The sequence below is a fragment of the Salvia splendens genome, chromosome 2 (genome assembly GCF_004379255.2).
Source record: "Salvia splendens isolate huo1 chromosome 2, SspV2, whole genome shotgun sequence".
Classification (NCBI taxonomy): Eukaryota; Viridiplantae; Streptophyta; class Magnoliopsida; order Lamiales; family Lamiaceae; genus Salvia; species Salvia splendens.
In genome coordinates this window covers 22,514,254-22,586,101 of record NC_056033.1, presented here as the reverse complement: position 1 = coordinate 22,586,101, position 71,848 = coordinate 22,514,254, and the positions used below count along the sequence as shown (strand labels likewise).

General features: G+C 47.0%; 2 protein-coding genes and 1 pseudogene across 2 annotated transcripts; all 3 read left to right on the top strand.

Annotated features, from left to right (window-relative positions):
• The first annotated feature begins 33,233 nt into the window (after positions 1 to 33,233).
• LOC121791833 lies at positions 33,234 to 47,535 on the top strand. Its single transcript, XM_042189658.1, has 2 exons — positions 33,234 to 34,143; positions 45,876 to 47,535. The coding sequence occupies exons 1-2, from the start codon at positions 33,313 to 33,315 to the stop codon at positions 46,809 to 46,811; spliced, it is 1,767 nt and encodes a 588-aa protein (XP_042045592.1). The 5' UTR covers positions 33,234 to 33,312; the 3' UTR covers positions 46,812 to 47,535.
• Positions 47,536 to 64,396: 16,861 nt separating this feature from the next.
• On the top strand, positions 64,397 to 65,755 carry LOC121776405. The gene is made up of 3 exons (XM_042173584.1): positions 64,397 to 64,953; positions 65,040 to 65,382; positions 65,468 to 65,755. Exons 1-3 carry the CDS (start codon positions 64,397 to 64,399, stop codon positions 65,753 to 65,755), a joined length of 1,188 nt encoding a protein of 395 aa, XP_042029518.1.
• A 1,994-nt stretch (positions 65,756 to 67,749) lies between these two features.
• Positions 67,750 to 69,260, top strand: LOC121763538 (annotated as a pseudogene).
• The last annotated feature ends 2,588 nt before the right edge of the window (positions 69,261 to 71,848 follow it).

Here is a 71,848-nt window from a genome sequence, read left to right as displayed (position 1 = left end):
TATTCCTATCCGCCCAAAGAAACCAAAATACGAAGCAAGGGAGAGTCTGAGCCATATGGTCCTTTGCGGTCCAGTTGATTCTTTTAGACCAAGCTTCGATTCTGGTTGGAATGGAGTCACCCGGCAAGAGGGGGTGGCTCGTGCCATCAAACCATTCGTCAAAGAGTCTCCAAACCATGGTCGCCCCTTGCCCATTCACGAAGAGGTGTTGTAGGGATTCAATTCCTGGGTGCCCGGGACAGCATTGGCATTTTGAGGCCAAAGAAATATTCCTCCATTGGAGCTTTGTATCCACCGGAATTCTGTTAGAAATAAGCCTCCACATGAAGACCGAAACAGTCATTGAGAGGCTACCATGCCAAATATCGCCAAGTGCCGGGATACAAGGCCGACGAGCCCGGTTAGAGTCCCGGGCCGAGTCGAGAGAGAAGTTTCCGCATCGTGTCAAGGTCCATCTCTGAACATCGGGACTGTCGGGAAGGATATGGGTATTCATGATTTCCTTGGCCACAGATGGTGGCATGCCCGTTTGATTACGAGTGGTGCAAACCTTAGCCCCATCCCATTGTCTGTTCCTCCAAAAGTCCGCTACCCTTGCAGTGGGGTCACCCCTTGTATCAATACATAGATCTCTAATTGGTTTATCCCTGAGCCAAGTGTCGTCCCAAAACAGGACCCTTCCATCTCAAATGATCCAACGGATGTTATGGGTGAGGGGCCAAGCAGCTACGACCCTGCGCTAAGTTGGGCTGCTCCTACCCGAAGGCAACCGGGCCAAAGGTGATTTCGAGGAACAATATTTGTTGTACATGTGTGAGGCCCATAGGGAGGATTGTTCTCTAAACCGCCACCACAATTTGACACTAAAGGCTTTCAACACATCCTTGAACCTTCTTAGTCCGAGAACTCCTTCCGTGGTGGGTAGGCAAACCTGGTCCCAGAAGAATCTTGCAATTTGCGGTTCCAAGAGCTATAGGGCCCCTTTTATCGGTTCGATCACTTGGAACACGTGTATTGGAATGGCCTCAAGGGTACTTTTAATCAACGTCAGCCTACCCCCGAAGGACAAATGTCTATGTGCCCACCCTGAGATTCTTCTGGAAATTTTCTCTCGGAGGAAGGGGAACAAGTCGGTCCGTTTGGCACCCTTGTAAATAGGGACTCCGAGGTAAAGGAAGGGGAATGTACCTCTAGTGAAGCCACCCTCCGTTTCCACCGTGCCAGCCCAATCACCATTATTCTCCGTGATGTAAAAATTACTCTTCAAGAGGTTAACCTTCTGCTCTGAGACCGCCGTATACTCATCCAAGCAAGATCTGACCCATCGGATAGGTTCTATCGCCGCTTGCGTAAATATAACAATATCATCAGCATAGGCCAAGTGACTAACCTCAGAACACGCTCTCGCCTCTCTCTAATTTCCCTCTCTAAGATTCGCTTGCGCTAGACGGTCACCGGCGGCCACCCCCGTCGTACGGTACCTTCGGTACTCCCTCGACCATTCTAGGGGGAGCCGGATATCACCAAATGGTCACCGACGGCCTCCCCGTCGGAAGGGATTCTTGAAGCCCGCAACACACTTTCCCAATGGAGGAGCTCGATCCAAACAAGAGTTCTCCTCCGGAGGCCGTGTTCCATTCAGCCGGAGAAAGCCTCACAAATGCTACTACGTTCAAGAAAGAAGCTCAGAAGAGTGTTGGAGAACGCTTGAAGTTTCGTAGATCCACTCCATGGCCGACCATGAAAGGAGTAGGAAATAAAAGATACATCACCTCTCCCTCCCCAACGGCCAAGCCGAAGTTCAAGAGGGCCGCGGCAAAGGAGGAAGAAGATGAAGTAACCACAAAATTCATCCATAAGAAAAATCTGATTGAGGAGCTCAATTTGGTTGCGGTTAAGGCTCCATCCGGGCCCACAAACCTTGGCGAGGAAGATCCTTTGGTCGACGGAACACCCATCAGAGATTGGGCAGCCGCGGCGGTGCTGTCCCCCACTCATGACCCCGATAGCGTCGAGGAGATTATCGGAGACGACATGGTCACACTTCCTCCGTCCCAAGGCGCATGGTGAATAGTCCAAATGAGGTACAATTATTCTTGGTGGATGTGAAAGTCAAATTGCCCGAAATGGACACAACACCAAAACCACTTTCCGAAAGTCGTTTGGTGGCTTTCCAAACCGAGCCATCACGTGAAGACCTAGCCGTTGTAGCCCATGTGCAGCCAAAAAGAGACTCCATCTTGCAGCTTGTGTCTCTTGACACGCCGGAGATGCTAGACTCCATGGCGGCGCAGCCCTTACTCGTTGACAACCGGCCGGTGGACCACTTCGTGAATGACGAACCGAAACCCCCTCTTCCATGGGTGTCCGGATCTGCCCCGGAACCCTCCTTGGCTGCTAATGTTCCTTCGTTGGAGGACTTCCCGCCCCTCGAACGAGGGCGGACCCGCAAATTCGAGATGTGTTTGAAGGTGGTCGGCCGCTCCAAAGCCCGCACCCAAGCACACCTTGAGACACATCGAGCACCTCGGCCCATAACAAGGCCTCCTCGGCAGCTTTTTACCAACCCCTGGATGTGGACACGAGGATGCCTGATGTTGACACCTTGCCGATCGTTTTGGCCGAGCACCATGGGCCCCAAGTAGAGGCTGGCTCCGAAAAAATCGACAATGCATGGGCGGTACGGAACAAGACCCCGTTGGGGAACTCCCGGCCCGAAGGAAATGCGGATGCCGGGAGATATACAAGCGCACCAAAGACTATGGCGGATATGATCTGGGAGTCATCAAAACCCGAAGGGCCGAAAGTTTTTGAGCCGGAGAAGATTCAAAATATTAGCTTTGCAACCACGTCAAATGGTATCCCGGCAATTAACTTCTCCGGATCGGAAATCCAAAAGCTTGCCACGAGCCTTGGGCACGCCATTGTTGGTAAGTTCTCTCACTCCATTCCCGCTTCACATCAAATACAAAAGGCCTTAGATAATATCAAATTCAATCGCGGTTTTTCATGGAAATACATTAATGCTAAGCATATTCTTGTTCAATTTGAGGATATGACGGACTATGCACGATTGCTTAGCGGACCGAAAGGTACTCCGGTGTGGTTTATTGATCGCTATCCCATGAGAGTTTTCAAATGGTCCCCGGAATTTGACGCATATTGTGAGTCCCCGATCGCGGCAATTTGGTGCAATCTTATTGGCCTCCCAATCCATCTATTCTACCATGCCGCTCTTTTTGCCATCGGCAAACTCCTTGGTACCCCGATACAAGTGGATCGCGCCACGGCCAACAAGTCAAGACTCTCGTTTGCACGCCAACAAGTCAAGACTCTCATTGAGATTGATATCACATAGCCACCCCCGAGGAAATTATTCAAGACATTTGTGGACGTGGGACGGTGCAACAAGTAAGATGGGACAAGATTCCGGCCTATTGCATGGAATGTAGGCATGTTGGGCATAAAAGTGAGGCTTGCTATGCGGCGGGCAAGGTTGAGCGACCCCCGAAGAGGAATTACAATAAGGTAACACCGAGACACCTTCCTCTACAAAAATCCAAATCTTCCCGTTGATATTTGACCCCTTGTAGATCAGCCCCAATTTCTTTGAGAATTTGTCCGGGTTAGGGGTTGTAAGCGGCTCCATTATTGCAAGAAAGCAAATATTATGAGTTTTAATTAGTCTTTTTAGGACGTTTTGGGTTGACGCGTTCGCGATCCCCCTAACGTTCCAAACCAGAAGATGTATTGACATGATTAACAAAAGGAGTCCGTACCCGGAGGGTGTGAAGGACCCCTTGAAATTCGATGATTTGAAGGTCATTCCTCTCTTGGCATGTCTTCACCTCCATAAGCATGGGAGTGTCTCCACCTTCGTCATCCTTGAGAGGAATGTTCTCCTCCCCTTCATCCGTGTCTTCCAAGTCATTATCCACGAAATTCTCCCGCGCCATTAGGGAGAAATATCGATTGGTGCTCATGTGGTTCTTCACCTCTTGTGCTTCGGACCTTTTTAGATCGAAAGGTTTGGACGAGCCTTTCGGCCTCACTAGATCACCCGAGGCTGAGTCTTCGTCGCGCCGTCCTCCAACTCTGGACGAGGGTGTGACCCGGAGGTTACGTGTATCTCCTTTCGCCTTGTTCCCTCGGCCTTTCCCATGGAGAAAGGGTGTGAAAGCCGAGCCCCTACAATGCGAATGGGTTGCACTCCAGCCCTTGTCACCCTTGTCAGCTCGGAGGGCCAAATCCTCGGGGCCATCCTCATGCAAAGCGCCCATGACATCCGGTCCTTGCCAAACTCCATCATTCGTATCTCTATTGCTTGTTGTTATGATCGGTTGAGCTTCCGTTTCTTTGGGTCTCCAATGTTGTTTCCCCTCCTTGCTGTTCAAGTTTTCCTTCGGTTGGTCATATCCCCCCTTCGAGCCTTGGGCCCCTTGGTGTGGCTGCCTCGGCGTGGTAATATTGTAGTTCCTCTTCGGGGGACGGACCACTTTACCCGCCGCATAACAAGCCTCACTTTTATGCCCCGCGTGTCTACACTCACTACAATATGCCGGGATCTTATCCCACCTCACTTGTTGCACGGTTTCACGCCCACAAATGTCAAGGATGATCTCCTCGGGTGGTGGCTTCGTTATGTCGATCTCGATGCAAATTCGGGCAAAGGATAGTCGTGTCTTGTTGGTTGTAGCTCGATCCACTTGGATAGGGGTCCCAAGGAGTTTTCCGATGGCAAAAAGGGCCGATTGGTCAAACAGGTGGATGAGGAGGCCAATTAGGTTACACCAAATTGCCGCTATCGGGGATTCACAATATGCATCAAAGTCCGGCGCCCATTTGAAGACTCGCATAGGATGTCGATCAACATACCACACCGGGGTCCCCTTGGGGCCACCAAGCAGCCTAGCATAGTCCGCAATATCCTCAAATTGAACAAGAACATGTTTTGCATTATTATACTTCCATGTAAAGCCTCGACTAAATTTGATGTTATCAAGTGCTTTTTGTATTTGGTGCGAAGCCGGAATAGAATGGGAGAACTTACCGACGATAGCATGGTCGAGACTCGTTGCCAATTTTTGTGTCTCCGATGATGAGAAATAAATCGCCGGGAGCCCATTTGATGTGGTAGCATAGCCAATATTTAGAATATTTTCCGGGACAAAGGCTTGGTGACCCTCGGAGCTCGGACCTTCCCGAACCATATCCGCCATGGACCTTGGGTTGGTCGTGTGCCCCTCAGCGGCTCCGGTCCCGCCGGGCCAAGCGTCGCTAGGCGAGTCCTCTTGTTTATCCCCGGTAATCGTGGCGGATGACTCAGCCCTCCAGCGCCCTTTGTCCCTCGGGTCCGAGCTTGCCTCGGCCATCGGCACATCAACGTCTCGCGGCCCACCCTCACCGTCCTTAGCATGGTTAGAAGCGATCAGCAATGGCGGGTTCGTAGGCACAGCACCTTGCTCGTTACGGCTGGTTTGGGCCCTTGCTCTCGGGTTAGAGCGCACCAGACCATTCTCAAAGGATTCTTGAATTTTCCGAGTGCGACCACGCTCAAGAGGGGGGAAGTCGGCTAAGGATGTGCCATTGTCAACCATAGGAGGTGCTGTTGGTGCATCGGTCGTCCAAGGAAGTTGAAGGAGGTGGTTGTCCTTTGGTTGTTCGTCCAACAGATGTTTGCCGCGAGTAAAGGTTGCGCCGCCATAGTATCAAGCATCTCGGCCGACTCCAGGGATGCTAGCTGCAAAATGGGGTTCAATTTTGGATGCATTGGGGGTGTAATGGCTAGGGCATCACGTGAGTATCCGGGGTGGAATGGCGCCAAGGAACTTTCAAAAAGTGGACTTGTTGTTTCTACCATTTTAGGAAGGTTGACTCCCACACTCTCCAAGGACACTTGTCCCATGTTAGGGCCAACAACCAACGCTCGATCCTTGTGTAGGGTGGTGTCCTTTTCTTCACCAACGGATCCGGCGTCGTCGCCGGTCACATGGTCGGCGATCGGGATTACGGCGACGGAGTTGGCGCCGGCGGGTACATTATGGCTCATTTCGTCGTCCTCCAAGATGTGTAGTGAGCCGGAAGCTTCCAACGCCGGATTCTCCTCTTCAACATGAGTGAAGCTTGCCGAGAGTATGGCCGTTTTGTACGTGGGGCTTCCGGCGGTGGGGCTATCTTCCCCTCCGAACGAGAGCTTTTTGCGAAGGGGCTTGTCCTCCGGGAGAGGGGAGATATCAAGGCGTTTACGTCCATGACCTTTCAAAGGAGGAGCCGGGGTACTCTTCCGAAGCTTGAGCTTGGCTTTCAGGGCTTTTACCTTCATTAGCATGGCTGGTTTTGTTGGCGAGCTCTTCCTGGAAGAATTAAAAACCATTTGGTGATCCGAGATCGTTCGAGCCTCCTAGGGGTCGGGTGGACTCCTCGGCGGCGAATCCGACATCGCCGAGCGAGGGCGGACTCAAGATGGGGCTCCTAGGACCGGCGGAGGTTGTGAAGGGAAAAGAGAGGCGGGTGGCGGGGGAGAGTGGGTGGAGGGAGAAGATGGTGGGTGGCGGGGCGAATTCCGGTGAGACAATAAGGTGGGGTTTTTAGAGAGAAGGAGTAGCTTCTCTCTCTTCACTTTCTCCTAGCTCTTTAAAGAGATTAATTAAATGTCACAATGTTATGTTTCTTGCAATAATGGAGCCACTCACAACCCCCAATCCGGACCGATACTCTAAGGCGCTCGGTTCAAAGACGCTAACACAAACGGCAAGGTTTGGATCTTCACCAAAGAAGGGGCTCATTTTGATATTGAAGAAGATGGAGATCAGATTCTACATGGAAAGTTAACTTCCCAACGCATGACTTGCCCCATCTTTGTCTCGGCCGTCTATGCAAAGTGCTCAAGATTGGAACGATACCCATTATGGGACAAAATGAGGGACATCTCGAACCTAGTGGATGGAATGCCATGGTTAATTGGAGGGGACTTCAACTCGATTCTCTCACATGCTGATCGGGTTGGGAGTGATACCAATAGGCAGGGCGAGATGATTGATTTTGCGGAAACTATTGAAGATTGCCGCCTCCTTGACCCGGGCTACGATGGAGCGGAGTACACGTGGGCCAAAAAGGGGCTGTTCGAAAGGCTGGAAAGGATGTTTGTGAGCCCTCCCAAGATTTTTCAGGCTTCGAGGGTGACCAACTTGCTGAGAGTATCATCGGATCATGCCCGATCCTCGCACGGTGCAAGATGACGAGACCTAACACCGGGGGAAGTGGATTCCGCTTCCATAACATGTGGATCCGACATGAAAGCTTTATGGAGATAGTCCAAGACTGTTGGGAGCAACCCACCGGGGCGGCCGGGCTCCTAAATCTCCAAATCAAGTTTGATACGAAGCAAAAATGTCTTAAAGACATGGAACAAAGAAGTCTTTGGGAACATACATGCTAATCTCACGAGGATGGAAGAAGAGATAGCAAAGGCCCAAGCAAATTTCGAAGCTGACCGCACGCCCTGGAACAGGACCCAGATAAACAAGAACATCGCCGAATACATCCTCTTACTTAAGATGGAGGAGGATTTTTGGCGACAAAAGACGGCCTTGAGGTGGCTTGCGGAGGGAGACAGGAATTCCAGATTTTATCAAAGCTGGGTGAAACAGAAGAGGGTCAGGTTGCGAATCCACTCCATTCGGACAAATGGCCGGGAGATTTCGGATGATGCTGAGATTCGCAATTCGGCAGTTGAGTTTTTCCAGGGGCTTCTCGCTCCGGACATTCCAGCGCTCGAGGAGCCGGACCTAGACTTGATTCACCAAATACCGCCTTTGGACGACCTTACGAACCTTCATAAGGCCCCGGATCCGGGCGAGGTGAAGAGAACAGTTTTTGAGATATCCGGGGATAGTGCACCTGGACCGGATGGATTCTCGGCCACGTTTTATCAAGCATGTTGGTCGATTGTTGGAAGGGACGTTGTGGAAGCGATCTCTCAGTTTTTCAAAGGGGCTTACCTCCCCCGAAGTGTCACGGCCACAAACATAGTTCTTATTCCAAAGAAGGCGTCGCCCGAGACATGGGCTGATTACCCGCCCTATTAGCCTATGCAATGTCCTTAATAAGATCATTACCAAAATCCTAACGGCCAGACTCGCACCTTTCTTGCCGCAGGTCATAACTACCAATCAATCTGGTTTTGTGAAGGGTCGGCTCCTGAACGACAATGTTCTCCTAGCCCAAGAAATGTTCCATGAGATTGATAGGTGCTCCCCGGCCCCAAACGTGGCGATCAAGATTGACATGGCCAAGGCCTATGACAGGGTCCAGTGGGGCTTCCTTACAAAAGTACTCCGACGCATGGGTTTCCCGGAGCCATGGATCAGCCTTATTGAAAGGTGCGTTGGTTCCTGTTGGTTTTCTGTTCTTATTAATGGTGCCCCCGCTGGCTTTTTCAGATCAACCCGAAGTTTACGACAAGGAGACCCCATCTCACCTGCCTTGTTTGTAATGACGGCGGATTACTTGTCGAGGGCCCTTGACAAGCTAATTCTCGGACGGAGGGAGATGACATTTAAAGCCTCAAGGCGAAGTATGGAAATAAGCCACTTAGCATACGCAAATGATATCATTATCTTCACACAAGCGGCTGAGACCCCTCTTTGCCAACTTAGAGCATGTCTTAATGGGTATGAGGGAGTCTCCGGGCAACAGATCAACCTCGCTAAAAGCAACTTTTACATCGCAGAAGTTCATGAACAATGGGCACATGTAATCCAATCTGAAGGTGGCTTTGCTCGGGGGACTTTCCCCTTCCTCTACTTGGGAGTCCCCATATATCGAGGAGTCAAGCGCACGGATATGTTCATGTTTATCCAGGAAAAAGTTGCAAGAAGGATTTCCGATTGGGCGCATAGACATCTATCCTTTGGAGGGAGGCTAACTCTCATCAAGAGTACCCTGTTGGCGATTCCTATCCATATTTTTCAGGCTATTGAGCCAACAATCGGCTCCCTTAAGCTCCTTGACCAACAGTTGGCGCGTTTCTTTTGGGGCTCGACAAATGAAAGGAAACGAACCCATTGGATTAGTTGGGACCAGATGTGTCTCCCCACCAATGAAGGAGGGCTTGGAATCCGTAAGTTGAAGGAGGTGCTGCGAGCCTTCAACATTAAACTGTGGTGGCGATTCCGAGAACAGAATTCTCTATGGGCACGCTACATGTTGTGTAAGTATTGTTCAACATCATCGCCTCTCACCACGAGAACCTCGGGAAGAAGTAGCCCAACGTGGAAGGGGCTGGCCTGAGCTTGGGGCCATGCGCACCTGCACATAAGATGGATTGTTGGGGCTGGAAGGATCTATTTTTGGGATGACATTTGGATGGGCAACGAACCACTCAGGGGGCTTTGCATTGACGATAGGGGCAGCCTTGGTACGACAGTCTCGGAGTTTATCACGGAAGGTTCTTGGGATGAACCTAAATTGCAGTTACTCCATGACCAGGCTGGCCTCCCACAACAGATTGTTACCGATATCCTCAACACCCCGATTCTCTCCGGGGAGCCGGACGTACCGAGATGGACCTTATCCCGGCGTGGTGAGTTTTCGCTAGCCTCAACCTGGGAAGCACTCCGGGTGACAAGGCCCATCATCCAAGGACTAGAAGATATTTGGAAGGCAGGCCTCACTACAACCATTGCCATCTTTATTTGGATACTCTTGTGTAACCGTATTACAGTCGACTCGATGCTCCAATGGCGGAAGATAGAGCTGGCGTCCTAGTATCAATGCTGCCCCCATAGTGATATGGATTGGGATACGACGAAGGACCCGTTGGATATATTGATCCAAGAACCCCACGTATAATGATTGGCAGCGGATTTCCTTGATTGATAATCTGGTTTGATCCACTTCCAGAGCTTGGAAAACCTCGACCCGTTGGCTATGTAATCAGCCAAGAACCTCGGTATGGTTGAACGCCACAAGAACTTGCTCAAAGTATCTTGATAAGTTCCAAACAAGTGAAAAACTCTACAAAGAGAATTCAACTCACAAGACAAACTCTATTTTCGTATTTGATCAATGATGTCCTCAAATGACATGCTTACAAGCCTATTTATAGGCTAGAATGGACTCTTGAAAGTCTCATATCATTAGTACAACTTAAGACCTTTAGAATGACTCATAATAAGTGAAAAGTAACTCCTAACTATTGGTGTGACTTTAGGACATCTAAAGTCACTTATTTAACTCAAAAAGTAACTTAAAAATGGCTCTTCATTTTTGCTGCTCCAACTTGGACGAAAATGCATCATTTATCTTCAATTTGGGCCTCCAAAATGTGATATATATTGACTCAAAACTTCATGCATTGGGCTGCCCACTAACTTGAATAATATTCACCATTTGGCCCAATGTTGAATGGTCTTGGAATTGGGCTTTTATTTCATCAACTAAAAGCATCATGGACTCCTTTATCTTCTTAGCTCTAGCTCTTGTAATTGGTCCACTTTGAATGATTAATGGATCCATCTTCTTGTCCTTGTTGATCAGCTTGGGTGTACCTCCATCACATAGACCACACACCGAGACCCTACAACACCTCTTCATCCAAGGAGTGGGCGCTTCGAAGGTGTGGAGGGAGTTTGATCCACTTCCAGAGCTTGGAAAACCTCGACCCGTTGGCTATATGATCAGCCAAGAACCTCGGTTTTTTTTTTGTCAAACACCTTAACGGTGGAGGGTTCGTGGGACCCTCATCCCTATATTGCAAAATATTTCTCAGTTACAATTAGCCTAGCTCGAGGCTTAGGGTTACAAGCGGCTATTACAACTAACTATTACAACCAAAACAAGGACAATCAAAAGGCCAAATCACCACAAGAGTAAGTAGGGGTCGTGTCACAAATGGCTCGACACCCGCTTACTCTACGGTGTCCTCCTAAGCATCTTCCTCGGCACGGACCCGGAAGTTCGGAATCCCCATTTGTTCCATTCGAATGACATCTTGGACGGCTCTCGGTAAGTCTTGGGCCTCCAAGACTCGACTGTGACTCAAGTCGACACCAATTTTCGCAAGTAAGTCAGCCGCCTTATTGCCTTCACGGTGGATGAAGGTAGTTCGGAGTGTGAGTTGACGCTTGTGTAAGGTCATGTGGGCCATGGCTTGGCGAGTGTGAGCAGGCCCCCAACTTGGCCCTTTAATGAGATTGAGTGCTTGCTCGGCGTCCGATTCGAGCCAAATTGGTTTCTCAAGCTCCGAGGCCAGCATCAAGCCGTGGTGCATGGCGAGTAGTTCGGCTTCGAGTGGTGAATGTGCTTCGAGAGGGAGCGCATAGGCGACGAGCGCCTTACCCAAATGGTCTCGAATGAGGCCGCCTCCCCCAGCTTTTCCTGTTGCTTCATTAAAGGACCCGTCCGTATTAAGTTTGATCCAGGCCTGATCCGGTGGTTCCCACTTAACCATCATAGCGAGTCGCGGTAGCCGTTGAGGTTCGGCATGGCTTGGGATACTGACTCCGAGCCTAACCCCTCTCCAATGCTTTGGCTTAAGCCTCCCATTGGCCATGCTGTTTCGGACGAAAGTGAGGATTTGCCAAATCACATTGCTCGGTTTGAATTGAACATCATGATGGCGGCTTCTATTTCTCTCTGCCCAGAGGAACCAGAAGATAAGGTAAGGCATGGCTCGGCTGAGGTGCTTCCTTCCCGGCTGCTGCACTCTTCTCGCCCATACCTCAATTCTTGTTGGGATCGTGTCATTGACCACGAGAGTGGGGGCCGAGCCTTCGAACCACCCGTCGAATTCCCTCCACACTCTTGTTGCACCTACTCCTTGAATGAAGAGATGTTGGAGGGCTCGGTACTAGGCCTGTATGGGCAGCACTGGCATTTGGATGCGAGTTCAATCTTGCGCCATTGCAGCTTTGCGTCAACAGGGATGCGGTTAGATATGAGCCTCCAATTGAAGATAGCGATGGTAGTTGTAAGGCCAGCCGTCCAAATCTCCTCGAGCCCTTGGATGATGGGTTGAGGCGACCGGACCGTCTCCCAAGTCGAGGCTAGCGAGAAATCTCCTCGCCTTGTGAGCGTCCATCGTGGGATGTCTGGCTCCCCGGGGAGTATCGGGGTTTTGCAAATTTGATCAATGATCTGTTGGGGAAGGCCCGCCTGGTCATGGAGAACTTGGAGTTTTGGAGCGTCCCACTCACCATCCGTGATAAAATCCGAGACAAACGTTGTAGGGCTGCCCCTCTCGTCGAAACATAGCCCCCTAAGAGGGACGTTGCCAAGCCATATATCATCCCAGAAGTAGATCTTACCTTGACCAACAATCCAACGAATGTGCGGGTGAGCGTGGGCCCAAGCTTTGGCCAGCCTCCTCCACGTCGGGCTATCCCTTCCCGTGATCCTTGGCGAAAGTGGCGAGGAATTGGCACAATACTTTCTCATCATGTACCGTGCCCATAAAGAGTTCTGTTCTCTGAACCGCCACCAGAGTTTAATGTTGAATGCTCTTAGAACTTCTGTGAACTTTCGGATCCCGAGCCCTCCCTCCTTGGTGGGGAGGCACATTTGGTCCCAGCTGATCCAATGTGTCCGTTTTTTCTCAGTCGTCGAGCCCCAAAAGAAGCGAGCCAATTGCTGATCGAGTAGCTTAAGGGTTCCGGCCGTGGGCTCAATGGCTTGGAAGATGTGGATAGGAATTGCCTCAAGAGTGCTCTTAATGAGAGTTAGCCTTCCTCCAAAAGAAAGATGACGATGCGCCCATCCAGAAATCCTTCTAGCGATCTTCTCTCGAATGAACATGAACATTTCGGTTTTCTTGGCTCCACGGTATATAGGGACCCCCAAATAGAGGAATGGGAAGGACCCCCGAGCAAAGCCTCCTTCGTTTTAGATTTCATGCGCCCAATGCTCGTGCGCTTCAGCAATATAGAAATTGCTTTTTGCAAGATTGATCTGCTGCCCGGAGACTCTCTCATACCCGTCAAGGCACTCTCTTAGCCGACGCAATGGGGTTGCAGCTGCTTGAGTGAAGATAATAATGTCATCGGCATATGCTAAGTGGCTGATTTCCATGCACCTCCTGGCCGCTTTGAAGGTCATCTCTTTTTTACCAAGGATGAGCTTGTCGATGGCCCTGGAGAGATACTCTACGGCAATCACAAACAACGCCGGAGAGATGGGGTCTCCTTGTCTGAGCCCCCGAGTAGATTTGAAGAATCCAGTTGGGACACCGTTAATAAGGACCGAGAACCAACAAGAACCAATGCACCTTTCAATCAGGTCGATCCACGCATCCGAGAAACCCATGCGCCGAAGCACCTTGATCAAGAAGCTCCATTGCACTCTATCATACGCCTTGGCCATGTCGATCTTAATGGCCACATTCGGTGCAGGGGAGCACCTTGCTAATTCGTGGAACATCTCTTGGGCGAGGAGGGCGTTGTCATGTAGGAGCCGCCCCTTCACGAATCCACTCTGGTTCCGGGAGATAACCTGTGGCAAAAAAGGCGCAAGGCGTGCGGTTAGAATTTTTGTAATAATCTTGTTGAGGACGTTGCAAAGGCTTATGGGGCTTCCACCACATCCGTTCAAAGAATCCCCTAACATGTTTGGTAGAAGACGGCCGAGAAGCCATCCGGACCTGGAGCACTGTCCCCGGAGATGTCAAAAACCGCTTTCTTCACCTCCTCGGAGTTCGGTGGGTAGTGTAGCTCCTCAAGATCCGTTGAGGGGGGGAGTTGCTGAATAAGATCAAGGTCCGGGTCCTCAAGGTCCGGGGTGTCCGGGGCGAGAAGGCTCCGAAAGAATTCGACCGCCGAGTGCCGTATCTCAGTTTCATCTGCAATCTCCCGGCCATTCACATTGATAGAGTGAATTCGGAGTCTAACTCTCTTCTGCTTCACCCAGCTTTGGTAGAATCTGGTATTCTTATCTCCATCTGCTAGCCACCTTAGCGCCGCCTTTTGCCTCCAGAAGTCCTCCTCCATCCGGAGAAGGAGGATGTACTCGGCAATGCTTTTGTTGATCTCGGATCTATTGTGTGGCGTTGGATCAGCCTCAAAGTCGGCTTGAGCCTGCGCGATTCTTTCCTCCATTCCTTTGAGATTGGCGTGAATGTTGCCAAAAACCTCCTTGTTCCACGCCTTGAGGGCCTTTTTGCTCCCAGCAAGCTTAGTTTGGAGATTCAATAGCCCACTCGCCTCTGTTGGTTGAGCCCAAATATTCTGCACAAGCTGCAGGAAGCCTTCATGCCGGACCCACATGTTTTGGAAACGAAAGGCGCTGCCCCCGGAGGGAAGCCTCGGCAACTTACACCTTGCAAGAATCGGACCATGATCCGAGGAAACCCTTGGGAGATTAGTCACCCCTGTTGCCTCAAACGCATTAGACCATGCCTCATTAACAAGCAGCCTGTCCAACCTCTCAATTTGATGGGTGGTTTGAAGGCTCCTCCCCACCACTTCGGATCAACGATACCATACCAACTAGGCTCGAAGTCTGGGGGACAAGATTACAGCAACCGGGTAGGAAACATCTCAGTCGCCTCATGCCTTACCTTATCTTCTGGTTTGTCTGGGCAGAAAGGAATAGAAGCAAGCACCAAGAAGTCCAATTCAAGGCGAACAATGTGGTTTGGCAGACTCTCACTTTCATCCGGAATAGCATGGCGAACGGCAGCCTCAAGCCGAAGCATTGGAAGGGCGTTCGGCTTGGAGTCAACATCCCGAGTCACGCCGCCCCAAGAAGTCCGCAGCCACTAGCCAAGATGGTCAAATGGAACCCCCCGGACCAACCGTGGCTGAAACTTAACACGGATGGTGCGTTTTGCGAAGCAACCGGGAAAGCCGGGGGCGGAGGCCTCATCCGGGACCACTCGGGAAGGTTGCTAGTAGCCTTGGCGCTCCCGCTCACCACACACTCAGCTCTTGAGGCCGAGTTATTATCCATGCACCATGGCTTGACAATTGGTTAAGGGCACCGGCAGTTGGTTCAATAGCTTGGAAGATATGAATTGGGACCGCCTCAAGGGTACTTTTAATGAGAGTAAGCCTTCCTCCAAAGGAGAGATGCCGATGTGCCCATCCTGAGATTCTTCCTGCAACTTTTTCTCGAAGAAACATGAACATATCTCTGCGTTTAACTCCACGGTAGATGGGGACCCCCAAATAAAGGAACGGGAAATTACCTCGGGAGAAGCCGCCTTCGGTTTGGATAAGGCTTGCGCTCCCTTCATGAGCTTCATCAATGTAAAAGTTGCTCTTAGACAAGTCGACTTGCTGGCCCGAGATCATCGCATACTCATCAAGGCAAGCTCTGAGCTGCCGGAGGGGATTTGTTACCGCAAGTGTAAAAATGATGATATCATCGACATAGGATAGGTGGCTGACCCCATACATTGTCTAGTGGCCTTGTATGCCATTTCTTTTATCCCTAAGATTAACTTATCGAGGGCCCTTGAAAGATAGTTCACGGCGAGAGCAAACAAGGCCAGGGAGATGGGATCACCCTGCCTAAGTCCTCGTGTCGATTTAAAGAATACGGATGGGGCGCCATTTATAAGGACCGAAAACCAGAACCATCACACGCATCTCTCGTCCATCGAAACCCAAGCCTCCGGGAACCCCATTCGGCGTAGGGCTCTCAACAGGAAGGGCCATTGGACATGATCATAGGCCTTGGCCATGTCGATCTTGATCTCCACATTTGGAGCCGGGGAGCTTCGCGAGAGTTCATGGAACATTTCCTGGGCTAGTAAGACATTATCATTCAATAACCGCCCCTTCACAAAGCCACTCTGATTTGGGGAGATCACCTTCGGGAGGATTGGAGTGAGCCTTCTGGTGAGGATTTTCGTAATAACCTTAAAGTGTGGAACAAGGAGGTGTTTGGGAACGTTCACATTAACCTCAGAAATCTTGAAGAAAGCATTGTCGTGGCTCAAGCTGATTTTGAAGAGGATCCAACGCCGGGGAACAGAACAGAGATCAACAAGCTTATCTCTAACTACATCCTATCCCTTAAGATGGAGGAAGATTTTTGGCATCAGAAAGCGACCTTGAGATGGCTTGCGGAAGGAGATAACAACACCAGGTTCTACCAAAGCTGGGTCAAGCAAAAAGAGGACCAGGTTAAGAATTCATAGGATTGAAGAGAATGGGCAAGAGCTAACGGACGAAACGGAGATTAGAAACTCGGCGGTCAACTTTTTCAAAGGTCTCCTTGGGCCCGATTGCCCGGAACTTGCCAACCCGGACCTTGACCTCCTGCACCACCTGCTTCCCTCGGAGCAATTGGAGGATCTCCCCAAGGCTCCAGGATCAGAAGAAATTAAAAGAGCCGTTTTTTATATTTCCGAACAGTGCGCTAGGGCCGGATGGCTTCAGGCTACCTTTTTCCAAGCGTGCTGGGATACCGTGGGGCCGGATGTGGAGGTGGTAATCGTACAATTCTTCCTCGGGGGCGTTCCTCCCCCGAAGCATCACGGCCACGAGTGTCGTACGCATCCCCAAAAAATCAGCACCTACGACGTGGGGGGACTACCGGTCCATCAGCCTTTGCAACGTCATTAATCGATCAGGTAACTGATCCAAAGAAGAGTCTTTTATTCTTGAATTAATCGATCAGGTAACTGATCCAGAAAAGAAAAAAGAAGCTCTCCAAAAATATATGGAAAAATATGGTTCGGAAAATCAAAGACAAAAATATAAAGAACCCGAACCAGAAGCTTATAGCTTAAAAGAAATTCTTAATAGAGTTAAGAATTCAGGAAAAGAAAAGGAAGTCAGCCCAGCTGATTTAACCAGAGAAATTATCTATTAAAAAGGAGATAATTGTTCTCAAGCAAAGAGTATCTTTGCTAGAATTAAATCAAAAGGATAATCCTGATTCTGAGCAGGAAGAACCTGAATCCTAGGATTCAAAGAAAATCCCTTGACTTTTATTAATATGATTAATAAAGTCATTACTCACAAATAGTATATTCAGGTTACCATGATTGTGCAAAAGGAATTTTATGTCAAAGCAAGAGCTATGGTTGACTCTGGAGCAGACTTAAATTGCATTAATGAAGGATTAATTCCATCCCGGTACTTTTCCAAAACTTCGGAAATATTGAATACTGCAGATGGAAAAAAGCTTTGGGTTAATTACAAGTTCGAAAATGCTGCAGTATGCAATAAAGGAATTTGTCTTGAAATGCCATTTATAATGGTAAAAAATCTTTCGCATGAAGTCATTCTAGGAAACCCTTTTCTTCATATGCTTTACCCAATCAAAAGCATTGATGAAAAAGGAATTACTAGTATGGTCAATTCTCAAGAAATTATTTTTAATTTCCTTACTCAACCTCGTTATCACGAGAATGATGTTCTTCAGCAAAAAATTGAAAGAAAAGAAAAATTCTTGAATTCACTTTCTCAAGAACTAAGTTTTAAAAAGCTTAATGAGGCTTTGCAAAACAAGAATATCCTTGCAAGGATAGAAGAACTTAGAAAACATATTGAAAAAACATGCTGCTCGGATATTCCGAATGCCTTTTGGGCAAGAAAGAAGCATGTTGTTCACCTTCCTTATGAAATTAATTTCAAGGAAGGATCAATACCTACTAAGGCTAGACCCATTGCAATGGGTCCAAAACACTTAGAAATTTGTAAAAAAGAAGTTGATGATTTACTTTCTAAAGGGTTAATTAGACCCTCATACAGCCCTTGGAGCTGTCCAGCATTTTATGTTGAATATGCTGCTGAGCTTGAAAGAGGAGTTCCAAGGCTTGTTATCAACTATAAACCTCTTAATCAAGCTTTGAGATGGATTAGATATCCTATCCCGAATAAAAGGGATCTTCTCAATCGGCTTTATTCAACCAAAGTTATGTCAAAATTTGACATGAAATCTGGATTCTGGCAAATTCAAATTGCCGAAGAAGATAGATATAAAATGGCTTTCACTGTTCTATTTGGACATTATGAATGGAATGTAATGCCGTTTGGGCTTAAAAATGCTCCTTCTGAATTTCAACATATCATGAATGATATTTTTAAGCCATACACAGAATTCTGTATATGCTACATTGATGATGTTCTGGTCTTTTCAAAATCTATTGATCAACATTTTAAGCATCTCAAGGCATTTATAAATGCCGTTATCCTTAATGGCCTAGTTATATCGGCTAAGAAGGTTAAAATATTTCAAACAGAAATAAAATTTCTTGGACATATTATTAAAGAATGGACTATTTTCCCTGTTGATAGGTCTATCTGTTTTGGGGAAAAATTCCCTAACGAAATTAAGGATAAAACACAAATTCAAAGATTTTTGGGGAGTCTATAAACTATGTTGCAGACTTTTACAAAGATCTTGCCCTTGATGCCAAACCTTTATATGAAAGGTTGAAAAAGAACCCTCCTGTGTGGTCGTTAGATCATACAAATGCTGTTATCAAAATAAAATCTAAAATCAAGGAAATTCCTTGTTTAGCAATAGCTGACCCAGAAGCTTTTAAAATTATCGAAACTGATGCTTCTGAGTTAGGATACGGAGGAATACTTAAACAAAGAGTTAATAATAAAGAAACTCTTGTTAGATATACCTCAGGATTCTGGCAAGGAGCCAGAAAAAACTATTCTACTATAAAGAAAGAAATTCTCTCTCTTGTTCTCTGTATTCAAAAATTTGAAAGTGATTTGTTAAATAAAAAATTTCTTATTAGGATTGATTGCAAATCTGCAAAGGATATCATTGAAAAGGATGTAAAAAATTTAGCATCTAAACAAATTTTTGCGAGATGGCAGGGAATTCTCTCTGTTTTTTATTTTGATATAGAGTTTATTAACAGAAGTGATAATTCCTTACCTGATTTCCTAACTCGTGAATTTTTGCTGGAAAATCATGCATCGACAAATTGACAAAGGAAAAAAGAAGGTTAATAAACCTTCAAAAGGGGATCGTCAAATGCAGTCTTATAAGGCTGCATGTGCAAAAACGCAAGAACAGCTTAAAGCTGAAACCCTTGAAAAAACTCCTAAAGAAAAAAGGCTTAGGGATGATGCCTATGCATTGGCAATCAGGTCTAATCAGACCAATGAATATATCTATCCATACATTCCTCTCTCAACTGAATGGATTTGCCCAGTTGAAGAAAAATGTGCTCACCTCTCTCCGGGAGAAATTTCTACCTTTTATTTGAGGGAGTTCGTTGACCCCTTTCTCTATCCAAAAGCATTTCAGTATTATTTCGCTATACTGAGCACCACAAAATCTGTGGATTTTGATTCTGTCACCAGGGCAGGAACAGAATGGGCTTATTCCAAAGCCTTTATTAAAAAAGTCATCTCTCCAGAAGAATGGCAAGGTGACTTATACAGTTGCCGAGAAGTCGCAAAAGAAAAAAGAACTTTGATAAGCCATGGTTCAACTACTTTGATTATATCAAAGCATGGAAGGGAGCTTTCTGTTATGAAAACAGAAAAGCTAAGCACAGTTGGTTCCTTCAATTCAGGGACTGCGAAACCACTAAATTTTCTCAGTGGTTCATTTTCTGGTTTTCAGAATGGGGATTAAATCCCATCGTTCTTCCTGATAAAGTCAGGAAGGTGTTCGAAGACTTTTGCGAGACTAATCAGTCCATGAAATTTAAAGAACTCATGTTTGCCGCACTTTATCAAGTGCCTTGGATTCTTAAATGGGATGTTGTCATACGAAGCGTTCCAATTAAGAAGCTCGAAGTCCTTCAGGGACACATCCCATATTTGGGAAGAAGAATTCTCATCAAGTGGTGGGAAAAATTTGAATTTTTCGAGGAATCAGTATTCTCTAAAAGGGGAATTATTAACCTTGAGCCCGCTAAAGCTCCACCACCACCAGCAACCCCTAAAATGGACCTTGCAGAAATCTTGGGAGAACTTATCAAAAGCTCCCCTAAGAAAGATCTAAAAGATCTCAGAAGACTTCTTCAGCAAAAGCTTTCTGAGGAAGGAAGTGATGAAGAAGAGACAGAAAAATTTTCTGATGAGTCAGCCTCTGCAAGTCATCAGGATAATGATGACATTATGCTCGACTCTCAACTCCCATGATTATGATCATGATTGTAAGTTTCGGTTTTAATGGTAATACCTTTTTTAAAAAATAACTTGGAAAAGAAATTCGCCTTCTCCAAAGCACTATTAAAAGAAGTAAAGAAAGGCTTATTGAGCTTGATGAAGAGAGATATTTCTACAGAAGGAGACAATGGTCCCTTGCACCAATTTATGAAGATATGCATAGTATTCATGGCATTATATGCGAATGCGAAAGAAAAATTCAAAATCTCACACTTATCAGTGCATGTTAAAATTGTCTTATGAATTTTAGAGACAATATTCTTGATAAAAGAAATAATTTCGGTCTTTAAATTAAAATCCTTAATAAGGAAATTTCAAGGTGGGAAGAACATGTTAAGATTCTTTCTAAAGAGCTTATTAGGAGCTTTTCTTTCAGAGAAAAAATTGAGATCTCATCTGTTTTGCAACACTATAAGAGGATTATTACAGAGGCAAAAAGAAAAAGAAAGATCCTCATTATTATTTCAGCAGCATAATTCATCGCTGTCATTTTCAATCTCTCTTTAAGGCAAGAAATTATTGCCGACAAGTTTCTGTTCATCTTTTGAAATTTCAGGAGAATCTTTTGACTTTCAAGAACAGAAAAGGATGACTCACCTCCATATGACGCAAGCAATGACGAATTCCCAAATTAATTGTTTTGAAGATGTTGCTTGAAGTCCGAAAAAGGCCTTATTTATAGGCAACCTTTGAAGTGAAGATCTCACGCTTCGATCACACACACACACACACCTTCTCATGTGCTGAGATTCTCACTCACACCTGTAGGTGTGGGGGGCTGCGGGATGAATCAAGGTGGGGGGATTGCTAGAGAGAAGGAAGAGCGTCTCTCTCTAGATGTCTGGAGAACTTTTGTTAGAGAGGGAGATTGATAGGTTTGGTATACTGAAAAGCATGTTTCGAGCACGAATAGAATCTTACTTGTATATGAAAACTGTACAATCCATTTTAACCCAATTTAGTATTATTCGAGCAGTTCCGCACGAATAGAATCACTATATTATTATTACATTGTGTTGGCTTGTGCATTTATAAGATGTTTTAGAAACATTTAAATACATAAGAAGTAAACAAATCAAAGTGTTTTGCTTAGTAGACTGGTTGTGGGCGTCGTCCACTTTAAAATCTATACAATGCTTTGTGAAAGAGAAAGAATAATTTCACAACCTAGATAGGCTTTGGGTACCTATCGCGAAACGTTGCAATGTCAGTCCGATTATTTCTAAGCCTTACCGAAATAAGATAACATTGGTGTGGTATAGCACTGAACGGATATAACAGCAAGACATGTCTTCATGCTATCTACTGGAAGACTAGATCTAGATAAACAACTATTTCTTAATCAACATACGTTAGCATTGAGCATACGGTATTGGTTATGCACTACTTTGACTTATCAAATGGATAGTGGTGATTAATATCTAGCTATGCTAGGATTGCTATTATGTTGAATCGCGCGCCTGGTGAGTCTGGCTTGATAATGTCCTCAAGAGGAGCTCGAACAAGTTTTTATTATTTGAAAACTGACCAGTTGTAATTTAATTATTCCATGATTAATAAATAAGTGTTTCTTGCTAAGTCCACTCTTGGAATTAATAAGATGTTAATTAATTAAGTCCATAGCAGACATTAATTAATTAATGGACATTTCTATCTTAAGCGCGGGAAATAAACGACAAACAAAATGGAAGCACAGATTACTTATAATTTCGGATTTGGATGAGCAGTGCAATAATACTTCTGTAGTGGCTGCTCGTAATATTCCAATATAAGCTTGTATTAAATTGTGGGTTTAATTTAATTAGTAAAAAGCTAATTGGGGGATGTCATATCCTAAACCTTCCATAGATCTCTAACTGTGCCTAGTATGTAACTATTGTAAATAGAAGAATAAAGGAGGCATAATTATTATTATTTTCACATGAAAATTTCTCCAACCCCCCCCCCCCCCTCTCTAATTAGAAGAGGACGATTTTCCAGCTCTCCTCCGTGAGATTTTCCAGCTCTCCTCCGTGAGAAAGTTCTATCTTTTTTATTGGAGACCTAGTATTTTGATAAGATCAGCCCACCCTGATGTTGAGATACAGTTCGGGAACTAGTAAGAAGATCCGTGGTCTAGTATTGAAGATCATCGTAAAGAAGGCGCGAGCAATCGACGATTCCTAGGAGAATCAAATCGGTAACTCTAAACCGTAGTATTCATGTTTAGGATTTAATTTCTTGAAGGATGAGTTATTTGCGTTCTAGCATGCAATTATATGTTTAACATGTGAATTGATTAATCGCATAATCGATCAAATAGATCCTTATCTGATTTATTTGTTATGTAAAAGTCTTCCGCTGTGCAAGGGGCGCCAAACCCCAACAGTAACTGCACAATTTCGTTTTTTGTACTCTCTCCGTCCCATAGTAGATGTCACACTTTCCTTTTTAGTTTGTCCCACAAAAGATGTCACATTTCCTCTTTTGGAAAAAGTTCACTCTCACATCAATTATAAAATTAAATTTTCTCTCACTACTTAACACACAAAATAGCATCTCCTAAAATTCTGTGTCATCACTCAAGTGTGAAATCTACTAAGGGACGGAGGGAGTATATCTTATATGAAATAAAAAGGTCATTTTCTCTATTTATCCTTTGTCTAACTCTATTTTACTCCACTCAATTCACAAATACAAAATGTATAAAATCGTGTGTCGGATAAGAAATGCTTCACTTAGAGTGGGGTGAGAGCATTTTTTTTGTAAATGTACATAATGATAAAATTTCTTATTTATGTTGATTTATTTAGAAGTTGTATTCATTGTATGAAAACCGCATGACCCGTGCATAGCACGGGTGGTAATACTAGTATGCGCTAATGACGAGGCTGCAACGCTCCTGGACATGTGGTATGAGCTTTTTTTTAAACACCACGAGGGTGGAGGGTTAAGGCGGACCCACACCTGTGCATTACCAACGACAATTGGACATCCAAACAACAAACACCGAGTCGTACAAAAGTGACGACTCACAACAACCAATCAGAGTATAACGAGGGCCTCCCTTTCAACTAGGGTGGTCATCTATATACTCTTAACAACCCTATTACAATTACTTTGATGCAGCCTTTGCATCGCCAAAATCCTTAGACCATCTCCTAATTGAGGCCAGCAATGGGGATACCTCCGCAAGGGATACACCCTCCTGGATCAAGATCCTCGATGGAGCCCTCCATCTCCCGGTTGGGGGGCCCACATGAAACAATCATTGAGCTAATGCCCGGCTCATTCGCACCCGATTTGTCAATCCCAAATATCACCGTAGCAACATTCTCCTTCAAATGCCAATTATCAACGTGTTGAGCTTTGATGAACATATCACCCTCTTGTGCCTTGCCTTTTCTCTTTCTCGACACCAATTGGAAACCATCATCATCCACCCTTGGTTGGCTCCTACCAGCCACTCTTAGCTTCGACGGATCAACATCCATTGTACCCTCCATGTTCTTCGCTTGGTTGTCACATTCTCTAGCCTTGTTCGCATGCCCAATTGTTGATGAAGTGCCGGCCCAAGCATCCGCATTTGGGCGCCACTCTCGGCGGGTGAACTTGGAGGCATGGCTGGAGTAATACGCCTTAGTTGGTGCACGACGATCCTTGTCTCCACCACGTGCCTTTTTTTTTTTTTTTTTTTTTTTTTTTTTTTTTTTAATCAAACACCTCTACGGTGGAGGGTTCGTGGGTCCCTCATCCCTATATTTCCAAAAGAGATAATTACAAGGCGTGGCCACACCCAAAAGTGGTGTGCCGTAACAAAATCAAGAGTAGTATGCGGTCCGATCCCACAAGGTTCGGACCTCATCATACTCCTTTCCAAAATACAATTAACCACAAAGCTAGTCACTATTATCTCCCATCGTCTCATGATCAACTTTGATGCCCGTCCCCGTCTAGGTTTCGGATGTGCGACACTCCCATCTCGTCCAATCTAACCAAGTCCAATAGTTCTCTCGGTGCTGAGTTGTAGTGCATTCGTAGGCCACTGTTTTGGACTAGCCCCATTTTCGCAAGGAAGTCCGCCGCTTTGTTCCCCTCCCTGTGTATGAAGGTGGCTCGGAATTTGAGTTGGCGTTTGAGAATGGTTAGTTGCGCCACCGCTTGCCGAGCGAGTGCCGGCCCCCATCCCGTCCCATTGACCAATTTGATTGCTTGCTCTGCATCTGACTCAATCCAGATTGGTAGGCCGAATTCCTTGGCTATATTTAGCCCGTGAATCATGGCCAACAGCTCCGCTTCTAACGCCGAGTGGGCTTCAAGGGGTGTGCTGACGGCGACGAGCATCTTACCCGAGTGGTCTCGAATAATCCCGCCAGCCCCTGTACTGCCGTTCGCTTCATTATAGGAGCCATCCGTGTTGAGCTTTATCCACGGCTGATCCGGGGGGTTCCATTTGATTGCCATGGCTAGGGGTAGCGCCCTGATTGCCGCCGCTTGTTGAGGAATATTGATTCCAAGTTTAACTCCCTTCCAATGTTTCGGCTTCAAGCTTCCATTAGACATAGCATTTCGAATGAACATGTGGACCTGCCATACCACGTTTTGTGGTTTAAACTGTGTGCCTTGGTGGCGGCTCCTGTTTCTCTCCGACCAAATAAACCAAAGGATGAGGTATGGAGTGGCTCGGCTAAGATGTTTCTTGTTCGGCTGTTGGCACCTTCGCGCCCACACTTCGATTCTCGTAGGGATTGTGTCATTGATATGGATGCATGGGAACGGGCCTGTGAACCAGCCGTCGAACTCACTCCATACTCTGCGAGCTCCATATCCCTGGATGAAGAGGTGTTGGAGTGACTCAGTGTTCGGTCTGTGGGGGCAGCATTGGCACTTAGAGGCTAGCTCAATCTCCCGCCACTGAAGTTTCGTGTCAACCGGCACCCGATTGGAGAGAAGCCTCCAGATAAAGATGGCTATTGAGTTGGTGAGGCCTACCTTCCAAACGTCCCCCAAACCATGGATGATCGGGTTTCGTCCTCGAAGTGTGTCCCATGTCGAAGCCACCGTGAATTCCCCATGCTTAGAGAGGTTCCACCTCGGGATATCCTGTTCGTCATGGAGGATCGGTGTATTAATGATGCCATCGATAACATGCTGAGGGAGGCCGGCCTGATTGTGAAGGAGTTGAAGCTTGGGCACATCCCAACCACCATTTGTAATGAACTCCGAGACCCGGGTGGTTGGTCTTCCCCTATCATCAAGACTAAGTTCCCTCAGAGGGCTATTGCCAAGCCAAATGTCATCCCAGAAGTAGATGTCCCCTTGTCCCACTAGCCATCTCATGTGCGGTTGCGCGAGGGGCCATGCTCTTGAGAGCCTTCTCCACGTAGGGCTACTCCTGCTCGGCAATCTCAAGGTGAGCGGTGTGGAGTTGGAGCAATATTTTGTCATCATGTATCTTGCCCAAAGGGAGTTTTGCTCCCGAAATCGCCACCAAAGTTTGATATTGAAGGCGCGGAGGACCTCCATAGTTTTTCGGATCCCAAGGCCTCCTTCATCAGTGGGCCGGCACATTTGTTCCCATCCAATCCAATGGGTCCGCTTCTTTTCATTCGTAGACCCCCAAAAGAATCGGGCCATTTGTTGATCAAGTTGCTTGAGGGTACCGGCCGTGGGCTCGACGGCTTGAAAGATGTGCAAGGGGATCGCTTCAAGAGTGCTCTTAATCAACGTAAGCCTTCCTCCAAAGGATAGGTGACGGTGTGCCCATCCTGAGATCCTTCTTGCAATCTTTTCCCGTAGAAAGAGGAACATGTCCGTGCGTTTGGCACCACGATAGATAGGGACTCCGAGATAGAGAAAAGGAAAGGCCCCTCTAGAGAAGCCTCCTTCCGCCTGGATCGAGTTTGCCCAATGTTCATGGGCCTCGGCAATATAGAAATTACTCTTGGCGAGGCTGACTTGTTGGCCGGAGACTCTTTCATATTTTTCGAGACAGGCTCTTAGCCGGCGCATAGGATTTGCCGCCGCTTGAGTGAAGATGATAATGTCGTCCGCATAGGCTAGATGGCTGATCTCCATGCATCTCCGGGAGGCTTTGAACGTCATGTCCTTTTGACCGAGGATGAGCTTATCTAATGCTCGGGACAGGTAGTCCGCAGCGATTACGAACAGAGCGGGGGAGATCGGGTCTCCTTGCCGAAGTCCTCGAGTTGATCTAAAGAAGCCCGAGGGTGCCCCGTTAACAAGGACCGAGAACCAGCAATACCCAATACACCTCTCCATAAGTGAAATCCATGAATCCGGGAAACCCATACGGCGTAAAACTTTGAAGAGGAATGACCATTGGACCCTATCATAGGCTTTAGCCATGTCAATCTTTACTGCCACATTAGGTGCTGGGGAGCATCTAGCAAGCTCATGGAACATCTCTTGGGCCAGAAGTGCGTTGTCGTTAAGGAGCCGACCTTTGACAAATCCACTTTGGTTTGGGGAGATGACCTGTGGGAGGAAAGGAGAGAGTCGAGAGGTGAGTACCTTGGTAATGATCTTGTTTAAAACATTGCAGAGACTGATGGGTCGGTAGTCGGTCCATGACTCCGGCGATGCCTTCTTTGGGATAAGGACTATGCTTGTGGCCGTGATGCTCCTCGGCAGGAAGGCCCCTCTGAAGAACTGTCTGATTGCTTCCACTACCTCCGGCCCCACAATGGGCCAGCAGGCTTGATAGAAGGTGGCCGAGAAGCCGTCGGGTCCGGGTGCACTATCTCCGGAAATGCAAAAGGTGGCACTCCTGACCTCGTCCGCACTTGGAGCATCTGCGATGTCAGCGAACTGCTCGGCTGAGTGGACCTGCTGGATTAGGTCGAGGTCTGGATCTTCAAGTGTCGGATTGTTGGGGGCAAGGAGTTGTTGGAAGAACTCCACTGCGGACTTTTTAATCTCGGCTTCCTCGGTGAGCTCCTGCCCATTGACACGTATTGAATGGATGCGGAGACGAACCCTCTTTTGTTTCACCCAGCTTTGGTAGAACCGGGTATTTTTGTCTCCCTCGGCAAGCCACCTCAAAGCTGCCTTCTGTCGCCAAAAATCTTCTTCCATTCTCAGCAAAAGGATGTACTCGGCAATGTGTTTGTTGATCGCTGTCCTGTGATCCGGAGTCGGCCTTGCTTCGAAACAAGATTGGGCCAGAGCAATTTCTTCCTCCTTTTCTTTTAGATTAGCATGGATGTTTCCAAAAACCTCTTTGTTCCACTTCTTAAGGGCCTTTTTAACTCTGGCCTGCTTGATTTGAATGTTTAGGATTCCACCCGCCCCCGTGGGCTCCTCCCATGCTTTTTGCACTACGGCCATGAATCCTTCATGTCGGATCCACATGTTCTGGAACCTGAAAGCCTTGGCTCCAGCGGATGTGTTCATCTTCGTGCACCTGACAAGAATTGGTCCATGGTCCGAGGCAATCCGGGGGAGGTTCGTAACCCGAGTAGCCTCGAAGGTCTTAGTCCAATCCTCGCTGACAAGCACTCTATCCAACCTTTCAAAAAGGCCATTCTTGGCCCAAGTGAATGCCGCTCCATCAAAACCAGGGTCAAGCAGCCTACAATCTTCCGTTGCCTCCGCAAAATCTACCATCTCGGCTTGCCGGTTGGTATCACTTCCGACTCTGTCTTGGTGAGATAGCATGGTGTTGAAATCGCCACCGATGATCCAAGGTGTTCCCTCAAGAGGCCCGGCAATCTCTCTCATCTTGTCCCATAAGTGATGTCTTTCAGCCCTTGTACATTTGGCGTACACGGCTGAGATGGCCACCGGCCTAGCAAGGCGGTGGGATTTGAGGTACCCGTGAAGAATTTGTTCCGAGTCAACCTCAATATCAAAAGTGGACCCCTCTTCCGCAAACATCCAAATCTTCTCGTTCGTGTTCGAACCAATGAAGGACAGCCCCAAGGCCTTAGAGAAACGGTCCGGGTCCGGTTGTGTGAGCGGTTCCATTATTGCAAGAAATAAAACATTATGACAACCAATTAGTCTTTTCAGAACGTTTTGAGTGGGCGCATTCGCGATCCCCCTCACGTTCCAAAACATGAGATTGTACGACATTATTAACAAGAAGGGTGCGTACCCAAAGAGGTTGAAGGCCCTCCTTGATAGTCAGTACGGTGTTGCTCATTGTTCGGAGCGACCTCCTCGGCGTCCTTGGCCGAACTGTTGCCTCCTAACTTCTCGGCCCCCACGTGCAATTCCATAAGGTCTTCGTCCGCATCCCCACAATTCTCAACATCAAATTCTCCGTTCTCCATGAGAGTATAATATTGGTTAGTGCTCATGTGGTTCTTTGCCGAGAAGAACCCACGCCCCCTTGTCAAAGCATGGCGCGCGCCTCCTCTCGGATTCCCTCGCCGAACTGGTGAGACCAAGCTCCTCGCATTGGGGGAGCCCCACTCCACGTCCATGATCCCACGTGGTGTTGGTGGTTCGGTGGTGGGATGCAATGGATTCCCCCGGTTCGGTGGGGACTTCCCAATCTCGATCCCGGCAATGAGCCCGGCAATCTGAGTTCCGGAGCTCGGTCCGCTCCCCAAAGTAGAGTCACCCTTGGAGTTCGGTCCCTCCCAGGAAGTATCACCGGAGTCCTCCCCATTTGTTTTGTTATTGTTTGGTCGATCACCGGCCTTGCCTTGCTTCTTCCCCTGATGTTTCCATTCGTTGGAGCTGGAGGCATTCTTCCCCATATCTTGCTTCCCCTTCTCGGTCTGTCTCTCGGGTTGTGGCTGTTTTGGCGGGCCGTTGTGGTAGTTTCTCTTTGGCGGCCGTTCCTTCTTGCCCGTCGCATAGCACACCTCACTTGCATGGCCGACATGTTTGCATTCTCGGCAATATGATGGTATCTTATCCCATCGGACTCGCTGCACCGTTTCTCGCCCACCAAGATCGAGGATTATCTCTTCGGTAGGTGGTTTTGTGATGTCTATCTCGACGCAAATTCGGGCAAATGAAAGCCGAGTCTTGTTTGCCGTGGCTCGATCAATTTGTATTGGATTGCCGAGAAGCTTGCCGATGGCGAATAAGGCGGATTGGTCGAAAAGATGAATGGGGAGGCCAATTAGGTTGCACCAAATTGCCGCAATGGGGGACTCGCAGTAAGCATCAAAGTCCGGGGACCATTTGAAGACCCTCATCGGGTGTCGGTCAATGAGCCAAACGGGCGTACCCCTTGGGCCTCCAAGGATTCGGGCATAGTCCGCCAAGTCCTCGCATTGAATGAGAATATGTTTAGCATTAATGTACTTCCAACTAAATCCACACCGAAGTTTAATATTATCGAGGGTCTTTTGGATTTGCAGTCCCGTAGGGATAGAGTGAGAGAACTTACCCACAATGGCGTGTCCCATGCTCTCAGCAAGCTTTTGAGTTTCCGCTCCGGAGAAGTAAATGGCCGGGATGCCGTCGGACACTGAAGCAAATCCAATGTTCTGGAGCTTATCCGGTTCAAAGGCTTGGGGGCCGGTAGGGTCAGTCGAGCCTTTGAGCATGTCCGCCATCGTTTTCGGCCGACCGGGGTGGCTTGCGGCGCCTTCACCCCGGCCTTGTAGAGTGTTACTCGCCAAGCCCGACGGGGTACCCTTAAGCAAGTCCGCCATCGATTTCGGCCACGGCGAGGGCCCCGGTGTAGCTTCTACCCCCCCAAGTTGATTAACTACATTCGGCCCTTGTGTTGCGGCATCCGTCGCGGACTTAGGTGTGTTTCCATTTCTCTTCGGATTGTTGAGTTCGGCTTCTCCATTCTCGGTGTGGATCTTCTCGGCACCTACGTTGCCGTTGTGTGCCCTTCTCGGCTTTTCCATTCTCGGCTTTTCGGCTTTTTCTTTCTCGGTGTGGATCTTCTCGGCTTTTTCCTTCTCGGTGAGGATCTGTTCGGCATCATCCATAGGCGTATCGTTGGGTGTTGGTGTGTCTCTTGTCACTGCAACCATCTCGGCACTAGGCGTGGCCTTGTTCGTCGTCTCGGTAAAAGGCTTTTCTCGGTAGACGTTAGGGTTCGACTTCGGTCGCGGCTGGCCGAGCTCCGCACTGTAATGTTCCGAACTAGCCTCAAACGTAGCTCGGAGCTTGCTAGTTCGTCCTCGTTCGAGAGGGGGAAAGTCCTCAAGAGAGGGTTCATTCCCATCCCGAGGTGTGTGTGTGACACTTTGCATGCATCCCGAAGAGTTTAGGGGGAACTCCAGTGGTTTGTGACCGGCCGTAATGAGAGGTTGCGCAACCAATGTGTCTAGCATCTCCGCCGAGTCCAAGGCGGCTAAGTGGATGATTTCGGCCTTTGTTGGTTGCGTTGGGGCCTCCACGACAATCGTCTCACGTGAGCTCTTGGGACGGAAAGGAGTTAGCCCACTTTCGGAAGGAGGTTTTGGTCTCCAAGCCAATTCGGGAAAGTTGGGTTGCTGCAAAAAGGAGCTAGATTTTTGTTGTTTTGGGGGCTCAACGGATGCATTGGGGCCAGCATCACGTGGTGTTCCGAAGTGGCAAGGCGCCAAGGAACTTTCGGAAAGTGATTTTGTTGTTGTGCCCATTTCGGGCAAGTTGACTATCGCGTCCACCAAGGCCTTTTGACCCATGCTAGAGCCATCTCTCTCCGAGCAGCCATCATGTGGGGGGTTGTGCTCTCCTCCGTCACCGGTCCCCGCGTTTGCGCCGGCCGCAAGGTCATCGGCCGGAGCGTTGCCAACAGTTCTGGCGCCGGCAAGTTCTTCATTAATCTTAGCTTCATCTTCACCGTTGGGATTAGGGGAGGGCTCCATCGACGTCGGGAAGATGGGGCCTTTGCATTTTGGACTTCCGACCGGCGAGCTCCCTTCGGCCCCGAAATCAATCTTCTTCCTAAGTTGCTTGTCCTCCGGCATCGGTGAGGGTACGAACCTTTTCCGACCAGTGCCTTTGGTGGGAGGGGCTGGTGTACTTTTCCGTGCCTTCACCTTCATTTTCAAAGTTTTCCTCGCCACTTTCTTGCAGGGAAAAATTATGGAGGGAGACTCCTCCGACGTGAAAGTCATTGGCTGGTCCGAGAGAGGGTCCTCGGCCGACCGGAGGACCATTAGCTGGTCCGAGATGGTGCGCGGTTCTTCGGACTCCGGGGGGGGATCCGGCAGGAGCTCCGGCATGATCGAGAGAGTGAGTCGAGTCACCAGCCGCTCCGGAGCTTTGTTCGTGCCTTAGCCAAAGGAGTGGGTTGGTTGGTGAGAATCCGAGGTCGGGAGGGTGGTGGGTGGCTGGTGGAGCGGGGGCGTGAGGGGGACCGTCGACAGTGGTGAGCCGAGTGAGAATGGGGTAGGCGGCGATGTGGGAACTCAAAACGTGGTGGGGGATTCTAGAGAGAAGGGAGAGCGTCTCTCTCTAACTTACAATTGCGGCATTGTTAAACAAGTGACTTTTGTCTCCACCACGTGCCTTCCTTCCTGATGCGTGACATTCCTCTTTCACGTGCCCAACATGCTTACAATTGGCGCAAAACAACGGAATACGGTCCCATGCCACTTTGTACCTTGAATATTTACCTCGAATATTGGGGATGATCTCTTCCATCGGGGGGGTAGAGATGTCAATCTCGACACATATCCTCGTGAAAGAGAGTCGACTTTGATGGATTGTGGCATGGTCGGCTTGTAGTGGCTTGCCGAGGAGTTTACCGATTGCCATGAGAGCTGATTCCTTAAAAAGATGCACCGGGATTCCAATGATGTTACACCAAAGGGCAACAACCGGCGTGGGAGGGTCCGGACATAGTTGGAGAAGACCGAGAAGTGGGCGGCTTGGATAAGGAACCGCAAAACACTAAAAGAGGTCAATTGGAGAGATCGGCAACCAAGCATGCAAGAGGCCCCTACCGAGATTCTAAGGTGGTTAATGGACCTAGGGACGGGACATGGGATCGAGATGGCTCACATCGAAGCATGTCCCCGGAGTCCCGCGAGGGTGGACGAGGAGGCTCGAGTGGGGGGTTTCGGCCATTCTCAATTGAGAACGGATGGAATGGAGACGAGATGTCTAGAGATGTCATGAGTACGAATAAATACTACACTCTCATGGACAATGGAGAGTACGATGTTGAGGGTTGTGGCGAGGAGAATGTGGCGGCAATGGATATCCAACCTTATTTGGAGCATGCCGAGGATTCCCCTTTGCAAATTGACGCCGGGGAACACACAAGGGAGGAGGATCGACGGATTGTCTTGTTTCAAGGAGGGCCTTCATACCTTCCGGGTACGAACCTAACTTGTTAATATGTCTTACAATCTAATGTTTTGGAACGCTAGGGGAGTCGCTAATGCGTCGACCCAAAACGTTTTAAAGAGATTAATTAAATGTCACAATGTTATGTTTCTTGCAATAATGGAGCCACTCACAACCCCCAATCCGGACCGATACTCTACGGCGCTCGGACTAAACTTCAAAGGCGCTAACACAAACGGCAAGGTTTGGATCTTCACCGAAGAAGGGGCTCATTTTGATATTGAAGAAGATGGAGATCAGATTCTACATGGAAAGTTAACTTCCCAACGCATGACTTGCCCCATCTTTGTCTCGACCGTCTATACAAAGTGCTCAAGATCGGAACGATACCCATTATGGGACAAAATGAGGGACATCTCGAACCTAGTGGATGGAATGCCATGGGAGGGGACTTCAATACGATTCTCTCACATGCTGATCGGGTTGGGAGTGATACCAATAGGGAGGGCGAGATGATTGATTTTGCGAAAACTATTGAAGATTGCCGCCTCCTTGACCCGGGCTACGATGGAGTAGAGTACGCGTGGGCCAAAAACTGGTTGTTCGAAAGGCTGGACAGGATGTTTGTGAGCGAGGCATGGACCAAGATTTTTGAGGCTTCGAGGGTGACCAACTTGCCAAGAGTAACATCGGATCATGGCCCGATGACAAGACCTAACACCGGGGGAAGTGGATTTCTCTTCCAAAACATGTGGATCCGACATGAAAGCTTTATGGAGATAGTCCAAGACTGTTGGGAGCAACCCACCGGGGCGGCCGGGCTCCTAAATCTCCAAATCAAGTTGATACGAAGCAAAAAAGTGTTAAAGACATGGAACAAAGAAGTCTTTGGGAGTCATTTTCCCCAGTGTACTCGTCTCCCTTTTTAGAGAGAGACGCTCTCCCTTCTCACTAGAATCCGCCCTCTCTCCCTCCCTCCCCTTTGAGGGAGGTGAAATGTGATTGTTGCATCCGACACATGGTGAAGTCCGGTGGTGAACCGGCGGTTGAGGCTGCTACGGTCTCATCTCACACGACCCAATCTCCTCACTCGCCGGAACGGAATCTCCCTCTCATCCCACGGCCAAAGACAAAGAGGGCCGGGACTCCTTTCCCCGAGAGAGGCCGAAGTGAGCTGAAACGCGCAGGCCTTGAGACTATTTCGGGGGTTAGTCGAATCAAGAAGAAAATGATCTTCGAAATGGCCGAGGAGCTACTCGCCGGAAAAAATGATGAGGGGACGGCGTCGCCGGAAGGAGAGCTGCCTTCCGATGGGTATCCGAGGAGAACGTTTGCTCAAATGGCGAAGCCGGGCCCCTTCGAAACAGCTACGGGTCACTTACTCCTTCTCGACCATGAGCGGTATTTTGCTGCCGGAATCTCGGACGATGACCTAGTGGACCCCCCATTCAAACCCAGCTCCCGGGAGGTAGATGAACCGAAGAAGGAGTCGACATCAAATCTGGGTGAAGGGAGGGGGTCGCCGGAGGTTGAACAAGCTTGTGTTGGGGAGGTGCTGAACGCATCAGCTCAAATAGACAAGGAGGGGAGTACACCAACGTGTGATTTAGAGGACTCCGATTTTGAGGGGGTAGCCGGAACTTCGCCGGCGCCGGCCAGCCGGAACGGTGATGTAACAGCCAAGGAGATGGTGCTGGTCAACCATCAGCATGTGGAAGGTACAAGGGAGCATGTGCATCCTTGTCTTGATGTGGGGGTGACATGTGAGGAGTTGGATGCATGTGACTCACAAATGAGGGAAAAGACAAAGCTTACTTTGCATGGGGAAGGAAGTGTTGGCTCTCTTTGGGTAAGTGGCAATTTGAATTCAAATTCTACTCCATGTGCCACACACCCTCCTCCCATACCAATCGGTCATGGTGAACACAAAGGGGACCGGACCCCCGACGCACAGCGGCCGGAAAACTCGCCGGAAAACCTGGTGCCGCCGGCGGGAGCTTGGAAGGGGGCGAAATTACCCCACCCCCAAAAGGGGTCGGGGAGCGTGGAAGGAGAATCAGCCACGTTCAAGGCCTTTAAGGCCGAGCCAATACCTTTGGATGACACCAAGATTAAAGCCGTGGGGAAGGCCGGATGCTTTGATGGCACACCAACCCTTACCTTCTCCGATTCAGAAACGGACGACCTCTCGGAGAAGCTAGGGCTAGCCGTCGTTGGAAAGTTCTCACACTCGCTCCCATCCTCCTCCCAAATTCAAAAAAGCCTTGGAGGTTTGGGGTTTGTGGGTTCTTTTACTTGGAAATACTTGAACGCTAAGCATATCTTAATTCAATTCCAAGCGATGGCCGACTATGCTAAGGTTTTAAATGGCCCCAATGGGAACCCCATTTGGTTTGTTGCGATCCACCCGATGAGGGTGTTTAAGTGGGCGCCGGACTTTGATACCTTCTTCGAGTCGCCGGTTGTTGCCGTTTGGTGCAACATCATGGGAATCCCGGCGCATCTTTATGAGGAATCGGCTCTCATGGCGATTGGTAAACTACTAGGCAAGCCACTACAAGCCGATCATGCTACAATCCATCAAAACCGACTCTCCTTCGCGAGGATTTGCATAGAGATTGACATCTCTATTCCCCCGACGAAAGAGATCATCCTTAATATCCGAGGCAAAGATTCACGGTACAAAGTGGCATGGGACCGTATTCCACTTTTCTGTGCTAATTGTAAACATGTTGGGCATGAGAAAGAGGATTGCCATGCAACAGGAAGAAAGGCTCGGGGTAGAGACAAGGAGCGCCGAGCACCATCCAAGGAGAACCACTCGAGCCATCCCGCCAAGATCATCCGCCGTGAGTGGCGTCCAAAGGCGGATGCTTGGTCCGGCACCCCACCGTCCTTTGGACAATTGGATAAAGCCAAAGATTGTAACAACCATGCGGAGAACATTGAGGGTACATCGGGTGCGGGATCGGCAAAGCCAAGGGTGGCTAGTAGGAGTCACCCAAGTGTGGACAAGGATGGCTTCCAATTGGTGTTGAGGAAGAGGAAGGGAAAGATACATGAGGGCGGTATGCACACCAAGGCTCCAAACGGTGATGATTGGCATTTGAAGGAGAATGTTGCTACGGTGACATTTGGGAGTGTCCCATCGGGTGCGAATGACTCGAGCATTTGCTCCATGAGTGTCGCATGTGGGCCCCCCAACCGGGAGATAGAGGGCACCATCGAGGTCCTTGACCCAGGAGGGCATGTCCCTTGCGGAGGTATCCCTATTGTGGGCCTTAACTAGGTGATGGACAAAGGTCGTTGGGGATGCAAAGGTTGCATCAAATTGTAATAGGAATTTTGAGAGTAGATAGATGACCATCCTAGTCGCTAGGGAGGCCCTCTTTGTACTCTAATTTGTCATGTCTTGGCGAGTCGTCACTTTTGGGCGACTCGGTGTATGGTTGGCTGTTTCGATTGGTTTTTGGTAATGCACAGGTGTGGGTCCGCCTCAACCCTCCGCCCCTCGGGGTGTTATATAAAAAAAAAAAAAAAAAAAACAAAGAAGTCTTTGGGAACATACATGCTAATCTCACGTGGATGGAAGAAGAGATAGCAAAGGCCCAAGCAAATTTCGAAGATGACCCCACGCCCTGGAACAGGACCCAGATAAACAAGAACATCGCCGAATACATCCTCTTACTTAAGATGGAGGAGGATTTTTGGCGACAAAAGGCGGCCTTGAGGTGGCTTGCGGAGGGAGACAGGAATTCCATATTTTATCAAAGTTGGGTGAAACAGAAGAGGGTCAGGTTGCGAATCCACTCCATTCGGACAAATGGCCGGGAGATTTCGGATGATGCTGAGATTCGCAATTTGGCAGTTGAGTTTTTCCAGGGTTTTCTCGCTCCAGACATTCCAGCGCTCGAGGAGCCGGACCTAGACTTGATCCACCAAATACCGCCTTCGGATGACCTTACGAACCTTCATAAGGCCCCGGATCCGGACGAGGTGAAGAGAGCAGTTTTTGAGATATACGGGGATAGTGCACCTGGACCGGATGGATTCTCGGCCACGTTTTATCAAGCATGTTGGTCGATTGTTGGAAGGGACGTTGTGGAAGCGATCTCTCAGTTTTTCAAAGGGGCTTACCTCCCCCGAAGTGTCACGGCCACAAACATAGTTCTTATTCCAAAGAAGGCGTCGCCCGAGACATGGGCTGATTACCGCCCTATTAGCCTATGCAATGTCCTCAATAAGATCATTACCAAAGTCCTAACGGCCAGACTCGCACCTTTCTTGCCGCAGGTCATATCTCCCAACCAATCTGGTTTTGTGAAGGGTCGGCTCCTGAACGACAATGTTCTCCTAGCCCAAGAAATGTTCCATGAGATTGATAGGTGCTCCCCGGCCCCAAACGTGGCGATCAAGATTGACATGGCCAAGGCCTATGAGTGGGGATTCCTTACAAAAGTACTCCGACGCATGGGTTTCCCGGAGCCATGGATCAGCCTTATTGAAAGGTGTGTTGGTTCCTGTTGGTTTTCTGTTCTTATTAATGGTGCCCCCGCTGGCTTTTTCAGATCAACCCGAGGTTTACGACAAGGAGACCCCATCTCACCTGCCTTGTTTGTAATGGCGGCGGATTACTTGTCGAGGGCCCTTGACAAGCTAATTCTCGGTCGGAGGGAGATGACATTTAAAGCCTCGAGGCGAAGTATGGAAATAAGCCACTTAGCATACGCCCATGATATCATTATCTTTACACAAGCGGCTGAGAACCCTCTTCGCCAACTTAGAGCATGTCTTAATGGGTATGAGGGAGTCTCCGGGCAACAGATCAACCTCGCCAAAAGCAACTTTTACATCGCAGAAGTTCATGAACAATGGGCACATGCAATCCAATCTGAAGGTGGCTTTGCTCGGGGGACTTTCCCCTTCCTCTACTTGGGAGTCCCCATATATCGAGGAGTCAAGCGCACGGATATGTTCATGTTTATCCGGGAAAAGGTTGCAAGAAGGATTTCCGGTTGGGCGCATAGACATCTATCCTTTGGAGGGAGGCTAACTCTCATCAAGAGTACCCTGGAGGCAATCCATATCCATATTTTTCAGGCTATTGAGCCAACAATCGGCTCCCTTAAGCTCCTTGACCAACAGTTGGCGCGTTTCTTTTGGGGCTCGTCAAATGAAAGGAAACGAACCCATTGGATTAGTTGGGACCAGATGTGCCTCCCCACCAATGAAGGAGGGCTTGGAATTCGTAAGTTCAAGGAGGTGCTGCGAGCCTTCAACATTAGACTGTGGTGGCGATTCCGAGAACAGAATTCTCTATGGGCACGCTACATGATGTGTAAGTATTGTTCAACATCATCGCCTCTCACCACGAGAACCTCAGGAAGGAGTAGCCCAACGTGGAAGAGGCTGGCCAGAGCTTGGGGCCATGCGCACCCGCACATACGATGGATTGTTGGGGCTGGAAGGATCTATTTTTGGGATGACATTTGGATGGGCAACGAACCACTCAGGGGGCTTTGCATTGACGATAGGGGCAGCCATGGTACGACAGTCTCGGAGTTCATCACGGAAGGTGCTTGGGATGAACCTAAATTGCAGTTACTCCATGACAAGGCTGGCCTCCCACAACAGATTGTTACCGATATCCTCAACACCCCGATTCTCTCCGGGGAGCCAGACGTACCGACATGGACCTTATCCCGGCGTGGTGAGTTTTCGCTAGCCTCAACCTGGGAAGCACTCCGGGTGACAAGGCCCATCATCCAAGGACTCGAAGATATTTGGAAGGCAGGCCTCACTACAACCATTGCCATCTTTATTTGGAGACTCTTGTCTAACCGTATTCCAGTCGACTAGAAGCTCCAATGGCGGAAGATCGAGCTGGCGTCCAAGTGTCAATGCTGCCCCCATAGACCACACAGACCCTACAACACCTCTTCTTTTTTTTTTAATCAAAAGCACCACGAGGGTGGAGGGTTCAGGCGGACCCACACGTGTGCATTGCTAAGGACAATTGCAACGAACAACCAGGAACATCGAGCCGCCCAAAAGTGACGTCTCGCCAAAACCAATTAGAGTACAACGAGGGCCTCCCTACCAACTAGAGTGGTCATCAATGTACTCTTCACTATTCTATTACAATTAACATGGTGCAACCTTCACATCACAAAATCCAAGGTCCGTCACTTAATTGAGGCCCGCAATAGGGATACCCCCGCGATGAACGATCCCTCCCGGATCAAGTTCCTCGATGAAGCCTTCCTTCTCCCGGTTGGGGAGCCCACATGAGACATTCACCCTACAACACCTCTTCATCCAAGGAGTGGGCGCTTCGAAGGTGTGGAGGGAATTTGATGGGTGGTTTGAAGGCTCCTCCCCACCACTTCGGATCAACGATACCATACCAACTAGGCTCGAAGTCTGGGGGACAAGATTACAGCAACCGGGTAGGAAACATCTCAGTCGCCTCATACCTTACCTTATCTTCTGGTCTGTCTGGGCAGAAAGGAATAGAAGCAAGCACCAAGAAGTCCAATTCAAGGCGAACAATGTGGTTTGGCAGACTCTCACTTTCATCCGGAATAGCATGGCGAACGGCAGCCTCAAGCCGAAGCATTGGAAGGGCGTTCGGCTTGGAGTCAACATCCCGAGTCACGCCGCCCTAAGAAGTCCGCAGCCATTAGCCATGATGGTCAAATGGAACCCTCCGGACCAACCGTGGCTGAAACTTAACACGGATGGTGCGTTTTGCAAAGCAACCGGGAAAAGCGGGGGCGGAGGCCTCATCCGAGACCACTCGGGAAGGTTGCTAGTAGCCTTTGCGCTCCCGCTCACCGCACACTCAGCTCTTGAGGCCGAGTTATTAGCTATGCACCATGGCTTGACAATGGCTAAGGAATTTGCGAAACCAATATGGCTCGAAGCGGATTCCGAGCAAGCAATTAAATTGGTGGAAGGAAAAGGTTGGGGCACGCAAATATCTGACAGGCCATGGTACATATCGCCCTACACAAGCGGTGCCTCACCCTCCGCACTACCTACATACACCGCGAAGGAAATAAGACGACTGATTTCCTTGCCAAAATGGGATCCGAGATTGATGAATTCCAACCCATGACCACATCCACGGCTCCACGGCTCTTGAAGGCCATGATCCGCATGGAGGAAGTGGGAATCCCTAATCTTCAAGTCCGAGGGGAAGAGCCTCCCTAGAATAGGTGATCTTGTTTTTGCTCTTGTTGGAGTATGATGAGGTCCGCCCATGTGGGTTTGGACCGCCTACTACTCCTATTGTCTCTATTGGCACACCACTTTTAGGTGTGGCCTCGATATATAGGGATGTGGGACCCACGAACCCTCCACCATGATGGAAGAAACAAAATAAGAACAAACGGATGTTAAATAGAAATAGGAATTGTATAAACCAATAAAAGTTACTAACACATCCCTAGATTCCTATGAATTTAGATACACATGAAAACATAGATTGAAGGGAAGACATAGATTGAAGGGAAGACAATAAGCTAAAAACATAGATTGAAGGGAAGACAATGAAAACATAAGAACTAAAGCAATAAAACCCAAAGGCTGAATCCTTGTAGCCTTGATGATCTTGAATCCTTCTTCAACTCCTTGCACAAGAGAAGATCTCTTTTTGATGAAGCTTTGGGGGATATTTATAGGGGAGAAATCGCCCATTCTCATATAAGGAAAATAGTTGCAAAATATGGTAAATCTTGGAGAGAAAGTAGGGCAAATTCTTCTCGCCGCTTTTTCCTGGCGGGCCGCAGCACCTTGGCTAGCGGTCGCCATGAGTTGATCTGAGGCTTCTGACCTTTGGCTGGCGGTTGCTGCACTTGTTTCAGCAGTCACCATCAATCATCCCGTAACTCTCTGGACTTTCGGTAGCGATCGCCACGCATTCTCCAGCGGCCGCTGGGCGTGTCATGACTTAATGCATAACATTCCTAGAGCGGACCGCTACTGGCTTACCGGTCGTTGGGCGCCAGCGGTTGCTGGCAATGTTGCAGCAGACTGCTGGAAAAGCAGAATAGCTCCAGATTTCCAACTTTGCATTTTCACTCCCATTTTTTTTACTAACACCTTCACGGTGGAGGGTTCGTGGGTCTCTCATCCCTGTATTGCATGGCCAAAAGTAGAGAGCAAGGCCACACCCAAAAGTGATGCTCTTACACAAAATAAGCAAGAGTAGTACAAGGTCCGAACCCACAATGCCCGGACCTCATCATACTCTTTCCAAAAGAGCAATCAACACAACAAGTGGATTCCAAAGCTAATTGATGTCATCTCCTCGAACTCTGATATTAGGGATCCCCATTTCTTCCGAACGGATCATGGCCTTAAGGACCGTGGGGCTGAAAGCGTAGTCATGCGGTATAAATCAGTCTTCTCCATGCCCATCTTGGTGAGGAAATCAGCCGCCTTGTTGCCTTCTCGGTGGATGAAGGAGGCACGAAGTGTAGTTTGGTGCTTGCAGGCTATTAGGCGTGCAACTTCATGTCGAGTATGGGCCGGACCCCAACTTGCTCCGTTGAATAGCCTGAACGCTTGCTCGGAGTCCACCTCAAGCCATATTGGTTGGTTTAATTCCTTTGCCATGTTCAGGCCAAGGAGAATGGCCTTAAGCTCTGCCTCCAGAGATGAGTGGGCGTCCAGCGGTGCCGCAAAGGCTGCAATCATCTTTCCCATGTGGTTTAAGAGTCCATTCTAGCCTATAAATAGGCTTGTAAGCATGTCATTTGAGGACACTATTGATCAAATACGAAAATAGACTTTGTCTTGTGAGTTGAATTCTCTTTGTAGAGTTTTTCATTTGTTTGGAACTTATCAAGATACTTTGAGCAAGTTCTTGTGGCGTTCAATCATACCGAGGTTCTTGGCTGATCATATAGCCAACGGGTCGAGGTTTTCCAAGCTCTGGAAGTGGATCGAACCAGATTATCAATCAAGGGAGTCCACTGTCAAACCTTATACGTAGGGTTCTTGGATCAATATATCCAGCGGGTCCTTTGTCGTATCCCAATCCATATCATTTGGTATCACGAGCCAACTGGTATTGATCTATCCTTAGCTTTATCTTACATTGTTTATCTTTCATATCCTTGACAAAAAAAACTGAAAAAAAAAGAAAAAATAAACCGAAAAAATAGAAAAAAAATGAAATACATATTTCACCTCAAGGGCATAATGCGTAAGAGATTTGTATTTGTTTGGTTGGTCGTTATTAGTTCTTGTTTGTTCAAGGGCTGAAGTTTGATTGGTCGTTATTAGTTCTTTTTTGTTCTTGATTTGTTTTTTACTTGTGTTATCTTTGCAAAAGAGAAAGAGTGGTAAAAGGCTTGAGTGGTGAGATTATTTGAGGGGAGGTAAAAGCCAACGAGTGATATACAGGAGTGTTTTGTGAGGTTTATTTTTGTGTGATACACGAGTGAACTGTGAGGATGGATTCTACTGATGAAAATCAAATTGATCCTACGTTGCTTGCAACAACATTCTAGAAGGCTTGGACGTGTTTTGGAAAGTGTTTCAGAGCGCTTGGAGAGGCTGGAACTTCAAGCATCGAAATGAGAGGCATGGAAACGGTAGAAGAGGGCGTACAAATGAAGTTGATGGTGATTTGAGAAGCATCAAACTGAAGATCCCAACATTCCAAGGAAGGAGTGACCCCGAAGCTTATTTGGAGTGGGAGAGAAAGGTGGATCTCATCTTTGAATGTCACAACTATTCCGAGGAGAAAAAGGTTAGGCTTGCTGCTATTGAATTCACTGACTAAGCTATAGTTTGGTGGGATCAATTGACAACTAGTACAAGGCGATATGGAGGAAGACCAGTTTCGACTTGGGAAGAAATGAAAGGCATAATGCGAAAGAGATTTGTACCTTCTCATTATTTTCGTGAATTGTATAAAAAATTACAATCTATGAAACAAGGTACTAAATCTGTTGATGAGTACTACAAAGACATGGAGATTGCCATGATTAGGGCAAATGTTGAAGAAGATAGAGAAGCAACTATGGCTCGATTCTTATGTGGGCTGAATAGGGAGATTGCAAACATTGTAGAGCTTCAACACTATGTGGAGTTAGAGGACATGGTTCATATGGCCATGAAGGTGGAGGGACAATTGAAGAAGAAGGGAACAATCCAAAAGAATTTTTCAACAAGTTCTCATTCTTCAAGGACAAAAGAGTGGACTTCATCCAAATCCAATTTTGGGGCAGGTTCTAAACCCCAAAATGAAGCGTCGACATCCAAGTCCAAAGAATTTGAGAAGGGTAAAGGTATTTCTACTTCTACTTCTACTCGAAATAGAGATATCAAATGTTTTCGTTGTCAAGGTGTTGGACACATTGCATCTCAATGTCCAAACAAAAGGGTGATGATTTTGAAGCCAAATGGAGAGATAGAATCTGAAAGTGAACGTGAAGATGATGATGATGATGATGAGGAGGAGGATAAACAATTGGAGGAGATTGGACCAGAACATGGAGAACTTTTGGTCGTTCGAAGGGCTCTAAACATGCAAAACAGAAATGATGATCAACAAAGGGAGAACATCTTCCACACAAGGTGTTTGGTCCAAGGTAAACTTTGCATAATGATTATTGATGGTGGTAGTTGTGCAAATGTTGCAAGTTCTGAAATGGTGGAAAAGTTGAGCTTAACAATGGAAAAACATCCTAATCCGTACAAGCTACAATGGCTTAATGAATGTGGAGAAATTTGAGTGACTAAGCGAGTTCTAATTTCGTTTTCAATTGGCAATTATAAAGATGATGTTCTTTGTGATGTTGTGCCAATGCATGCTAGTCACATTCTTTTGGGGAGGCCATGGCAGTTTGATCGAAGAGTGACTTATGATGGATTTCACAACCACTACACCTTCACGCACAACAACAAGTCTATCATGCTTGTCTCTTTGACACCTCAACAAGTTCAAGAAGATCAACAGAAATTATCTCAAGCAAGGAGAGCTCGTGAGGTTGAGAGAAAAAAAAGCGAGGGCATTGAAAAAGAGTCGAGAGAAAAGTAAGAATGAGGGAAAAGAAAAAAAGAATTTCTATGTGAGAGCAAAAGAAATAAAGAGTGCAATAGTTAAAGAAAAGAGTGTTTTCATCGTAGTGTACAAAGAGTCTTTGTTTACCACTAACGAATTAACCACTTCTTTGTCAAGTACTTTTGTGTCTCTTTTACAAGAATTCGAGGATGTCTTTCCCGAGGATGAACAAAGTGGATTACCTCCATTAAGAGGTATTGAACATCAAATTGACTTTGTTCCCGGTGCAGTTCTACCAAACCGACCAGCCTATAGGGCCAATCCCGAAGAGACTAAGGAAATTCAAGGGCAAGTGCAAGAGTTGTTGGAGAAAGGAAAAATCCGTGAGAGCATGAGTCCATGTGTTGTGCCGGTAATTGTTGTTTCTAAGAAAGATGGATCATGGAGGATGTGCACCGACTGTCGAGCAATCAACAAAATCACTGTAAAGTATCGCTATTCTATTCCTAGGCTAGATGATATGCTTGATGAATTGCATGGATCTGTTGTCTTTAGTAAGATCGATTTGAAAAGTGGTTATCATCAAATTCGCATTAGAGAAGGAGATGAATGGAAAACAGCCTTTAAAACAAAATTTGGTCTATATGAGTGGTTAGTCATGCCTTTTGGTTTAACTAATGCACCAAGCACTTTCATGAGATTGATGCACCATGTTTTGAGAAAATTCATTGGAAAATTTGTGGTTGTTTATTTTGATGATATTCTTGTCTATAGCAAAAATGTGGATGAACATCTTAACCATGTGCATGCTATTTTGGACACCTTAAGAAAAGAATCATTGTATGCTAATCTCAAGAAGTGTTCATTTTGCATGGATAAATTTGTTTTTCTTGGTTTTGTTATAAGTGCTAATGGGATTGAAATGGAAAAGGAGAAGGTGAAAGCTATTTTAGAATGGCCAATTCCTCACAATGTAGCACAAGTTAGAAGTTTTCGTGGTCTTGCAAGTTTTTATAGGAGGCTTGTCAAGGATTTTAGTACAATTGCTGCACCTTTTAATGAAATTGTGAAAAAGGATGTTTGTTTTTATTGGGGAGAAAAACAAGAGCATGCTTTTAATCTCCTTAAAGAAAAACTTACAACTGCACCAATTCTTTCTTTGCCTAACTTTGATAACATGTTTGAGCTTGAATGTGATGCATCTGGAGTAGGCATCGGAGCTGTTTTGTTGCAGGATGGAAAGCCAATCGCTTACTTTAGCGAAAAGTTGAAAGGAGCTCAATTGAACTATCCAACGTATGACAAGGAGTTATATGCGTTGGTTAGAGCTTTGGAAACATGGCAGCATTACTTGTGGCCTAGAGAGTTTGTAATTCATACGGATCATGAATCTCTCAAGTACTTGAAAGGTCAAGGTAAGCTTAGCAAGAGACATGTTAAGTGGGTGGAATTCATTGAATCATTTCCCTATGTAATCAAATACAAAAAGGGAAAAGAAAACATTGTGGCTGATGCATTGTCTCGGAGGTACATTTTGATCACTAATTTGAGTTCTAAGTTGCTTGGTTTTGAGTTGATTAAGGAAATGTATGATAATGACCCGGACTTTTCTTCTATCTATTTAGCTTGTGAGCATGCTGCATTTGACAAGTTCTATAGGCATGATGGCTATTTGTTTAGAGAAAATAAATTGTGCATTCCTAAAGGTTCTATGCGTGAATTGCTTGTGCGTGAAGCACATGGTGGTGGTTTAATGGGGCATTTTGGAGTCCATAAGACAATGGATGTTTTGCATGAACATTTCTTTTGGCCTAAAATGCGTGTGGATGTTGAAAGAATTTGTAAAAGATGCATAACTTGCATGCAAGCCAAGTCTAAATCACACCCACATGGTTTGTACAAACCGTTACCAATTCCTAGTGCACCTTGGGAGGATATTTCAATGGACTTTGTTGTTGGTTTGCCAAGAACAAAAAGAGGTAGAGATTCAGTTTTTGTGGTTGTTGATAGGTTTTCAAAAATGGCACATTTTATTCCATGTCACAAAACTGATGATGCATCTCATATCGCTGATTTGTTCTTTAAAGAAATTGTCCGTTTGCATGGTGTTCCTAGATCAATTGTGAGTGATCGAGATGCTAAATTTGTGAGTCATTTTTGGCGAGTGTTCAGGAATAAGTTAGGAACTAAACTCTTGTTTTCTACTACTTGTCATCCACAAACTGATGGACAAACTGAAGTAGTTAATAGGACTTTGTCTCAATTACTACGAACTTTAGTTAAAAAGAACTTGAAAAGTTGGGAGGAATGCTTACCTTTTGCTGAATTGGCTTATAATCGAAGTGTTCATTCTGCTACTAACTTTTCTCCATTTGAAGTTGTGTATGGTTTTAATCCATTGAGCCCACTAGATTTGATTCCAATACCTATTGAAGATCGTGCAAGTCTTGATGGAAAAGCTAAGGCCGAAATGGTGAAAAGATTGCATGAAAGGGTAAGACTCAACATTGAAAAGAGGACAGAACAATATGCAAAGCAAGCCAACAAGGGGCTCTCTTTGGGTAAGTGGCAATTTGAATTCAAATTCTACTCCATGTGCCACACACCCTCCTCCCATACCAATCGGTCATGAAGAACACAAAGGGGACCGGACCCCCGACGCACAGCGGCCGGAAAACTCGCCGGAAAACCTGGTGCCGCCGGCGGGAGCTTGGAAGGGGGCGAAATTACCCCACCCCCAAAAGGGGTCGGGGAGCGTGGAAGGAGAATCAGCCACGTTCAAGGCCTTTAAGGCCGAGCCAATACCTTTGGATGACACCAAGATTAAAGCCGTGGGGAAGGCCGGATGCTTTGATGGCACACCAACCCTTACCTTCTCCGATTCAGAAACGGACGACCTCTCGGAGAAGCTAGGGCTAGCCGTCGTTGGAAAGTTCTCACACTCGCTCCCATCCTCCTCCCAAATTCAAAAAAGCCTTGGAGGTTTGGGGTTTGTGGGTTCTTTTACTTGGAAATACTTGAACGCTAAGCATATCTTAATTCAATTCCAAGCGATGGCCGACTATGCTAAGGTCTTAAATGGCCCCAATGGGAACCCCATTTGGTTTGTTGCGATCCACCCGATGAGGGTGTTTAAGTGGGCGCCGGACTTTGATACCTTCTTCGAGTCGCCGGTTGTTGCCGTTTGGTGCAACATCATGGGAATCCCGGCGCATCTTTATGAGGAATCGGCTCTCATGGCGATTGGTAAACTACTAGGCAAGCCACTACAAGCCGATCATGCTACAATCCATCAAAACCGACTCTCCTTCGCGAGGATTTGCATAGAGATTGACATCTCTATTCCTCCGACGAAAGAGATCATCCTTAATATCCGAGGCAAAGATTCACGGTACAAAGTGGCATGGGACCGTATTCCACTTTTCTGTGCTAATTGTAAACATGTTGGGCATGAGAAAGAGGATTGCCATGCAACAGGAAGAAAGGCTCGGGGGTAGAGACAAGGAGCGCCGAGCACCATCCAAGGAGAACCACTCGAGCCATCCCGCCAAGATCATCCGCCGTGAGTGGCGTCCAAAGGCGGATGCTTGGTCCGGCACCCCACCGTCCTTTGGACAATTGGATAAAGCCAAAGATTGTAACAACCATGCGGAGAACTTTGAGGGTACATCGGGTGCGGGATCGGCAAAGCCAAGGGTGGCTAGTAGGAGTCACCCAAGTGTGGACAAGGATGGCTTCCAATTGGTGTTGAGGAAGAGGAAGGGAAAGATACATGAGGGCGGTATGCACACCAAGGCTCCAAACGGTGATGATTGGCATTTGAAGGAGAATGTTGCTACGGTGACATTTGGGAGTGTCCCATCGGGTGCGAATGACTCGAGCATTTGCTCCATGAGTGTCGCATGTGGGCCCCCCAACCGGGAGATAGAGGGCACCATCGAGGTCCTTGACCCAGGAGGGCATGTCCCTTGCGGAGGTATCCCTATTGTGGGCCTTAACTAGGTGATGGACAAAGGTCGTTGGGGATGCAAAGGTTGCATCAAATTGTAATAGGAATTTTGAGAGTAGATAGATGACCATCCTAGTCGCTAGGGAGGCCCTCTTTGTACTCTAATTTGTCATGTCTTGGCGAGTCGTCACTTTTGGGCGACTCGGTGTATGGTTGGCTGTTTTGATTGGTTTTTGGTAATGCACAGGTGTGGGTCCGCCTCAACCCTCCGCCCCTCGGGGTGTTTTTTTAAAAAAAAAAAAAAAAAAAAAAAAAAAAAAAAAAAAAAAAAAGCAAGCCAACAAGGGTCGGAAACAAGTCATCTTTGAGCCGGGAGATTGGGTTTGGTTGCATATGAGAAAGGAGAGATTTCCTTCGAAAAGAAAGTCCAAGTTGCAGCCAAGAGGAGATGGACCATTCCAAGTGATTGGAAAAGTCAATGATAATGCTTACAAACTTGACTTACCTGGTGAGTTTAATGTAAGTGCTACTTTCAATGTATCTGATTTATCTCCTTATGTTGGTGAATTAGATTCGAGGACGAATCCTCTTGAAGAAGAAGGGAATGATGGAGCTACACCCAAGCTGATCTACAAGGACAAGAAGATGGATCCATTGTTCATTCAAAGTGGACCAATTACAAGAGCTAGAGCTAAGAAGATAAAGGAGTCCATGATGCTTTTAGTTGATGAAATAAAAGCCCAATTCCAAGACCAATCTACATTGGGCCAAATGGTGAATATTATTCAAGTTAGTGGGCAGCCCAATGCATGAAGTTTTGAGTCACTATATATATCACATTTTGGAGGCCCAAATTGAAGATACATGATGCATTTTCGTCCAAGTTGGAGCAACCAAAATGAAGAGTCATTTTTAAGTTACTTTTTGAGTTAAATAAGTGACTTTAGATGTCCTAAAGTCACACCAATAGTTTAGGAGTTACTTTTCACTTATTATGAGTCATTCTAAAGGTCTTAAGTTGTACTAATGATATGAGACTTTCAAGAGTCCATTCTAGCCTATAAATAGGCTTGTAAGCATGTCATTTGAGGACACCATTGATCAAATACGAAAATAGACTTTGTCTTGTGAGTTGAATTCTCTTTGTAGAGTTTTTCACTTGTTTGGAACTTATCAAGATACTTTGAGCAAGTTCTTGTGGCGTTCAACCATACCGAGGTTCTTGGCTGATCATATAGCCAACGGGTCGAGGTTTTCCAAGCTCTGGAAGTGGATCAAACCAGATTATCAATCAAGGGAGTCCGCTGCCAAACCTTATACGTGGGGTTCTTGGGTCGGTAGTCTCCCCAAGTCTCAGGTATAGGCTTCTTGGGGATGGGAACTATGCTCGTGGCCGTGAAGCTTCGAGGGAGGAAGGTCCCACCGAAAAATTGCCTAACCGCATCCACCACATCTGGTCCCACAATGCCCCAACAAGCTTGGAAGAATAATGCCGAGAATCCATCCGGGCCTAGAGCACTATTGGCCGAGATGTCAAATACCGCTCGTTTCACCTCATCCGCATCCGGAGCACTATCTCTCCATTTGGCTTCAAAATCATCACCTTTTGTTTGGACATTGAGATGCAATGTGTCCAACACCTTGACAATGAAAACATTTGATATCTCTATTTCGAGTAGAAGTAGAAGTAGAAATACCTTTACCCTTCTCAAATTCTTTGGACTTGGATGTCGACGCTTCATTTTAGGGTTTAGAAGCTGCCCCAAAATTGGATTTGGATGAAGTCCACTCTTTTGTCCTTGAAGAATGAGAACTTGTTGAAAAATTCTTTTGAATTGTTCCCTTCTTCTTCAATTGTCCCTCCACCTTCATGGCCATATGAACCATGTCCTCCAACTCCACATAGTGTTGAAGCTCCACAATGTTTGCAATCTCCCTATTCAGCCCACATAAGAATCGAGCCTTGGTTGCTTCTCTATCTTCTTCAACATTTGCCCTAATCATAGCAATCTCCATCTCTTTGTAGTACTCGTCAACAAATTTAGTACCTTGTTTCATAGATTGTAATTTTTGATACAATTCACGAAAATAATGAGAAGGTACAAATCTCTTACGCATTATGCTTTTCATTTCTTCCCAAGTTGAAACCGGTCTTCCACCATATCGCCTTGTACTAGTTGTCAATTGATCCCACCAAACTATAGCATAGTCAGCGAATTCAATAGCAGCAAGTCTAACCTTTTTCTCCTCGGAATAGTTGTGACATTCAAAGATGAGATCCACCTTTCTCTCCCACTCCAAATAAGCTTTGGGGTCACTCCTTCCTTGGAATGTTGGGATCTTCAGTTTGATGCTTCTCAAATCACCATCCACTTCATTTGTACGCCCTCTTCTACCGTTTCCACGTCTCTCATTTCGATGCCTATATGAAGCATCATCTTCTCCTCCACTCTCTTCCTCCTCGTTATTATTTTCATTTGTTGCCTGAACTTCTAGCCTCTCCAACCGCCCTGAAACACTTTCCAGAATCCGTGCAAACCTTGCAAATTGTTGTTGCATGGCTTTCAACGTAGGATCAACTGGAATATGATCGTCAGTAGAATCCATCCTCACAGTTCACTCGTGTATCACACAAAAAATAAACCTCACAAAACACTTGTGTATATCACTCGTTGGCTTTTACCTCCCCTCAAATAACCTCACCTCTCAAGCCTTTTACCACTCTTTCTCTTTTGCAAAGAAAACACAAGTATAAAACAAATCAAGAACAAACAAGAACAAATAGCAATCAACCAACTTTAGCCCTTGAATGAAGGATGAAAGGAAATGGTCGAGAAAATGATGTGAAAAATGTATTTGGGTTTTTTTTTCTGGTTTTTTTGTTTGCTTCTTTTTGTAAAGCAAAAAAAGATAATGGATAAAAGAAGGTAAAGATGTTTACTATATGTACTTTTTTTTTTTTGGCCCCTTTTTTTTTCTTTTTTTGCAACAACTAGATAAAATGAAGATAAAGTTGTGCTAGCCTTTCTCACTTTTTTTTCGATTTTTTTTTTTGAAACTAAGATATGAATGTTAGGTAAAGCTAAGAATAGATCAATACCAGATGGCTCGTGATACCAAATGATATGGATTGGGATAGGACGAAGGACCCGTTGGATATATTGATCCAAGAACCCCACGTATAAGGTTTGGCAGCGGACTCCCTTGATTGATAATCTGGTTTGATCCACTTCCAGAGCTTGGAAAACCTCGACCCGTTGGCTATATGATCAGCCAAGAACCTCGGTATGGTTGAACGCCACAAGAACTTGCTCAAAGTATCTTGATAAGTTCCAAACAAGTGAAAAACTCTACAAAGAGAATTCAACTCACAAGACAAAGTCTATTTTCGTATTTGATCAATGGTGTCCTCAAATGACATGCTTACAAGCCTATTTATAGGCTAGAATGGACTCTTGAAAGTCTCATATCATTAGTACAACTTAAGACCTTTAGAATGACTCATAATAAGTGAAAAGTAACTCCTAAACTATTGGTGTGACTTTAGGACATCTAAAGTCACTTATTTAACTCAAAAAGAAACTTAAAAATGACTCTTCATTTTGGTTGCTCCAACATGGACGAAAATGCATCATGTATCTTCAATTTGGGCCTCCAAAATGTGATATATATAGTGACTCAAAACTTCATGCATTGGGCTGCCCACTAACTTGAATAATATTCACCATTTGGCCCAATGTAGATTGGTCTTGGAATTGGGCTTTTATTTCATCAACTAAAAGCATCATGGACTCCTTTATCTTCTTAGCTCTAGCTCTTGTAATTGGTCCACTTTGAATGAACAATGGATCCATCTTCTTGTCCTTGTAGATCAGCTTGGGTGTAGCTCCATCAATGGTAGTAGTTGTGCAAATATTGCAAGTTATGAAATGGTGGAAAAGTTGAGCTTAACAACGGAAAAACATCCTAATCCGTACAAGCTACAATGGCTTAATTCAAAGTGAAGGAGGTTTCTCACGAGGTACGTTCCCCTTCCTTTACCTTGGTGTCCCTATTTACCGGGGGGTGAAGCGCACGGATATGTTCATGTTTCTTCGAGAGAAAATCTCGGCTAGGATATCTGGATGGGCTCACCGACACCTTTCCTTTGGGGGGAGACTAACCTTGATAAAAAGCACACTTGAGGCGATTCCCTTACATATTTTTCAAGCGATCGAGCCAACCGGCGGAGCCCTCAAGCAATTAGATCAACAAGTGGCTCGCTTCTTTTGGGGGTCGAGTAATGAGAAGAAAAGGACGCACTGGATAGGATGGGATCAGGTTTGCCTACCCACGGCCGAAGGGGGCTTGGGCATTCGGAAGATCAAGGAGGTCTTACGTGCCTTTAATATTAAATTATGGTGGAGATTCCGGGAACAAAACTCCCTTTGGGCTACGTACATGATGACTAAATATTGCCTTAAGGCGTCCCCACTCACAGCTAGAGCCTCGGGGAGGTGTAGCCCTACTTGGAAGAGGCTTTTGAAGGCTCGGGCACAGGCGCAACCGTACATTCGTTGGGTGGTGCGAGAAGGTAAGATATCATTTTGGGATGACCTATGGCTAGGAGAGGTTCCTTTGAGGGAACTTTGTCTTGATGATAGGGGAGGCCCTCTTGTCCATGTTGCTGATTACATTATCAATGGATCTTGGAATGAAGCCAAGTTGCGGATTCTACAAGCGCAAGCCGGCCTTACACAACACATCGTCCGGAAGATCCTTGACACGCCAATCATCCCGGAGGGGCCGGATGTGCCGAGATGGAGGCTTTCACACAATGGGGAGTTCTCACTAGCATCAACTTGGGAGACCATCCGAACTCAAAGACCTATCATCCAAGGCCTTGATGACTTATGGAAAGCGGGCCTCACGTCTTCTATTGCTATCTTCATTTGGAGACTCCTATCCAACCGAATACCGGTGGATACGAAGCTACAGTGGAGAAGAATGGAAATGGCATCTAAGTGCCAATGCTGCCCTCATAGACCGGGCATCGAATCACTGCAGCATCTCTTCATCCAAGGGGCTGGCGCCCGAGGTGTGTGGAGGGAGTTTGACTCCTGGTTCGAGGGATCTTCACCACCTCTCCGGATCAATGACACCATCCCGGAGAGGCTCGAAGTTTGGGCACGGAGAGTCCAACAACCTGGTAAGAAACACCTCAGCCGGGCGATGCCGTACCTTATTCTTTGGTTCATTTGGGCTGAGCGAAACAGGAGTCGTCATCAATCGGTGCAATTTAAGCCTTTCAATGTGGTATGGCAAGTGCAAATGTTCCTTAGAAATAGCATGGCCAATGGATCCTACAAACCGAAGCATTGGAAAGGAGTCCGCCTCAAGATCAACGTCCCGAGTCAGGCCGAGCCACGAAGGACCAGGCCCCTCGCGATGGTGGTCAAATGGAACCCGCCGGATGAACCGTGGATCAAACTCAACACTGACGGAGCATACATGGAGGCAACGGATAAAGCCGGGGGGGGAGGTCTTGTTCGTGACCACGAGGGCAACATGCTTGCAGCCTTTACCTCCCCACTCGAGGCTCACTCAGCCCTCGAAGCGGAGCTTCTGGCCATCCAATTCGGGTTGACGCTCGCCGCAGAATTCAGAAGGCCTATTTGGGTTGAGTCGGATGCACAACAAGCGGTTAAGCTCCTAAATGGCACGCACTGGGGACCGGCCCATATTAGTCGGGTGATGGCACGACTAGCAATCCTCAAGCGCCAACAAGACACCCGTATCACCTTCATCCACCGGGAAGGGAATAGAGCAGGAGATCTCCTCGCCAAAATGGGATTAGAAAGAAATGACTACTGGCGTATGAATGCCCTCACGGCACCAAGGCACCTCACAGCGATGATTAGGATAGATGCAATGGGTATCCCGAACATTCGGGTCCATAATGAAGAGGAAGAATAGGCTTGAGTTTTGGTGGAAAGGGATATAGTCTTTCTTTTTGTTGAATTGTATTTTACCTTTTGAAAGGGAGTATGATGTGGTCCGGGCTTGTGGAACCGGACCGCATACTACTCCTAATTTTCGTGTAGGCACACCACTTTCGGGTGTGGCCACGTTTTGTATTCAACCACTTTTGAAATATAGGGATGAGGGACCCACGAACCCTCCACCGTGAAGGTGTTTGATTAAAAAAAAAAAAAAAAAAAAGCTACAATGGCTTAATGAATGTGGAGAAATTCGAGTGACTAAGCGAGTTCTAATTTCATTTTCAATTGGCAATTATAAAGATGATGTTCTTTGTGATGTTGTGCCAATGCATGCAAGTCACATTCTTTTGGGGTGGCCATGGCAGTTTGATCGTAGGGTGATTTATGATGGATTTCACAACCACTACACCTTCAAGCACAACAAGTCTATTATGATTGTCTCATTGACACCTCAACAAGTTCAAGAGGACCAACAGAAATTGTCACAAGCAAGGAGAGCTCGTGAGGTTGGTCGTTATTAGTACCTTCTCATTATTTTCGTGAATTGTATCAAAAATTACAATCTATGAAACAAGGTACTAAATCTGTTGATGAGTACTACAAAGAGATGGAGATTGCTATGATTAGGGAAAATGTTGAAGAAGATAGAGAAGCAACCATGGCTCGATTCTTATGTGGGCTGAATAGGGAGATTGCAAACATTGTGGAGCTTCAACACTATGTGGAGTTGGAGGACATGTTCATATGGCCATGAAGGTGGAGGGACAATTGAAGAAGAAGGGAACAATTCAAAAGAATTTTTCAACAAGTTCTCATTCTTCAAGGACAAAAGAGTGGACTTCATCCAAATCCAATTTTGGGGCAGCTTCTAAACCCCAAAATGAAGCGTCGACATCCAAGTCCAAAGAATTTGAGAAGGGTAAAGGTATTTCTACTTCTACTTCTACTCGAAATAGAGATATCAAATGTTTTCGTTGTCAAGGTGTTGGACACATTGCATCTCAATGTCCAAACAAAAGGGTGATGATTTTGAAGCCAAATGGATTGATAGAATCTGAAAGTGAACGTGAAGATGATGATGAGGAGGAGGAGGAGGAGGATAAACAATTGGAGGAGATTGGACCAGAACATGGAGAACTTTTAGTGGTTCGAAGGGATCTAAACATGCAAAACAGAAACGATGATCAACAAAGGGAGAACATCTTCCACACTAGGTGTTTGGTCCAAGGTAAACTTTGAATAATGATTATTGATGGTGGAAAAGTTGAGCTTAACAACCGAAATACATCCTAATCCGTACAAGCTACAATGGCTTAATGAATGTGGAGAATTCGAGTGACTAAGCGAGTTCTAATTTCGTTTTCAATTGGCAATTATAAAGATGATGTTCTTTGTGATGTTGTGCCAATGCATGCAAGTCACATTCTTTTGGGGAGGCCATGGTAGTTTGATCGTAGGGTGATTTATGATGGATTTGACAACCACTACACCTTCAAGCACAACAAGTCTATTATGCTTGTCTCATTGACTCCTCAACAAGTTCAAGAGGACCAACAGAAATTGTCACAAGCAAGGAGAGCTCGTGTGGTTGAGAGAAAAAAAAGTGAGGGCATTGAAAAAGAGTCGAGTGAAAAAAAGAGTCGAGAGAAAAGTAAGAATGAGAGAAAAAAAGGTGAGGGCATTGAAAAAGAGTCAAGTGAAAAGAGTTTGAATGAAATAAAGAATTTTTATATGGGAGCAAAAGAAATAAAGAGTGCAATAGTTGAAAAAGAGAGTGTTTTCATCTTAGTGTACAAACAGTCTTTGTTTACCACAAACGAATTAACCACTTCTTTGCCAAGTACTTTTGTGTCTCTTTTGTGTCTCGTTTACCACTAAATAAATTGGTTGTACGTGAAGCTCATGGTGGTGGTTTAATGGGGCATTTTGGAGTCCATAAGACAATGGATGTTTTGCATGAACATTTCTTTTGGTCTAAAATGCGTGTGGATGTTGAAAGAATTTGTAAAAGATGCATAACTTGCATGCAAGCCAAGTCTAAATCACACCCACATGGTTTGTACAAACCGTTACCAATTCCTAGTGCACCTTGGGAGGATATTTCAATGGACTTTGCCGTTGGTTTGCCAAGAACAAAAAGAGGTAGAGATTCAGTTTTTGTGGTTGTTGATAGGTTTTCCAAAATGGCACATTTTATTCCATGTCACAAAACTGATGATGCATCTTATATTGCTGATTTGTTCTTTAAAGAAATTGTCCGTTTGCATGGTGTTCCTAGATCAATTGTGAGTGATCGAGATTCTAAATTTGTGAGTCATTTTTGGCGTGTGTTGTGGAATAAGTTGGGAACTAAACTCTTGTTTTCTACTACTTGTCATCCACAAACAGATGGACAAACTGAAGTAGTTAATAGGACTTTGTCTCAATTACTACGAACTTTAGTTAAAAAGAACTTGAAAAGTTGGGAGGAATGCTTACCTTTTGCTGAATTTGCTTATAATCGAAGTGTTCATTCTTCTACTAACTTTTCTCCATTTGAAGTTGTGTATGGTTTTAATCCATTGAGTCTACTAGATTTGATTCCAATACCTATTGAAGAACGTGCAAGTCTTGATGGAAAAGCTAAGGCTGAAATGGTGAAAAGATTGCATGAAAGGGTAAGACTAAACATTGAAAAGCGGACAGAACAATATGCAAAGCAAGCCAACAAGGGTCGGAAACTAGTCATCTTTGAGCCAGGAGAGATTTCCTTCGAAAAGAAAGTCCAAGTTGCAGCCAAGAGGAGATGGACCATTCCAAGTGATTTCAAAAGTCAATGATAATGCTTACAAACTAAACTTACCTGGTGAGTTTAATGTAAGTGCTACTTTCAATGTTTCTGATTTATCTCCTTATGTTGGTGAATTAGATACGAGGATGAATCCTCTTGAAGAAGAAGGGAATGATGGAGACACAACCAAGCTGATCTACAAGGACAAGAAGATGGATCCATTATTCATTCCAAGTGGGCCAATTACAAGAGCTAGAGCTAAGAAGATAAAGGAATCCATGTTGCTTTTAGTTGTTGAAATAAAAGCCCAATTACAAGACCATTCTACATTGGGCCAAGTGGTGAATATTATTCAAGTTTGTGGGCAGCCCAAGACTTGAAGTTTGGAATCACTACATATCATATTTTGGAGGCCCAAATTGATGATACATGATGCATTTTCGTCCAAGTTGGAGCAGCCAAAATGAAGGGTCTATTTTAGTTACATTTTATGTTAAATAAGTGACTTTAGATATCCTAGAGTTACACCAAAGGTTTAGGAGTTACTTTTCTTTTATTATGAGTCATTTTAAGTGTTTTAAGTTGTACTAATGATGTGAGACTTTCAAGAGTCCATTCTAGCCTATAAATAGGCTTGTAAGCATGTCATTTGAGGACACCATTGATCAAATACGAAAACAGACTTTGTCTTGTGAGTTGAATTCTCTTTGTAGAGTTTTTCACTTGTTTGGAACTTATCAAGATACTTTGAGCAAGTTCTTGTGGCGTTCAATCATACCGAGGTTCTTGGCTGATCATATAGCCAACGGGTCGAGGTTTTCCAAGCTCTGGAAGTGGATCAAACCAGATTATCAATCAAGGGAGTCCGTTGTCAAACCTTATACGTGGGGTTCTTGGATCAATATATCCAACGGGTCCTTCGTCGTATCCCAATCCATATCAATTGTCTTCCTCTTCCTGGTGGATGTTCGGCACTCCCATTCGTTCTAACCGAACCATGGCAGTTAGGAGCCTAGGAGCTGATTCTGCATTCATTTCTTGGAGGTGAGAAGTCTCTCCTCCCAACTGTGCCTAGTACCCTGCCACCTTGTTACCTTCTCGGTGAACATAGCTTAATTTGAACCTACCTTCCTTCACAAGGCATTGAATTTTGACCATCGTGTATCGGCTAGCTGCCGGACCCCAATCCCTTGAGTCAATGACTGCCTTTGCTTGCTGTGAGCTTGTTTTAACCCACGTCAAAGAACCTCGCCTCATGGCAAGAGCTATTCCTCGGTGTATGATTTCAAGCTCGGCCTCTAGCTCGGTATGAGCGTCGAGAGGAGTGTGGAACGCCACGACCAGATTGCCGAGATGGTCTCGGATGATACCTCCTCCGCTCGCTCGGTTCATACTCATGTTATATCTGCCCATGGTATTCAGTTTGACCCACGGGGCGTCCGGAGGGTGCCATTTGACTACCACGGCCCTTCGCTTCGGTGCATTCAGTCGTGGAGGGGGATGGGTCAACCCATCGTATCGAACATCCTTAAGATGCTTTGCACGTACCCGTCTACTTTAACCAACTTCTGGATGTTAAGCCTGACTTGCCTTACCACGTTAAATGACATGAAGCGTACCACATTGTGTCGGCAATTATTCCTATCCGCCCAAAGAAACCAAAATACGAAGCAAGGGTGAGTCCGAGCCATATGGTCCTTTGCGGTCCAGTTGATTCTTTTAGACCAAGCTTCGATTCTGGTTGGAATGGAGTCACCCGGCAAGAGGGGGTGGCTCGTGCCATCAAACCATTCGTCAAAGAGTCTCCAAACCATGGTCGCCCCTTGCCCATTCACGAAGAGGTGTTGTAGGGATTCAATTCCTGGGTGCCCGGGACAGCATTGGCATTTTGAGGCCAAAGAAATATTCCTCCATTGGAGCTTTGTATCCACCAGAATTCTGTTAGAAATAAGCCTCCACATGAAGACCGAAACAGTCGTTGAGAGGCTACCATGCCAAATATCGCCAAGTGCCGGGATACAAGGCCGACGAGCCCGGTTAGAGTCCCGGGCCGAGCCGAGAGAGAAGTTTCCGCATCGTGTCAAGGTCCATCTCTGAACTTCGGGACTGTCGGGAAGGATAGGGGTATTCATGATTTCCTTGGCCACAGATGGTGGCATGCCCGTTTGATTACGAGTGGTGCAAACCTTAGCCCCATCCCATTGTCTGTTCCTCCAAAAGTCCGCTACCCTTGCAGTGGGGTCACCCCTTGTATCAATACATAGATCTCTAATTGGTTTATCCCTGAGCCAAGTGTCGTCCCAAAACAGGACCCTTCCATCTCAAATGATCCAACGGATGTTATGGGTGAGGGGCCAAGCAGCTACGAGCCTGCGCTAAGTTGAGCTGCTCCTACCTGAAGGCAACCGGGCCAAAGGTGATTTCGAGGAACAATATTTGTTGTACATGTGTGAGGCCCATAGGGAGGATTGCTCTCTAAACCGCCACCACAATTTGACACTAAAGGCTTTCAACACATCCTTGAACCTTCTTAGTCCGAGACCTCCTTCCGTGGTGGGTAGGCAAACCTGGTCCCAGAAGAATCTTGCAATTTGCGGTTCCAAGAGCTATAGGGCCCCTTTTGTCGGTTCGATCACTTGGAACACGTGTATTGGAATGGCCTCAAGGGTACTTTTAATCAACGTCAGCCTACCCCCGAAGGACAAATGTCTATGTGCCCACCCTGAGATTCTTCTGGAAATTTTCTCTCGGAGGAAGAGGAACATGTCGGTCCGTTTGGAACCCTTGTAAATAGGGACTCCGAGGTAAAGGAAGGGGAATGTACCTCTAGTGAAGCCACCCTCCGTTTCCACCGTGCCAGCCCAATCACCATTATTCTCCGTGATGAAAAAATTACTCTTCAAGAGGTTAACCTTCTGCTCTGAGACCGCCGTATACTCATCCAAGCAAGATCTGACCCATCGGATAGGTTCTATCGCCGCTTGCGTAAATATAACAATATCATCAGCATAGGCCAAGTGACTAACCTCAGAACACATCCAAGCCCCTTGGCCTAGCGGTAAAGGGTGCTGGATACCGCGTCCATCCTGGAGGTCTCGAGTTCGAACCCTGGGTGGCGTAATTTGTCTTTCCTCCTTGTTATAGGAGTTGATTTGTAATTTCCTCCTTCATATATATGATATAAATATATGAAGTTAATTTAAAAAAAAAAAAAAAAAAGACTAACCTCAGAACACGCTCTCGCCTCTATCTAATTTCCCTCTCTAAGATTCGCTTGCGCTAGACGGTCACCGGCAGCCACCCCCGTCGTACGGTACCTTCGGTACTCCCTCGACCATTCTAGGGGGAGCCGGATATCACCAAATGGTCACCGACGGCCTCCCCATCGGAAGGGATTCTTGAAGCCCGCAACACACTTTCCCAATGGAGGAGCCCGATCCAAACAAGAGTTCTCCTCCGGAGGCCGTGTTCCATTCAGCCGGAGAAAGCCTCACAAATGCTACTACGTTCAAGAAGGAAGCTCAGAGGAGTGTTGGAGAACGCTTGAAGTTTCGTAGATCCACTCCAAGGCCGACCATGAAAGGAGTAACCACAAAATTCATCCATAAGAAAAATCTGATTGAGGAGCTCAATTTGGTTGCGGTTAAGGCTCCATCCGGGCCCACAAACCTTGGCGAGGAAGATCCTTTGGTCGACGGAACACCCATCAGAGATGGGGCAGCCGCGGCGGTGCTGTCCCCCACTCATGACCCCGACAGCGTCGAGGAGATTATCGGAGACGACATGGTCACACTTCCTCCGTCCCAAGGCGCATGGTGAATAGTCCAAATGAGGTACAATTATCCTTGGTGGATGTGAAAGTCAAATTGCCCGAAATGGACACAACACCAAAACCACTTTCCGAAAGTCGTTTGGTGGCTTTCCAAACCGAGCCATCACGTGAAGACCTAGCCGTTGTAGCCCATGTGCAGCCAAAAAGAGACTCCATCTTGCAGCTTGTGTCTCTTGACACGCCGGAGATGCTAGACTCCATGACGGCGCAGCCCTTACTCGTTGACAACCGGCCGGTGGACCTCTTCGTGAATGACGAACCGAAACCCCCTCTTCCATGGGTGTCCGGATCTGCCCCGGAACCCTCCTTGGTTGCTAATGTTCCTTCGTTGGAGGACTTCCCGCCCCTCGAACGAGGGCGGACCCGCAAAATTCGAGATGTGTTTGAAGGTGGTCGGCCGCTCCAAAGCCCGCACCCAAGCACACCTCGAGACACAGCGAGCACCTCGGCCCATAACAAGGCCTCCTCGGCAGCTTTTTACCAACCCCCGAATGTGGACACGAGGATGCTGATGTTGACACCTCGCCGATCGTTTTGGCCGAGCACCATGGGCCCCAAGTAGAGGCTGGCTCCGAAAAAATCGACAATGCATGGGCGGTACGGAACAAGACCCCGTTGGGGAACTCCCGGCCCGAAGGAAATGCGGATGCCGGGAGATCTACAAGCGCACCAAAGACTATGGCGGATATGATCTGGGAGTCATCAAAACCCGAAGGGCCGAAAGTTTTTGAGCCGGAGAAGATTCAAAATATTAGCTTTGCAACCACGTCAAATGGTATCCCGGCAATTAACTTCTCCGGATCGGAAATCCAAAAGCTTGCCACGAGCCTTGGGCACGCCATTGTTGGTAAGTTCTCTCACTCCATTCCCGCTTCACATCAAATACAAAAGGCCTTAGATAATATCAAATTCAATCGCGGTTTTTCATGGAAATACATTAATGCTAAGCATATTCTTGTTCAATTTGAGGATATGACGGACTATGCACGATTGCTTAGCGGACCAAAAGGTACTCCGGTGTGGTTTATTGATCGCTATCCCATGAGAGTTTTCAAATGGTCCCCGGAATTTGACGCATATTGTGAGTCCTCGATCGCGGCAATTTGGTGCAATCTCATTGGCCTCCCAATCCATCTATTCTACCATGCCGCTCTTTTTGCCATCGGCAAACTCCTTGGTACCCCGATACAAGTGGATCGCGCCACGGCCAACAAGTCAAGACTCTCGTTTGCACGCCTTTGCATTGAGATTGATATCACATAGCCACCCCCGAGGAAATTATTCAAGACATTTGTGGACGTGGGACGGTGCAACAAGTAAGATGGGACAAGATTCCGGCCTATTGCATGGAATGTAGGCATGTTGGGCATAAAAGTGAGGCTTGCTATGCGACGGGCAAGGTTGAGCGACCCCCGAAGAGGAATTACAATAAGGTAACACCGAGACACCTTCCTCTACAAAAATCCAAATCTTCCCGTTGATATTTGACCCCTTGTAGATCAGCCCCAATTTTTTTGAGAATTTGTCCTGGTTAGGGGTTGTAAGAGGCTCCATTATTGAAAGAAAGCAAATATTATGAGTTTTAATTAGTCTTTTTAGGACGTTTTGGGTTGACGCGTTCGCGATCCCCCTAACGTTCCAAACCAGAAGATGTATTGACATGATTAACAAAAGGAGTCCGTACCCGGAGGGTGTGAAGGACCCCTTGAAATTCGATGATTTGAAGGTCATTCCTCTCTTGGCATGTCTTCACCTCCATAAGCATGGGAGTGTCTCCACCTTCGTCATCCTTGAGAGGAATGTTCTCCTCCCCTTCATCCGTGTCTTCCAAGTCATTATCCACGAAATTCTCCCGCGCCATTAGGGAGAAATATCGATTGGTGCTCATGTGGTTCTTCACCTCTTGTGCTTCGGACCTTTTTAGATCGAAAGGTTTGGACGAGCCTTTCGGCCTCACTAGATCACCCGAGGCTGAGTCTTCGTCGCGCCGTCCTCCAACTCTGGATGAGGGTGTGACCCGGTGGTTACGTGTATCTCCTTTCGCCTTGTTCCCTCGGCCTTTCCCATGGAGAAAGGGTGTGAAAGGCAAGCCCCTACAATGCGAATGGGTTACACTCCAGCCCTTGTCACCCTCGTCGGCTCGGAGGGCCAAATCCACGGGGCCATCCTCATGCAAAGCGCCCATGACATCCGGTCCTTGCCAAACTCCATCATTATTATCTCTATTGCTTGTTGTTATGATCGGTTGAGCTTCCGTTTCTTTGGGTCTCCAATGTTGTTTCCCCTCCTTGCTGTTCAAGTTTTCCTTCGGTTGGTCATATCCCCCCTTCGAGCCTTGGGCCCCTTGGTGTGGCTGTCTCGGCGTGGTAATATTGTAGTTCCTCTTCGGGGGACGGACCACTTTACCCGCCGCATAACAAGCCTCACTTTTATGCCCCACATGTCTACACTCACTACAATATGCCGGGATCTTATCCCACCTCACTTGTTGCACGATTTCACGCCCACAAATGTCAAGGATGATCTCCTCGGGTGGTGGCTTCGTTATGTCGATCTCGATGCAAATTCGGGCAAAGGATAGTCGTGTCTTGTTGGCTGTAGCTCGATCCACTTGGATAGGGGTCCCAAGGAGTTTTCCGATGGCAAAAAGGGCTGATTGGTCAAACAGGTGGATGGGGAGGCCAATTAGGTTACACCAAATTGCCGCTATCGGGGATTCACAATATGCATCAAAGTCCGGCGCCCATTTGAAGACTCGCATAGGATGTCGATCAACATACCACACCGGGGTCCCCTTGGGGCCACCAAGCAGCCTAGCATAGTCCGCAATATCCTCAAATTGAACAAGAACATGTTTTGCATTAATATACTTCCATGTAAAGCCTCGACTAAATTTGATGTTATCAAGTGCTTTTTGTATTTGGTGCGAAGCCGGAATAGAATGGGAGAACTTACCGACGATAGCATGGCCGAGACTCGTTGCCAATTTTTGTGTCTCCGATGATGAGAAATAAATCACCGGGAGCCCATTTGATGTGGTAGCATAGCCAATATTTAGAATATTTTCCGGGACAAAGGCTTGGTGACCCTCGGAGCTCGGACCTTCCCGAACCATATCCGCCATGGACCTTGGGTTGGTTGTGTGCCCCTCAGCGGCTCCGGTCCCGCCGGGCCAAGCGTTGCTAGGCGAGTCCTCTTGTTTATCCCCGGTAATCGTGGCGGATGACTCAGCCCTCCAGCGCCCTTTGTCCCTCGGGTCCGAGCTTGCCTCGGCCATCGGCACATCAACGTCTCGCGGCCCACCCTCACCGTCCTTAGCATGGTTAGAAGCGATCAGCAATGGCGGGTTCGTAGGCACAGCACCTTGCTCGTTACGGCTGGTTTGGGCCCTTGCTCTCGGGTTAGAGCACACCGGAGCATTCTCAAAGGATTCTTGAATTTTCCGAGTGCGACCACGCTCAAGAGGGGGGAAGTCGGCTAAGGATGGGCCATTGTCAACCATAGGAGGTGTTGTTGGTGCATCGGTCGTCCAAGGAAGTTGAAGGAGGTGGTTGTCCTTTGGTTGTTCGTCCAACAGATGTTTGCCGTGAGTAAAGGTTGCGCCGCCATAGTATCAAGCATCTCGGCCGACTCCAGGGATGCTAGCTGCAAAATGGGGTTCAATTTTGGATGCATTGGGGGTGTAACGGCTAGGGCATCACGTGAATATCCGGGGTGGAATGGCGCCAAGGAACTTTCAAAAAGTGGACTTGTTGTTTCTACCATTTTAGGAAGGTTGACTCCCACACTCTCCAAGGACACTTGTCCCATGTTAGGGCCAACAACCAACGCTCGATCCTTGTGTAGGGTGGTGTCCTTCTCTTCACCAACGGATCCGGTGTCGTCGCCGGTCACATGGTCGGTGATCGGGATTACGGCGACGGAGTTGGCGCCGGCGGGTACATTATGGCTCATTTCGTCGTCCTCCAAGATGTGTAGTGAGCCGGAAGCTTCCAACGCCGGATTCTCCTCTTCAACATGAGTGAAGCTTCCGGTGGTGGGGCTATCTTCCCCTCCGAATGAGAGCTTTTTGCGAAGGGGCTTGTCCTCCTGGAGAGGGGAGATATCAAGGCGTTTACGTCCATGACCTTTCAAAGGAGGAGCCGGGGTACTCTTCCGAAGCTTGAGCTTGGCTTTCAGGGCTTTTACCTTCATTAGCATGGCTGGTTTTGTTGGCGAGCTCTTCCCAGAGGAATTAAAAACCATTTGGTGATCCGAGATTGTTCGAGCCTCCTCGGGGTCGGGTGGACTCCTCGGCGGCGAATCCGACATCGCCGAGCGAGGGCGGACTCAAGATGGGGCTCCTAGGACCGGCAGAGGTTGTGAAGGGAAAAGAGAGGCGGGTGGCGGGGGAGAGTGGGTGGAGGGAGAAGATGGTGGGTGGCGGGGCGAATTCCGGTGAGACAAAAAGGTGGGGTTTTTAGAGAGAAGGAGTAGCTTCTCTCTCTTCACTTTCTCCTAGTTCTTTAAAGAGATTAATTAAATGTCACAATGTTATGTTTCTTGCAATAATGGAGCCACTCACAACCCCCAATCCGGACCGATACTCTAAGGCGCTCGGACAAAAGTTCAAAGGCGCTAACACAAACGGCAAGGTTTGGATCTTCACCAAAGAAGGGGCTCATTTTGATATTGAAGAAGATGGAGATCAGATTCTACATGGAAAGTTAACTTCCCAACGCATGACTTGCCCCATCTTTGTCTCGGCCGTCTATGCAAAGTGCTCAAGATTGGAACGATACCCATTATGGGACAAAATGAGGGACATCTCGAACCTAGTGGATGGAATGCCATGGTTAATTGGAGGGGACTTCAACTCGATTCTCTCACATGCTGATCAGGTTGGGAGTGATACCAATAGGCAGGGCGAGATGATTGATTTTGCGGAAACTATTGAAGATTGCCGCCTCCTTGACCCGGGCTACGATGGAGCGGAGTACACGTGGGCCAAAAAGGGGCTGTTCGAAAGGCTGGAAAGGATGTTTGTGAGCCCTCCCAAGATTTTTCAGGCTTCGAGGGTGACCAACTTGCTGAGAGTATCATCGGATCATGGCCCGATCCTCGCACGGTGCAAGATGACGAGACCTAACACCGGGGGAAGTGGATTCCGCTTCCATAACATGTGGATCCGACATGAAAGCTTTATGGAGATAGTCCAAGACTGTTGGGAGCAACCCACCGGGGCGGCCGGGCTCCTAAATCTCCAAATCAAGTTTATACGAAGCAAAAAAGTCTTAAAGACATGGAACAAAGAGTCTTTGGGAACATACATGCTAATCCCACGAGGATGGAAGAAGAGATAGCAAAGGCCCAAGCAAATTTCGAAGCTGACCGCACGCTCTGGAACAGGACCCAGATAAACAAGAACATCGCCGAATACATCCTCTTACTTGATGGAGGAGGATTTTTGGCGACAAAAGACGGCCTTGAGGTGGCTTGCAGAGGGAGACAGGAATTCCAGATTTTATCAAAGCTGGGTGAAACAGAAGAGGGTCAGGTTGTGAATCCACTCCATTCGGACAAATGGCCGGGAGATTTCGGATGATGCTGAGATTCGCAATTCGGCAGTTGAGTTTTTCCAGGGGCTTCTCGCTCCGAACATTCCAGCAGCGCTCGAGGAGCCGGACCTAGACTTGATCCACCAAATACCGCCTTTGGACGACCTTACGAACCTTCATAAGGCCCCGGATTCGGGCGAGGTGAAGAGAGCAGTTTTTGAGATATTCGGGGATAGTGCACCTGGACCGGATGGATTCTCGGCCACATTTTATCAAGCATGTTGGTCGATTGTTGGAAGGGACGTTGTGAAGCGATCTCTCAGTTTTTCAAAGGGGCTTACCTCCCCCGAAGTGTCACGGCCACAAACATAGTTCTTATTCCAAAGAAGGCGTCGCCCGAGACATGGGCTGATTACCCGCCCTATTAGCCTATGAAATGTCCTTAATAAGATCATTACCAAAGTCCTAACGGCCAGACTCGCACCTTTCTTGCCGCAGGTCATAACTACCAACCAATCTGGTTTTGTGAAGGGTCGGCTCCTGAACGACAATGTTCTCCTAGCCCAAGAAATGTTCCATGAAATTGATAGGTGCTCCCCGGCCCCAAACGTGGCGATCAAGATTGACATGGCCAAGGCCTATGACAGGGTCCAGTGGGGCTTCCTTACAAAAGTACTCCGACGCATGGGTTTCCCGGAGCCATGGATCAGCCTTATTGAAAGGTGCATTGGTTCCTGTTGGTTTTCTGTTCTTATTAATGGTGCCCCCGCTGGCTTTTTCAGATCAACCCGAGGTTTACGACAAGGAGACCCCATCTCACCTGCCTTGTTTGTAATGGCGGCGGATTACTTGTCGAGGGCCCTTGACAAGCTAATTCTCGGACGGAGGGAGATGACATTTAAAGCCTCAAGGCGAAGTATGGAAATAAGCCACTTAGCATACGCAAATGATATCATTATCTTCACACAAGCGGCTGAGACCCCTCTTCGCCAACTTAGAGCATGTCTTAATGGGTATGAGGGAGTCTCCGGGCAACAGATCAACCTCGCTAAAAGCAACTTTTACATCGCAGAAGTTCATGAACAATGGGCACATGCAATCCAATCTGAAGGTGGCTTTGCTCGGGGGACTTTCCCCTTCCTCTACTTGGGAGTCCCCATATATCGAGGAGTCAAGCGCACGGATATGTTCATGTTTATCCAGGAAAAGGTTGCAAGAAGGATTTCCGGTTGGGCGCATAGACATCTATCCTTTGGAGGGAGGCTAACTCTCATCAAGAGTACCCTGGAGGCTATCCCTATCCATATTTTTCAGGCTATTGAGCCAACAATCGGCTCCCTTAAGCTCCTTGACCAACAGTTGGCGCGTTTCTTTTGGGGCTCGACAAATGAAAGGAAACGAACCCATTGGATTAGTTGGGACCAGATGTGCCTCCCCACCAATGAAGGAGGGCTTGGAATCAATAAGTTGAAGGAGGTGCTGCGAGCCTTCAACATTAAACTGTGGTGGCGATTCCGAGAACAGAATTCTCTATGGGCACGCTACATGATGTGTAAGTATTGTTCAACATCATCGCCTCTCACCACGAGAACCTCGGGAAGAAGTAGCCCAACGTGGAAGAGGCTGGCCAGAGCTTGGGGCCATGCGCACCTGCACATAAGATGGATTGTTGGGGCTGGAAGGATCTATTTTTGGGATGACATTTGGATGGGCAACGAACCACTCAGGGGGCTTTGCATTGACGATAGGGGCAGCCCTGGTACGACAGTCTCGGAGTTCATCACGGAAGGTTCTTGGGTTGAACCTAAATTGCAGTTACTCCATGACCAGGCTGGCCTCCCACAACAGATTGTTACCGATATCCTCAACACCCTGATTCTCTCCGGGGAGCCGGACGTACCGAGATGGACCTTATCCCGGCGTGGTGAGTTTTCGCTAGCCTCAACCTGGGAAGCACTCCGGGTGACAAGGCCCATCATCCAAGGACTAGAAGATATTTGGAAGGCAGGCACTCCGAGATGTATTCCAGTCGACTCGATGCTCCAGTCGACTCCGAGCTGGCGTCCTAGTGTCAATGCTGCCCCCATAGACCACACACCGAGACCCTACAACACCTCTTCATCCAAGGAGTGGACTCTTCGAAGGTGTGGAGGGAATTTGATGGGTGGTTTGAAGGCTCCTCCCCACCACTTCGGATCAACGATACCATACCAACTAGGCTCGAAGTCTGGGGGACAAGATTACAACAACCGGGTAGGAAACATCTCAGTCGCCTCATGCCTTACCTTATCTTCTGGTTTGTCTGGGCAGAAAGGAATAGAAGCAATCGAATCCGACCCAATACATAAACGGGTCAAACAAACCCATCGAATCTCCCAATTTGCCGGATTTTGAACAACAAAAAAACGAGCTAGAAGAAGAAGAATCTACCAGAAGAATTAGTTCGATGTCGTCGCAACCGCAAATTCCTGAAATGAGCACTGGAGTTGGATGGTACGTTCTGGGCCAGGACCAGCAGCTTATTGGTCCGTACACAATCTCTGAGTTGCAAGAGCATCACTCGAGTGCCTACTTGCATGAAAGTACACTTGTATGGGCTGAAGGATGCAGTGATTGGCAGCCGCTGTCGTCAGTTCTTGGGACTGCAACCGGTTCACAGCAAAATGCTCCTAGTGAAGTTCCTGCCACCTCTAATGAAGAAGATGAGTTTGAAAAGTGGCAGAGGGAGGTTAAGGAGGCTGAAGCAGCAGCAGAGGCAGAGAACAACTTAAATGACGATCCAGAGAGGCCTTCAACTCCGCCTGAAGGCGAGGAGGAATTTACTGATGATGATGGAACTAGATATAAATGGGATCGAACTCTTAGGGCTTGGGTACCTCAGATCAGAAGAAAGAGGATTATGGTCTGGAGGATATGGTGTTTGTGCAAGAAGAGGAAGTCTTTCCAATAGTGGATGCTAGTGATCTGCCAGTGAAAAAGGAGGACAATGATGCTGTTGTTGTAGCTGTTGAAGAAAAACAAAATGGCAAGCGAAAGCAACGAGAGGAAAGTGCTGATAAGAAGGCTACTACTGAAAAGAAGGAACCCAACAAACCACCTGAGTCTTGGTTTGATTTGAAAGTTAATACACATGTATATGTAAATGGCTTGCCTGAAGATGTCACTATTGAAGAGATGGCTGAAGTGTTCTCGAAGTGTGGGATCATAAAAGAGGATCCTGAAACAAAGATGCCTCGAATAAAGATCTATGTTGACAGAGAAACTGGAAAGAAAAAGGGAGATGCTCTGGTAACTTATCTGAAGGAACCTTCTGTAGACCTAGCTATCAAAATTTTGGACGGAGTTCCTCTAAGGCCTGATGGGAAGACTCCCATGTCAGTTTCACTTGCTAAGTTCGAGCAAAAAGGTGAAAAATTTATATCCAAGCAAGTAGACAATAAGAAGAAGAGGAAGCTTCAGAAGGTCGAGCAGAAGATGTTGGGCTGGGGTGGCCGTGATGATTCGAAGGTTTCTATGCCAGCAACTGTCCTTCTTCGTTACATGTTCACTCCCGCTGAATTGAGGGCTGATGAGACTTTACGCACTGAACTGGACGAGGATGTCCGTGATGAGTGTGGAAAGCTCGGTCCATTGGATGCTGTCAAGATCTGTGAGAATCACCCTCATGGTGTTATCTTGGTGAAGTACAAGGATAGTAAGGATGCTCTAAAATGCATAGAGTTGATGAACGGGCGATGGTTTGGTGGGAAGCAGGTGAATGCATGTCTGGACGATGGTACAGTTAATCACGCTTTGGTACGCGATTTGGAAGAAGAAACCGACAGATTAGAGAAATTCGGGGAAGAGCTTGAAAACGAGTGACAGATTCTTGTAGGAAGGGCACGGTCATCTCGTATAAAACGTAAATGAGGAGTCTTATGCCTGAATCCTGCAAGTTTCTTGATTTAGTTTTACACTTTCTTAGATTCACTGCTGATTTATAGTTACTTACACTTTCTGCTCTTTGGAGAGATGGATTCTGTATATTGTTTTTGCAGAATGTATCAATGCTCTCTCTTTCTCTCTCTTACTATTTCAGAGGAGAGAGAACAAGTGACAGTCAACTCTTCTTGTTGATCGAAAAATTAATGGGATTTTCTATTTTCAAAAAAAAAAAAAAAAAAAAAAAAAAAAAAAAAAGAAAAAGAAGCAATCACCAAGAAGTCCAATTCAAGGTGAACAATGTGGTTTGGCAGACTCTCACTTTCATCCGGAATAGCATGGCGAACGGTAGCCTCAAGCCGAAGCATTGGAAGGGCGTTCGGCTTGGAGTCAACATCCCGAGTCACGCCGCCCCAAGAAGTCCGCAGCCACTAGCCAAGATGGTCAAATGGAACCCCCCGGACCAACCGTGGCTGAAACTTAACACAGATGGTGCGTTTTGCGAAGCAACCGGGAAAGCCGGGGGCGGAGGCCTCATCCGGGACCACTCGGGAAGGTTGCTAGTAGCCTTGGCGCTCCCGCTCACCACACACTCAGCTCTTGAGGCCGAGTTATTATCCATGCACCATGGCTTGACAATTGGTTAAGGGCACCGGCAGTTGGTTCAATAGCTTGGAAGATATGAATTGGGACCACCTCAAGGGTACTTTTAATGAGAGTAAGCCTTCCTCCAAAAGAGAGATGCCGATGTGCCCATCCTGAGATTCTTCCTGCAACTTTTTCTCGAAGAAACATGAACATATCTGTGCGTTTAACTCCACGGTAGATGGGGACCCCCAAATAAAGGAACGGGAAATTACCTCGGGAGAAGCCGCCTTCGGTTTGGATAAGGCTTGCGCTCCCTTCATGAGCTTCATCAATGTAAAAGTTGCTCTTAGACAAGTTGACTTGCTGGCCCGAGATCATCGCATACTCATCAAGGCAAGCTCTGAGCTGCCGGAGGGGATTTGTTACCGCAAGTGTAAAAATGATGATATCATCGACATAGGCTAGGTGGCTGACTCCATACATTGTCTAGTGGCCTTGTATGCCATTTCTTTTATCCCTAAGATTATTAACTTATCGAGGGCCCTTGAAAGATAGTTCACAGCGAGAGCAAACAAGGCCAGGGAGATGGGATCACCCTGCCTAAGTCCTCGTGTCGATTTAAAGAATACGGATGGGGCGCCATTTATAAGGACCGAAAACCAGAACCATCACACGCATCTCTCGTTCATCGAAACCAAAGCCTCCGGGAACCCCATACGGCGTAGGGCTCTCAACAGGAAGGGCCATTGGACATGATCATAGGTCTTGGCCATGTTGATCTTGATCTCCACATTTGGAGCCGGGGAGCTTCGCGAGAGTTCATGGAACATTTCCTGGGCTAGTAAGACATTATCATTCAATAACCGCCCCTTCACAAAGCCACTCTGATTTGGGGAGATCACCTTCGGGAGGATTTGATATGAATTGGGATACGACGAAGGACCCGTTGGATATATTGATCCAAGAACCCCACGTATAATGATTGGCAGCGGATTTCCTTGATTGATAATCTGGTTTGATCCACTTCCAGAGCTTGGAAAACCTCGACCCGTTGGCTATGTAATCAGCCAAGAACCTCGGTATGGTTGAACGCCACAAGAACTTGCTCAAAGTATCTTGATAAGTTCCAAACAAGTGAAAAACTCTACAAAGAGAATTCAACTCACAAGACAAACTCTATTTTCGTATTTGATCAATGATGTCCTCAAATGACATGCTTACAAGCCTATTTATAGGCTAGAATGGACTCTTGAAAGTCTCATATCATTAGTACAACTTAAGACCTTTAGAATGACTCATAATAAGTGAAAAGTAACTCCTAACTATTGGTGTGACTTTAGGACATCTAAAGTCACTTATTTAACTCAAAAAGTAACTTAAAAATGACTCTTCATTTTTGCTGCTCCAACTTGGACGAAAATGCATCATTTATCTTCAATTTGGGCCTCCAAAATGTGATATATATTGACTCAAAACTTCATGCATTGGGCTGCCCACTAACTTGAATAATATTCACCATTTGGCCCAATGTTGAATGGTCTTGGAATTGGGCTTTTATTTCATCAACTAAAAGCATCATGGACTCCTTTATCTTCTTAGCTCTAGCTCTTGTAATTGGTCCACTTTGAATGATTAATGGATCCATCTTCTTGTCCTTGTTTATCAGCTTGGGTGTACCTCCATCATTCCCTTCTTCTTCAAGAGGATTCGTCCTCGAATCTAATTCACCAACATAAGGAGATAAATCAGAAACATTGAAAGTAGCACTTACATTAAACTCACCAGGTAAGTCAAGTTTGTAAGCATTATCATTGACTTTTCCAATCACTTGGAATGGTCCATCTCCTCTTGGCTGCAACTTGGACTTTCTTTTCGAAGGAAATCTCTCCTTTCTCATATGCAACCAAACCCAATCTCCCGGCTCAAAGATGACTTGTTTCCGACCCTTGTTGGCTT

Excerpts from the sequence above, each read along its gene's own strand:
- LOC121791833 (XM_042189658.1), top strand. The coding sequence starts at position 33,313 with ATGGTGAAGTCCGGTGGTGAACCGGCGGTTGAGGCTGCTACGGTCTCA. Across the intron at positions 34,144-45,875 it reads GAAGTGTTGGCTCTCTTTGG|GTAAGTGGCAATTTGAATTC; the intron begins GTAAGTGGCAAT and ends GGCTCTCTTTGG.
- LOC121776405 (XM_042173584.1), top strand. The coding sequence starts at position 64,397 with ATGGAGCCACTCACAACCCCCAATCCGGACCGATACTCTAAGGCGCTC. Across the intron at positions 64,954-65,039 it reads CATGGCCCGATCCTCGCACG|TCCAAGACTGTTGGGAGCAA; the intron begins GTGCAAGATGAC and ends TTATGGAGATAG. Across the intron at positions 65,383-65,467 it reads GTGAAACAGAAGAGGGTCAG|GGGCTTCTCGCTCCGAACAT; the intron begins GTTGTGAATCCA and ends GAGTTTTTCCAG.